The 72,089-nt window shown below is 42.0% G+C and overlaps 1 protein-coding gene and 1 long non-coding RNA gene across 4 annotated transcripts; one reads left to right on the forward strand and one right to left on the reverse strand.

Moving 5' to 3' along the window:
- The first annotated feature begins 8,105 nt into the window (after window positions 1-8,105).
- Window positions 8,106-41,466, forward strand: LOC106606539 (somatostatin receptor type 5). 3 transcript variants are annotated; one of them, XM_014202809.2, is made up of 4 exons: window positions 8,106-8,676; window positions 25,204-25,960; window positions 26,456-26,905; window positions 28,460-28,749. In XM_014202809.2, the coding sequence occupies exons 2-4, from the start codon at window positions 25,208-25,210 to the stop codon at window positions 28,622-28,624; spliced, it is 1,368 nt and encodes a 455-aa protein (XP_014058284.2). In that variant the 5' UTR covers window positions 8,106-8,676; window positions 25,204-25,207; the 3' UTR covers window positions 28,625-28,749. The 3 variants fall into 3 exon arrangements, with proteins under 3 accessions (XP_014058284.2, XP_014058286.2, XP_014058285.2); XM_014202811.2 differs by lacking the exon at window positions 28,460-28,749 and adding an exon at window positions 39,362-41,466 and having other exon boundaries at window positions 8,108-8,676; window positions 26,456-26,909; XM_014202810.2 differs by lacking the exon at window positions 28,460-28,749 and adding an exon at window positions 39,362-41,466 and having other exon boundaries at window positions 8,109-8,676.
- A 28,113-nt stretch (window positions 41,467-69,579) lies between these two features.
- LOC123741902 (uncharacterized) lies at window positions 69,580-71,586 on the reverse strand. The gene is made up of 2 exons (XR_006769425.1): window positions 71,474-71,586; window positions 69,580-70,870 (listed from the first exon to the last, which is right to left on the reverse strand). It is a non-coding gene; the product is annotated as an uncharacterized lncRNA (long non-coding RNA).
- Window positions 71,587-72,089: the final 503 nt, after the last annotated feature.

Genomic DNA, 72,089 nt, shown 5'->3' on the forward strand with positions numbered 1-72,089 from the left:
TCAATAGTGTGCAGCAAATTCTTCTAGATGAACAACCGAAATGACTATGACATCCTGGCATTTAAAGCATACTCAATTGTAAAAAATGTGCATACCGAAAATGCCTACTATTTAGAACACAGGTATTCGGACACGACCAGAGCGAGGGAGGGAGAGAGAGAGAGAGAGAGAGAGAGAGCGAGAGAGAGAAAGGGGGAGACAAATGTACAGTCACTCTAACCTATAATAGTCCTTAGTAAGTGGTGACACGTAGCTATAGTGGTCCCTTGACCAGTGCTTCACACTGTCACATCCTGGAGGCTGCCCCGGGGCACTGGGCAATCTCATGGTGGTTAGCGGCCCGTCTCAGGGCTGTGGGAGACTGGTGGGGGCAGTTGGGGATGGTGGATTGAGAAGTAAGGAAAAGGGGGATTTGAAGACTTGGAATGGAGAGAATAGGGCAGTGAGGAGGAGAAGAGGAGAGGGAAGGAAAGGACAGGGAGAGGTAGGCATATGTCTAAAAGAAGGTATAAGGTAGTGAGAAGGAGGTGAGGAGAGGGGTGGTGGCAGTTTACCTCCTGGGTAAAGCAGGGCAATGGAGGTGGACTCTTAGACATATCAGTTCATTCGTCAGAGTGGCAGCTATGTGACTAGTCGGCCATCTTGAGTCAGATTGTCTCTGGAGACATCGTTCCCACTTCCCAGGAAATCACTGTCAAATAACTTCACCCCCCCCCTTTCCTCCCTCTCTCTCCTTCCCTCAGCCCTGTTTCATCCCCCTTTCCTCTCTCCCTCTCTCTCTCCCTCCCTCAGCCCTCTTTCATCCCCTTTCCTCCCTCTCTCTCCTTCCTTCAGCCCTCTTTCATCCCCCTTTCCTCTCTCCCTCTCTCTCCCTCCCTCAGCCCTCTTTCATCCCCCTTTCCTCCCTCTCTCTCCTTCCCTCAGCCCTCTTTCATCCCCCTTTCCTCCCTCTCTCTCGCCCCTAGTGTATTATGTCCTTAAGCTCCAGCCTACAATGCAATTTCTGTCTGTCTGTCTGTCTGTCTGTCTGTCTGTCTGTCTGTCTGTCTGTCTGTCTGTCTGTCTGTCTGTCTGTCTGTCTGTCTGTCTGTCTGTCTGTCTGTCTGTCTGTCTGTCTGTCTGTCTGTCTGTCGTCTGTCTGTCTGTCTGTCTGTCGTCGTCTGTCTGTCTGTCTGTCTGTCTCGTCTGTCTCGTCTGTCTTCGTCTGTCTGTCTGTCTGTCTGTCTGTCTGTCTGTCTGTCTGTCTGTCTGTCTGTCTGTCTGTCTGTCTGTCTGTCTGTCTGTCTGTCTGTCTGTCTGTCTGTCTGTCTGTCTGTCTGTCTGTCTGTCTGTCTGTCTGTCTGTCTGTCTGTCTGTCTGTCTGTCTCTGTCTGTCTGTCTGTCGTCTGTCTGTCTGTCTGTCTGTCTGTCTGTCTGTCTGTCTTCGTCTGTCTCGTCTCGTCTGTCTGTCTGTCTGTCTGTCTGTCTGTCTGTCTGTCTGTCTGTCTGTCTGTCTGTCTGTCTGTCTGTCTGTCGTCGTCTGTCTGTCTGTCTGTCTGTCTGTCTGTCTGTCGTCTGTCTGTCTGTCTGTCTGTCTGTCTGTCTGTCTGTCTGTCTGTCTGTCTGTCTGTCTGTCTGTCTGTCTGTCTGTCTGTCTGTCTGTCTGTCTGTCTGTCTGTCTGTCTGTCTGTCTGTCTGTCTGTCTGTCTGTCTGTCTGTCTGTCTAAGGCATTCAGTTGTACAACTACCTAGGTAGCCCCCTCTCTCTCTCTTTCTCTCAATTTCAATTCAATTTCATATAAAGGGCTTTATTGGCATGGGAAATATATGTTTACATTGCCAAAGCAAGTGAAATAGAAAATAAACAAAAGTGAAATAGAAAATAAACAAAAGTGAAATAAACAATAAAAATGTACCTTAAACATTACACTCACAAAAGTTCCAAAATAATAAAGATATTTCAAATGTCATATTATGTCTATATACAGTGTTGTAATGATGTGCAAAATTTGCACCATTGTAAATACAACCTATATTTATGTTTATTTATTTTCCCTTTTGTAATTTAACTATTTTAACTATTTAACTGGTCTTTTGTCCAATCACATCAGATCTTTTCACATCAGATCTTTTTCAGAGTTGATCTGATTGGTCAAAAGACCAATTAGTGAAAAAAGTAAAAGAATTGGGCTGCCTGTCTAAATGCAGCCTTACTTTCTCTCTCTTTTTTTCTCACTGTTTGGACACTGCGTGTCCATATATACGCAGAGTGCACAAAACATTCGGAACACATTCCTAATATTGAGTTGCACCCCCTTTCACCCTCAGAACAGCCTCAATTCATTGGGGCATAGACTCTACAAGGTGTCGAAAGCATTCCACAGGGATGCGGCCCTTGTTGACGCCAATGCTTCCCACAGTTCTGTCAAGTTGGCTGAATGTCCTTTGGGTGGTGGACCATTCTTGATACACACGGTAAACTGTTGAGCGTGAAAAACTCAGCAGCGTTGCAGTTCTTGACACACTCAAACCGGTGCACCTGGCATCTACCACCATACCCTGTTCAAAGACACTTCAATCTTTTTTCTTGTCCATTCAACCTCTGAATGGCACACATACACAATCCATGTCTCACTTAAAAATCCTTCTTTAACCTGGCCAGTCATGGAAAGAGCAGGTGTTCCTAATGTTTTGTACACTTAGTGTAGTTTTCCATATAATAAAAATAGCCCAAGGGCATACTAAACAATAACACAAGGCAATGCTAAAACACAGGAAAATACAAAAACACATCCCAGTAGTATAGGCAGGAAGTTGAGGGATGAGTCAAATATATAAACCGGTTTCTCATGGTACTGTTCCTGCCAAATCCAGACATATGAACATAATTAGTACAACTTTGGCCACATGGGATTGATAGATAGGCAATACTTAAACAAATGATGGAGGGTACAGGTCAGTGTTTCCCAATCCCAGTCCTCTGAGAGAAGAAGAGGGAGAAGGGGAAGGAATAAAGGAGGAGCGAGGAGTTGGAAAAAACATTCTATTATGTTTTGTTTTGGAGTTCCTTGACATTGCTGTTGTTTTGTGTTAAAGTAAAATGTTTGAAAGGTAGGATAATCTCACATTTATTACATTTACATTACAATTAAGTCATTTAGCAGACGCTCTTATCCAGAGCGACTTACAAAATGGTGCATTCACCTTATGATATCCAGTGGAACAACCACTTTACAATAGTGCATCTAAATATTTTAAGGGGGGGTTAGAAGGATTACTTTATCCTATCCTAGGTATTCCTTAAAGAGGTGGGGTATCAGGTGTCTCCGGAAGGTGGTGATTGACTCCGCTGTCCTGGCGTCGTGAGGGAGCTTGTTCCACCATTGGGGTGCCAGAGCAGCGAACAGTTTTGACTGGGCTGAGCGGGAACAGTGCTTCCTCAGAGGTAGGGGGGCCAGCAGGCCAGTGGTGGATGAACGCAGTGCCCTTGTTTGGGTGTAGGGCCTGATCAGAGCCTGAAGGTATGGAGGTGCCGTTCCCTTCACAGATCCGTAGGCAATCACCATTTAAGTGCTATGGTTTTGTGTTTTGCATTGTGTGTGTTTTGTGTTTCTGTTGTATATTTTCTGTTGTTGTTGGTGACTGTCATACATTAAAATTATAGAAGTAAAATCTTTGAAAAGAAGGATAATCACATTTATGTGCTATGCCAATACAAATGCAGTCTGAGTGCCAGTCTGTTTGTGCTATCATGCCAACTCATTGTCACTCAATGGCTGCATTTACACAGGCAGCCCAATTCTGATCACTTTTCCACTAATTGGTGTTTTGACCAGTCACATCAAATCTTTTCACTTTAGATATTTTTCAGAGCTGATCTTATTGGTCAAAAGACCAATTAGTGAAAATAAGATCAGAATTGGGAGGCCTATGTGAAAGCAGCCATTAAGTCACATACAGTGCCTTGCGAAAGTATTCGGCCCCCTTGAACTTTTCGACCTTTTGCCACATTTCAGGCTTCAAACATAAAGATATAAAACTGTATTTTTTTGTGAAGAATCAACAAGTGGGACAAAATCATGAAGTGGAACGAAATTTATTGGATATTTCAAACTTTTTTAACAAATAAAAAACTGAAAAATTGGGCGTGCAAAATTATTCAGCCCCCTGAAGTTAATACTTTGTAGCCCCACCTTTTGCTGCGATTACAGCTGTAAGTCGCTTGGGGTATGTCTCTATCAGTTTTGCACATCGAGAGACTGACATTTTTGCCCATTCCTCCTTGCAAAACAGCTCGAACTCAGTGAGGTTGGATGGAAAGCGTTTGTGAACAGCAGTTTTCAGTTCTTTCCACAGATTCTCGATTGGATTCAGGTCTGGACTTTGACTTGGCCATTCTAACACCTGGATATGTTTATTTGTGAACCATTCCATTGTAGATTTTGCTTTATGTTTTGGATCATTGTCTTGTTGGAAGACAAATCTCCGTCCCAGTCTCAGGTCTTTTGCAGACCTCATCAGGTATTCTTCCAGAAACTTCCTGTATTTGGCTCCATCCATCTTCCATCAGTTTTAACCATCTTCCCTGCCCCTGCTGAAGAAAAGCAGGCCCAAACCATGATGCTGCCACCACCATGTTTGACAGTGGGGATGGTGTGTTCAGGGTGATGAGCTGTGTTGCTTTTACGCCAAACATAACGTTTTGCATTGTTGCCAGAAAGTTTGATTTTGGTTTCATCTGACCAGAGCACCTTCTTCCACATGTTTGGTGTGTCTCCCAGGTGGCTAGTGGCAAACTTTAAACAACACTTTTTATGGATATCTTTAAGAAATGGCTTTCTTCTTGCCACTCTTCCATAAAGGCCAGATTTGTGCAGAATACGACTGATTGTTGTCCTATGGACAGAGTCTCCCACCTCAGCTGTAGATCTCTGCAGTTCATCCAGAGTGATCATGGGCCTCTTGGCTGCATCTCTGATCAGTCTTCTCCTTGTATGAGCTGAAAGTTTAGAGGGACGGCCGGGTCTTCGTAGAGTTGCAGTGGTCTGATACTCCTTCCATTTCAATATTATCGCTTGCACAGTGCTCCTTGGGATGTTTAAAGCTTGGGAAATCTTTTTGTATCCAAATCCGGCTTTAAACTTCTCCACAACAGTATCTCGGACCTGCATGGTGTGTTCCTTGTTCTTCATGATGCTCTCTGCGCTTTAAACGGACCTCTGAGACTATCACAGAGCAGGTGCATTTATACGGAGACTTGATTACACACAGGTGGATTCTATTTATCATCATTAGTCATTTAGGTCAACATTGGATCATTCAGAGATCCTCACTGAACTTCTGGAGAGAGTTTGCTGCACTGAAAGTAAAGGGGCTGAATAATTTTGCACGGCCAATTTTTCAGTTTTTTATTTGTTAAAAAAGTTTGAAATATCCAATAAATTTCATTCCACTTCATAATTGTGTCCCACTTGTTGTTGATTCTTCACAAAAAATACAGTTTTATATCTTTATGTTTGAAGCCTGAAATGTGGCAAAAGGTCGAAAAGTTCAAGGGGGCCGAATACTTTCGCAAGGCACTGTATATAAACCAGTTTTTCATGGTACTCTTCCTGACATTTCCATTGTTGGTTCACCACAGAGGTTTGCAGTAAATCCAGACATATGAACATAATCAGTAAAACTTTGGCCACAAGGGGCCACAAGCATAAATCAACTGATGGGGTCAGTGTTTCCCAATCCTGGTCCTGGCCATGAGGACCATAAGGGGTGAATAATTTTGTTTTTACCATAGCACTAACACATTGAAACAAGTAATCAACTCATCATAAAGCCTTTTATCATTTCATAAAAGGCTGTTGGTAATAGGGCAAAAACTAAAACGTGTACCCCATTGGTTCCCCGGGACCAGAGTTTGTAATTTGAGAAACAACTGGTGCATGTGCTTTATAAGGATTTCAACTTGTATGTGACTTGTCTAGGCCCAACTGCAGCAGAGACAGTAGTGGTTATACCGAGATGGATAATCTGTGGTTGTGGTTATTTCCCCTGGAAGGACTGGATACTGTATGTCTTCCAGGGGAAACTTGATAGGTTTCTGTGCATCTGGATCCCCGTGGTTCAGTATAGGGGAGAGGATGCAGTGTTGAGAGGGGTTGGCTAGCCTGTAAGAGAAGAAGACGAGGGACAAGGGAAGGAAAGGAAGAAAGAGTGATGAGTTGGAACATAGTGACAATGCTGGATTTTTCTTCTTCTTCTTTTTCTAGTATGTTTTTGGAGTTCCTCGACATTGTTGCTGTTGTGTTGTGTTGTACATTGTGTTTGTGTTGTATGGTTTCTGTTGTTGTTGGTGACTGTCACGTGTTTAAATTATAAAAAGTAAAATGTTTGAAAGGAAGGATAATTTCACATTTATGTGTAAAAAAGTCATACAAATTTAGCATGAGTGTCAATCTGTTTGTGCTGTCATGCCAACTCCTTATCGCTCATTATCATGCCAAACATGTTTGGCTTGACCAGGCCAATGCCCACATTCCACCCTGACAATGATCTCTACTTCGGCCACAAGGGTGTGATAGAGGGCCATAATCAATCATCTAATGGAGGGTATGTCAGTGTTTCCCAATCCCAGTCGTGTGACCCTATGGGGTGGATATTTTTGCCTTTGCCCTAGAACTAACACATTTTATTAACTTGATTCAACTCATCATCAAGCCTTTGATTATTTCAATCAGGTGTGTTGGTGATAGGGAAAAAATTATAATTTTGGTTTCCCAGGAAAAGGGATTGTAATTTGGGAAACAATTATGTATTTATTTAACTAGGCAAGTCAGTTAAGAACAAATACTTACAATGACAGCGTAGGAACAGTGGGTTAACTGCCTTGTTCAGGGGCAGAACAACAGATTTTTTCCTTGTTAGCACTGGGATTTGATGTAGCAACCTTCCGCTTACTAGTCCAACGCTCTAACCAATAGGCTACCTGCCACCCCGTGTATGTGCTTAAAGGGTATTCAAACATGTTTGGCTTGACAAGCACACAAACATAACTGGGACCAGGCTAATAAAAATGACTGGAATACATGTCCATGCAATATTGTATGTCTCAAACAAGATGAAAAGACCCCATGCTGGTAGAGGAATCAATTTTATATGATCTTAGTTCATTAGTGTCTGACACCCAAACCATACAACCATTCATCTGTCCACATAAAACAACATGAAAGCATTCCAAGCCAGAAATCACAGCCGTGGGTTTATCCTATGGGGAGAGAGTCTCAAATAATGAACTCTGTATTAGGAATATAGCCAATATAGTGATATAAACATCTTCCCCTTCAAATTAATGTCTTGAACCATACATCAATCCAAGTGTAGAATCTTTTTTTTTAATTAGAATCCTGGATAGTCCTAACCTAATTAAAAAACATATCCTTTTTAACAAAAGATTTAAAAAAAAACAAAAAAAAAACGGTAAGACTGATATTTGGAAAGGTGTAAATAAAGTTGATAATGCTAAAAACAGCTGCTGTGCAAAGATTTAATCAGTCAGCTTGGTCTCATAGAATAGACGTAACATAGTAAACGAAGATCAGAGTAACTCAATTTGTATGATATGTTACATTTGGTATGGTGACATATATAACACGAATGTCTAGTGCCCAAAGGTTGCGTGTTCGAATCTCATCAAGGACTTTAGCACTTTAGGTAATTAGCAACTTACTAATGAACTACTTACTACTTTTTAACTACTTAGCATGTTAGCTAACCCTTCCTCTAACCATAACACTTTAACCTAATGCCTAACCTTAACCCTAACCTTAACCCTAACCTTAACCACCTAGCTAACGTTAGCAACAACAAATTGGAATTCGTAACATATCATACGCATTGCAAATTCACAACATATTGTACAAATTGCAATTCTTAACATATCATACGAATTGTAATTCGTAACATATACGAAATTGATGATAGATATCCAGAAATGTAAAATACCATACCAAATTTAAGATATCATACTAATTTGAACATCCACGATTGTCCTTTACTATGTTACGTCTAACCCTAAGTCCAGGTTGCATCAGTCCTATTGCCTTAGCTTGTGCAACAGGTGAGTACTGTATGTATGGCTTTATGGTGGATCAGTAGCTATTGGTGAGAGACCTGAACAGAAGAATAGTGACGTTGTCACGTTATTGTGATATATAAATACCAGCGCAGCAGCCAGCCTCCCTCTCCAAAAGGACTAGCCGAAAAGCTCCAGATGAATTAACTGCATTCCCACCTTCAAATGAATTCTGCACCCCGCAGAGCTGGAGCTTGCTGTTTTACTTTGCTAACAGTAAACTACCCATTCATCACAATCAAACAAGATACTTTGATTTGATAAGAAAATTTATCTTAGTTTACATAACAATAATGATTAGATTGTAGGCGTTTTGAGATCAGCAAAGATGCAAAAACGGATTATTGAGTGTGTGCTGCTCCTGCTTGGAATTGAGACGACGACTTGAACGTTGACTTGATCGTTGTGTAATATAGTCAATTTCTTCAAAACATTTCGTTGCTTTGATACAAGTCTTTAACAGCACCACGTCGAAAAAGGCGCGCGTCCGAAGTGGAAAAGATATGGAAATGCGCACTGCGCGAATGGCTAAACTCGGACGTGCCATGGACAGTGTATGAAACGCTCAGGTAAGTCTTTCAATAGAAATGAATAAAGCGAGCAAATATGTTAGTTTTTTCATGGGAATTATTAAAACAAGATTAAAGTTACATTGTTTAATATGTCCCTAAGCAATGTAATATTAGATTTGAAGGATTGGTGTGCTTGGTGAAAGCAAGACTAATCTAACACTCTTACAGAGGAGCTACTGTACACCTGGATGGCGCGTACCCAAACTGTGAACAGGACGTTAGTGCAGTAATTTTACACGCTACACCATAGAGGGAAACAGATGCGTGGGTGGATGCAGAATCAGTAGTACTAGATCTCTTCTGCAAGGAATCTATTGATTTTGGGTCCAATCTGGGTATATGACGACAACCATATTTCTCATTACATCAAAAATAAAGTTGAGTAAAAATTATACAACCATCTGCAGTCAATTCATTAACCTCATTCATTAATCAACAATTGAACAGTTGCTGGCTAGCTGCAGTGGTGGCCTGCCCATTTGGGCGTTAGGGGCAGAGCCCCACATGTGATTGGTCAAATTGTAAAAACAATATATATATATTATATAATTCATGATTATGTTTTAAATGTTTCATAAAAGTGTGGCAAATGTGTACATTTTACTGTTTAACAAATATATTGTTCAAAACAAGTGGTGCAGTTACTTACTACTCTGCCCTTCATTGACTCTGCCAGCAGCAGCAACTCCGTGGGCGTATAGGCCGTTTGAACATTGCTTGGATTGTTTTGCCACCTATTTGATATGAGGGAGAACTGCCCCAATGAAATCACAGAATTTTATAGCATACATTTTTACAGCACTAAGTAAATGGACCACCCTGGAGCACTCAAATGTTCACTCAGTCAGAACTTCTGGGTCTGCTCTAGTCTTCCTCCCAATGAGTCTCTCACACCAGACAGCTTACTTCTGCTTGAGACTAGATCTGCTCTATCAGTTACAGATGATGCTAAAGCAAAAAGCTAATTGTATTTAACTTGTAAATAAATAATCATAACAGTCATGGAAGCCTGGGACCTGATAAACCGTACATCTACATCCAACAAGAGTGGAAGGACAGAGGGATACACTAGGTAGAACCTTCTCATCGCAGATCTGGTAGGGCAGAAAAGCATGACTGTGGCTGGTCAATTGTATTGTTTCCCCCATGGTGTTTATCAGGCGACATGTTGTGTGTTGACTTACACAGCATAAATCTGGGTTTATCACAAAGCATGATCAAATTAATTAGCTAGCTATAGTAACTTTGAGAAACATTGTGAACTAGTTTGGTAGTATCATGACACAAGGCGAGACCCAGATGCAGACACAGGAGGCAGATGGTTGGAGTCTTACAATGTTTATTAATCAAAAAGGAGTAGGCAAGAGAATGGTCATGGACAGGCAAAAGGTCAAAACCAGATCAGAGTCCAGGAGGTACAGAGTGGCTTGTGGTCAAGACAGGCGGGTGTAACAGTGTAGGTTCCGTCCCTCTCTTCGCCCCAACCCGGGCTCGAACCAGGGACCCTTACACACATCAACAACTGACACCCCACGAAGCATCATTACCCATCGCGCCACAAAAGCCGCAGCCCTTGCAACGCAAGGGGAAACCCTACTTCAAGTCTCAGAGCGAGTGACGTCACTGATTGAAATGCTATTAGAGCGCACCACCGCTAACTAACTAGCCATTTCACATCGGTTACACGGGTACAAAGTCCAGAAACAGGCAAGGGTCAAAACGAGGAGGACTACAAAAAGGAGAAATGCAAAATGCAGGAGAACAGGAAAAACGCTGGTTGACTTGGAAACATACAAGACGAACTGGCACAGAGAGACAGGAAACACAGGGATAAATACACTGGGGAAAATCAGCGGCACCTGGAAGGGGTGGAGGCAATCACAAGGACAGGTGAAACAGATCAGGGCATGACAGGTAGATTTTTGGGTCAAATGAGCCCTTTATCTACCTTTGATAAGCAGATAGCTAGCTATAGTTAGCTGGTAGCGTGTTAGCTAGTTAGCTCCCATGCCAATTTCAAGTCTTTCTAAACTAATATCTGACTAACTCGGAAATAGGAAGTTATTTCAGAATGACAGTTAACTTGCTAGCGCATCATGCTTTGTGACATTATGTTAGCCATCCCCAGTTAGACCATGTGTTTTCACTTATAGCATCTGCATGCTTGTTGCATGCTTGTTGCATTCTCCCTTGGGCACTTGTTCATATGTGAGCTGGCTGCTCATTCTAAATAGACCCACACCCCTGGGTTTCAACCAATCACAGCCGCCACTGGCTAGCTGTCTGTACTTTGCAGGCCAGAACAAATGCACATCAAGTGATTTTGTTGACAAAACATACCTGGTTCTCCGAGGACGGTTGCTTTTTCTTTGGACAAAGCGTCCTTGTATTTGGGGTTGCTGGGGTCGTACAGCAAAGGGTGCTTCTCAACTTCGATGATTCAACGGGTGTCATCCATTTTGCCAACTTTGTCCTGTCAAATCAGAATAACTTCCAAGGAGGGTTGGAGGAGGGGTCTACTCTACAGCATCCTCTGCCTCAAAAGATAATGTAGACCATCAGCTCTGCAACTGCCTTTCTGTTCATCAGCTGGTTTGAATGTTTAAATACATTTGTTACATTTTAGTCATTTATTTACATTTTAGTCACTTATCCAGAGCAACTTACATTTCATACATTTCATTATTATTTTTTTCTTCCATACTGGCCCCCCGTGGGAATCGAACCCAGAACCCTGGCATTGCAAACACCATGCGTTGCAAACACCATGCTCTACCGACTGAGCTACAGGGAAGGCCAAATGTTTCTAAAAAAAAGTATTGCTACTATACATATAACAACCTACCTCCAGTTATAAACTAGGAAGACTACAATCAATCAAATGTATTTATAAAGCCCTTCTTACATCAGCTGATGTCACAAAGTGCTGTACAGAAACCCAGCCTAAAACCCCAAACAGCAAGCAATGCAGATGTAGAAGCACCTAAAACTACAGTTTCATTTATATTGGATTTTCATACAGGTAGCCTTCTACTATTGTATTGATGTTGCCTACTACTATTATTCATGTTTCTATTACATTTTCACTATGAAGCTGAGTGAATATGTTTTTAAGTGTCAAAAAAAGATTTAAGCACTTTGTATGGTGTTTACGCATGTGGATCCGCGAAAAATAGACTCCAAACCTAATTTTAGGTTGCTGCTACAGCAGCTGCACAACACCTATGCTTTATGCACATGCTGATATAGCAAGTAACATTGACTACAGAATGACTCTTATCAACTCTGTATCAAGCAAGTCTCACGGAAATCCACGCATGGCATAGCTGGGCCGTTACATGCTCTTATTATTAGTGTGCTTGCTGAAGGCAAGACCACTCTAGATCTCTTACATAATAATATGAATAATATTTTGGGGGGCATAAATTAACATGGTGTCACGGTTGTCGTAAGATGAAGGAGCGGACCAAAGCGCAGCGTGTGTATCGTTCCACATTTTCTTTATTAAACTGTGAAACTATGCAATACATACAAATAAACTGAATGAACAAAAACAACAAACCGTGACGAAGAGTTACAACATACACTTACTCAAAATCAATCTCCCACAAACCCAGGTGGGAAAAACAACTACTTAAGTATGATCTCCAATTAGAGACAACGATGACCAGCTGCCTCTAATTGGAGATCATCCCAAACAAAACCCAATATAAAAATACAAAACTAGAACATAACATAGAAAATCTAAACTACAAAAAACCCCTGTCACGCCCTGACCTACTCTACCATAGAAAATAACAGCTTTCTATGGTCAGGACGTGACAGGACGTGACAGTACCCTCCCCCCCCAAAGGTGCGGACTCGGAACGCCACCTAAAACATAAAAAAAGGGAGGGTAGGGTGGGTGACTAATGTCTATGGCGGCATCTGGTACAGTACGAAGAACCTTCTAATCCCGCGGATCCTCCAGCAGAGGAGGCGGCTTCGGTTCGGGGCATAACCCCCGCTCCGCCCGCTGATCCCTCCGCTTTTGTGTCACCGGACCCTGTATCGTCGCCGAAGGACCTGGACCGTGGATCATCACTGGAGGTTCTGGACTGCAGACCGCCGCTGGAGGTTCTGGACTGCAGACCGCCGCTGAAAACTCTGGACTGCGGACCGCCGCTGAAGACTCTGGAGTGCGGACCGCCGCTGAAGACTCTGGACTGTAAGCAGTCTCAGGGGGTTCCGGACTGTAAGCCGTCTCAGGAGGTTTCGGACTGTAAGCCATCTCAGGAGGTTCCGGACTGTAAAATGTCGCCGGAAGCTCTGGACTGGGCACTGTCGCCGGAAGCTCTGGACTGGGAACTGTCGCCGGAAGCTCTAGACTGGGAACTGTCGCAGGAAGCTCTGGACTGGGAACTGTCGCTGGAAGCTCTGGACTGGGAACTGTCAACGGAAGCTCTGGACTGGGAACTGTCGCCGGAAGCTCTGGACTGGGAAAGCGCACTGGAGGTCTGATGCGTGGGGCTAGCACAGGTGGTGCCAGACTGGTAACATGCACCTCAGGGCGAGTGCGGGGAGCAGGAACAGGACACCCCGGACTGGGCAGGCGCACTGGAGGCCTGATGCGTGGGGCTGGCACAGGTGGCGCCAGACTGGTAACACGCACATCAGGGCAAGTGCGAGGAGCAGGCACAGGGCGTACCAGGCTGGATAGACTCACTGGAGGCCGGGTACGTGTGGCAGGTACAGGATATACTGGGCCGTGGAGGCGCACTGGAGGTCTCAAGCATAGAGCTGGCACAACCCGTCCTGGCTGGATGCTTACTTTCGCTTGGCAAACGCGGGGCGCTGGCACAGAGCGCACCGGGCTGTGAATGCGCACTGGCGACACAGTGCGCATCACCGCATAACACGGTGCTTGCTCGGTCACTCGCTCCCCACAGTAAGCACGGGAGTTGGCTCAGGTCTCCACCCTGACTCTGCCAATCTCCCCGTGTGCCCCCACCCAAAATTGTTTGGGGGACTGCCTCTCGTGCTTCCGTCGTTGCCGTGCTAGTTCCTCGTCTCGTCGCCGCTCTGCTCTCGCTTTCTCCACCTGTTCCCATGGGAGGTGATGCCATCCAAATTGGATCTCCTCCCACGTCCAGGATCCCTTGCCGTCCAGGATGTCCTCCCAGGTCCATTGCTCTAGACCACACTGCTTGGTCCTTTGGTGGTGGGAGATTCTGTCATGGTTGTCGTAAGATGAAGGAGCGGACCAAAGCGCAGCGTGTGTATCGTTCCACATTTTCTTTATTAAACTGTGAAAATATGCAATACATACAAATAAACTGAATGAACAAAAACAACAAACCGTGACGAAGTGTTACAACATACACTGTGGCGGATGAATCAGAATTAGTTGGGTAACATAGATAATTAAGATTTTTTATTTGTATAATATGCTTATGTGAGATACTTGTCATTAGAATGTATCCCTTTGGATAATGAATGTTGGCAGTTGCACTTTTCCCTTAGCTGGGGCTCAGTCACTTGGGGCCCAGAGAGGGGAGAGGTCAGACTTGTCTTTCAAATGTCCCTGGTGCTATGCAGAATATCAGAAAGGGAAGAGGACAGAATGGAACATTGTCTACATATGTGTGTGTTTTACTGAGGACGGGCCTCTATGAGATAGCACTGACAGAGGAGATTTACGATGTCTTTGGGTAATAACGCCTAAAGAGCATTCCAGAGGACATGAGCTAATGGTTCTGTTCTATACCGTACCAGCGAGAGACGGTTCCAGTTTGGAGTAGGAGGACCAGACACTGGTCTATACAATGAACACTGTTGACACAGCAGTTGCTGTCTGCTATGTTTTACAAATATCTTTCATACACAACTTAACCTTGTGACCCATTCTATGTATCTGTGGTTCATCATGTACGTTGAGAGGGGTGTATATTGGCTATAAAAGAGCTCTGTACTTTTGTGTAGTCACTTTTCAATGGTTCATTAGAGATAGCTCATCATTGAAAGTCAAGGGCTTTTGCAACGCTGTTATTATTAAAAATGTAGTTTAAGTATAACTCTGACTGGTGTGTGAAGTTTGTAACTCTCCTCACTTGGTAATGCAGAAATTAGCCACCACAACACTTACTCAAAATCAATCTCCCACAAACCCAGGTGGGAAAAACAACTACTTAAGTATGATCTCCAATTAGAGACAACGATGACCAGCTGCCTCTAATTGGAGATCATCCCAAACAAAACCCAACATAGAAATACAAAACTAGAACATAACAACATAGAAAATCAAAACTAGAAAAAAAACCCTGTCACGCCCTGACCTACTCTACCATAGGAAATAACAGCTTTCTATGGTCAGGACGTGACACGTGGGCTTGAATGAGAACAATTGTAATACATTGGTAGCTATTCAACATTGTCCTGCTCCTCAGCCAATTAAGCTACAAGACCAACTTTAAAATGTTCAGGCTATCCTAACTACAAAATTCTCTAAAACCTTTCTAAACAATATAAATAAATGTATTTGCATACATTTGCATAACACTTAATGGATTCAATGCCAGCCATAAGAACACAGTGGTGGACATTTTAAAAGCTACCGCTCTTTAACCATTTCAGCTACAAACATTAAAACAACTTTAACATTTTCAAAACTTTCTAAATGATAACTATTGACATTTGCATAAATTACCATAACATTACCCATCTAAAATAGCAGTAACTCTTGAACCGTTCAAGCTAGAAACACCAAACCAACTTTTACATATTTAGGCTATCAATCAATAAATCAATTCATCAATCAATAAATCAATCAATCAATCAATCAATCAATCAATCAATCAATCAATCTTTCAATCTACCTACTTTTTCAACTATAACCGGTCACTACCGTTACTACTGCAGTCACTAGCACTACCATAAATACTTCAAGACAAGCTAGCAAGCACACACATATTCTTTAGGAAATGTACTTTTCTAGTATGTATGTGTTATTCTTTTCACATGGCTGAACCAACTTTATATGTATTATACAATTGTAAAATGTGAACAATTCAAAGCATGAACATTTTTTGCCTGCAGGCTTTTGCATTGATATGCAGCATTGCCTGTGTCTAGTTTTTTTTATTAGTTCAATGACTGACTGTGAAACTATCTGACTTGACGTTAGGTATCTGCCCAGCGTCACCTATCATAGCATTTTACTGTGACAGAAGTCACCCGGAGATCAGCTGATTTATTTCATGCATGTCCTTAAAGATAAGAATGTTCCAATGTGGTTAGCTAAAAATGTCATAAGATAGTTCACAAGGCCATCATCCAGAGTTTCAAATGAACAGATATGCCACTTTTCCAGTTCGTTCTTGTTGCAGGGCGCGTTGACAGGAGTTAGAATTTGACTATAGAAAACCATGCTTTTGTTATGTGTGACATGACAATTGGAGAGAAAGAAGATTACACAGGCAGCCAAATTCTGATCTTTTGCCCAATTATTGTCAAAAGAGCTGATCTGATTGGTCAAAAGACAAATAAGCAGCAAAATATCAGAATTGGGCTGCCTGTGTAAATGCAGCCAAAGAAGAAGTGTGGAAAGAATGTCACCATGCAGGTTTGCAGATAGTTGCCACGTTTCCATCCAACCATTTTTCTGTGTAAAAGGTAAGTGGTATGTAGGAGGGCAACATGATGATATTCCATTAATAGGCTATTTGCTCCAAAAAAGCATTTTCATCGCCATGTGGATTTCCACAAGTGATCACATAACCTTTCACATGTGAAATCATGTGAAACCATGTGGTTTTGGAACACTTCACATGTGATGATATTTCACATTAACCTTCACAGGTGAATTAAAATGTTCACATAATGCACTGCAAGCAAAAATGTGTCATTAGGATGTCCCCAGAACATCCTGAAATAGCCACAGTGTTTTCAACTTACAAATGTGATGTATATGATTACATTGTGTATGTATATTTATACAGTCATTATTATTCAACATGTTCTCACCCGGGATTTGAACTGATAACTTCTTAGTTCCTGGTATTCTGATCCTTCTGCTACGCCACCATGTCTGTGTGAATAACTGAGTTCACCTGTACACTGAGTTCACTTCCTACACTTTGGACTTCAAAGTAAATCTCAGCATTGTATGAAGAAAAACAATTTTTTTATTTATCATAGTGATTCAGGAGTAACATTTAAACATAATAACATTAGACAACTATACAAAAAAATAGATCTAATTGCTGAAATAAGTAAATAGAATCAATGATGAGAGAATAGTCAGATTAACTGATAACTAAAATAGCAGTGCAGATGGCACTCTTTTGCTAAGTGTAGAGATGTTTTCTAGGTACTGAATGTGATGGGCCTTCTGAGAATGTTACAGACTTTGTGGTGCAGCAGAAACATCAGCATACCCAGGTGGGGTCATATTGAAAAGTCACTACTATGTGATCATGCCAAATGTAATCATATTGTCAATGATACAAGATTTGTACACAATTTTAGCTGAACAGCGTACCACTTACCTTAAAACCTCCATTTCATTACTTCTCTTACAAAAAAAAAAAAAGTGAAAATTAAATGAGCATTTTCACATGTGAAAAACTGTCACTTGAAAATCTAATTAGCACTTTAACGGGAAGAACTTTCAAAAGCTGTCACATGGTTTCATGGTATCACATGATGAAATTTTACATCCCCATATTGTCACATTTATTTCACATGAGATCATGTTTTCACATGTGTCATTTCATGTTGTCACATGTTTCTTTTACATGTTATCACATTAACTTCACATAAGATCACATGAAATTCATATGGTTTTTCCTGCAAGGGTACTGCAGTCACTATCACTACTATAACTTATTTCAAAACTATAAATACTTTAAGACAAGCTATCAAGCACACAAATGTTCTTTAGGAAATGTACTTTTGTAGTTTGTCTATTTATTCCACTCACTCTAGCACTTAAACCGCTTACGCATTCAACACTAAACAAACTATAGAATGGGTAGACAGCCCCAACACACATTCAACACTAACCAAACTATAGAATGGGTAGACAGACCCAACACACCTTCAACACTAAACAAACTATAGAATGGGTAGACAGCCCCAACACACCTTCAACACTAAACAAACTATAGAATGGGTAGACAGCCCCAACACACCTTCAACACTAAACAAACTATAGAATGGGTAGACAGCCCCAACACACATTCAACACTAAACAAAGTATAGAATGGGTAGACAGCCCCAACACACATTCAACACTAAACAAACTATAGAATGGGTAGACAGCCCCAACACACATTCAACACTAAACAAACTATACAATGGGTAGACAGCCCCAACACACCTTCAACACTAAACAAACTATAGAATGGGTAGACAGCCCCAACACACATTCAACACTAAACAAACTATAGAATGGGTAGACAGCCCCAACACACATTCAACACTAAACAAACTATAAAATGGGTAGACAGCCCCAACACACCTTCAACACTAAACAAACTATAGAATGGGTAGACAGCCCCAACACACATTCAACACTAAACAAACTATAGAATGGGTAGACAGCCCCAACACACATTCAACACTAAACAAACTATAGAATGGGTAGACAGCCCCAACACACATTCAACACTAAACAAACTATAGAATGGGTAGACAGCCCCAACACACATTCAACACTAAACAAACTATAGAATGGGTAGACAGCCCCAACACACATTCAACACTAAACAAACTATAGAATGGGTAGACAGCCCCAACACACCTTCAACACTAAACAAACTATAGAATGGGTAGACAGACCCAACACACATTCAACACTAAACAAACTATAGAATGGGTAGACAGCCCCAACACACATTCAACACTAAACAAACTATAGAATGGGTAGACAGCCCCAACACACCTTCAACACTAAACAAACTATAGAATGGGTAGACAGACCCAACACACATTCAACACTAAACAAACTATAGAATGGGTAGACAGCCCCAACTTCGATTGCTTGAGATTTTTCCCCCTTCTATTTATACCTTTTCTACTACAACAATTCTTAAATGCATTTCACCAAATGCTTTTCAATGGCAATAAAAGTGCCTGTAACACTTTATTTTAAGGGTCCATAATGAACCATTTATAAGGCATTTAAAAGGCATTTGCTCACCATTTATTAATCATTACTCCCACATTTGTAAATGTTAGTAAGCTAATTATTCACACGTATGTATATTTCCTTCAACATCCTGTGTTGTTGTCTTATTCTTTTACCAGGTACTACAGGAATGTCTACCAATGGCATGCCCATCTTTTTCTACACTGGTCACTCAAAACATTTATGGAATATTTATATACATAGCACTCACTTTAGATGAAAGAATGCAAAAATACTTCACTTGATTAGTAAATGGTTTATTCATGTGGGAGTAATGCTTAATAAATGGTGAACAAACAATTTATAAATGGCTAATACATGGTTTATTACAGACCCTTGAAATACCACTTGAATGGTCAAAACTTAATGCTACTCTTAAGCTATCAAAACCAAACAAATGTTGAAATATGCAGACTGAAACAATATAATAATTGCGCACAGCTTTTTGATACTATTTATACTTTTCAAACCATAAACATTTTAAATGTGCATTACAATGGTAAAATTAAGACGCTAGCATACATCCAAATGAGGAAAAAATGTATTACCCTTCAGAAATACTTGTAATAGGCCTTTGATTATTGATCAAAACATTTTTTTAAAAGTAAGGGCAGATTGCATCATCTGTGGATCTATTGAGGAGGTATGCAAATTGGAGTGGGTCTAGCGTTTCCGGGATGATGGAGTTGATATGAGCCATCACTAGCCTTTCAACGCAGTAGTCATTTAGGCAGGTTACCTTCGCTTTCTTGGGCACAGGGACTTTGATGGTTTTGTCTGAAATGGCAAAACCATCCTACATCTGTTTTTGTACATGTGAAAATGCAAATGTGATTTTTACGTGGTTTGTTTTTACTTGTCTTGGTGTGGGCTCTGTAGTGGAGCAGCGGTCTAATGCACTGCATCTCAGTGCTATAGCTGTCATTACAGACCCTGGTTCGATTCCAGGCTGTATCACATCCGGCTGTGATTGGGAGTCCGATAGGACGGCACACAATTAGCTTTTTAAATGTTAAACTGCATATCCAAAATTCACATGTTGAAGTGAAACAGCTAATTTCATTCAAGTCATTAATGTGTTGCTAACTAGCAACAAGATAGCCTAATGTTTACACTTTAGAGTTTGTGATCTAGCTAATGATTAGCCAAATGGGGTGAATGCAGATGGGTAACCCTCAGCCTATTTATTTATAGACACTATGTTGCATCATATGGGCTACATCAGGCGATAATGATAACCTCTGCCTGATACTATTGTCCAATATGTTATTGGGCTCATTTCTGGAGGGGGAAAGTATATTTTAAATGTCAGCATCATTTTATTTTCATTCATTTTGGAGTAGAATGACCTTTTAAATAGTAACCAGAACTGACTTTCTCAAAGTTATTGACTTTCTCCCCAAAAAGTGTAGGTCCCCCGATGACCTGTAGTATGATGTGATAAGTGCTGCTGTCAGTATTGTTGTCAGGAGGTTTAGGCACCTCCTAAATCCCAATTTGACCTTACTTCTTTAACATCAAATGAATGGACGTAATGGCAGTATTCTGACCTCATAAACCACAATTTTTGTTGTTGTTGTTGAAATATATACATTTGAGTTATTTTGATGTTGGAAGGTAAACAATCTCTCTAACTTGTCTATCATATATGAATGTTTCCCTATGTCTCAGTTTGGCAACCCTTTAAGCCCAATGTTGCATTTTTGCAGCACTTACAAATCTAACTCTATCTCTGGCTCAGAATGTTTGTTTCTGAAATGTTTTTTTTTTTTACATAATCACTACATCTTAGAGAAGATAGGAAAAAATATTTCATGTCATGAACTTGCATGGATGGCTTACAACATATGCTTGTTTGGTGGAATGGTGTAGTCAGACGAGTGGACAGGTTTCTGATGTTTCAGAGTCTACTGATGCCACAATAATCATACAGACACACAACACATACTGCTCAGAGATACATCTGGGTCTAAGGAGATGCACTAGGTAGTGTTTGTCATGATGTTTTAGTTTAGGACCTGTACACAATGCAATGTTTTTGGAAGCAATGCATTTGTGCAACCATGGGACTTACAGGGTTAAGCTATGAACTTCAAACCAATGTTGAAATGTGCAGACTGACTCAACTTAGATGGCTTGCATACGGCTTGTTGATACTATTTATACTTTTTGGATTTATAACCATTTAACATTTGCATAAATGAACATGGGTTTGAAAGGGAAGCATAAGAATACAGTGGTAGCTATTCAAACCGGGCCTGCTCCTTGGCTACAAGACCAACTTTAAGATGCTTAGCCTGTCCTAGCTTCAAGTTCTCTAAAACCTTTAGAAACTATAATGACATAATATAGACTATAATGACAAAACATTAGGAAAACACGCACTTTCCATGACATAGACTGACCAGCTGAATCCAAGTGAAAGCTATGATTGTTTATTGATGTCACTTGTTAAATCCACTTCAATCAGTGTAGATGAAGTGGAGGAGACAGGTTAAAGAAGGATTTTTAAGCCTTGAGTCAATTGACACGTGGATTGTGTGTGTGTGCCATTCAGCGGGTGAATGGGCAAGACAAAAGATTAAAGTGCCTTTGCACGGGGTATGGTAGTAGATGCCAGAAGCACCGGTTTGAACTCAATATTAGGTAAGTGTTCCTAATGTTTGGTATACTCTATATATATATATAGAGTGGCTACGTTCTGTATATAGAGTGGCTACAGAGTGGCTACGCTAAAGATACTGAGATTTTTGCGCATGTGCAGGATCGAGTCCTTTCAGCTGTTGCCTTAGTGCTCACTCATTTCGTGACTCCCCTGCCGCTTGTTCAAACAAACTTAGTCCATTGTCTGTTGTAACAGTAATCAAAGCAAACATGAGAACGACACAACAGGCAGTCTAGCAATTTCATGTTCTTTTTTTCAGGAGGGGAGTTGGCCGACATGCAGCTATTTAGGCAAGCTAGATGTACACAGCATATCAAAAAGCAAGCCACAGACAGGCAGTAAGTAGCGATTCGATGTGCAAGTATTGGCTATAGGGAGACAGAGTTCTTATTTTAGCAACTGGCTATATGGTAGCATAACTATAAAGATTACATCATCACAAAAAACGCTGTTCGTTTTTCCCCAATGCAATGGGTAGACTGCGTCTTGCTTGTGCAACGGCAATATCCGTTACAACAGACAGATAGCCTTCATATATATATATATATATATATATATATATGAGTGGACAAAACATTAGGAACATCTGCTCTTTCCACGACATAGACTGACCAGGTGAATCGAGGTGAAAGCTATGATCCTTTATTGATGTCAGTTGTTAAATCCACTTCAATCAGTGTAGATGAAGGGGAGGAGACAGGTTAAAGAAGGATGTTTAAGCCTTGAGACAATTGAGACATGGATTGTGTATATGTGCCATTCAGAGGGTGAATGGGCAAGAAAAAAGATTGAAGTGTCTTTGAACAGGGTATGGTAGTAGATGCCAGGTGCACCGGTTTGAGTGTGTCAAGAACTGCAACGCTGCTGAGTTTTTCACGCTCAACAGTTTACCGTGTGTATCAAGAATGGTCCACCACCCAAAGGACATCCAGCCAACTTGACTCAATTGTGTGAAACATTGGAGTCAACATGGGCCAGCATCCCTGTGGAACGCTTTCTACACCTTGTAGAGTCCTGCCCCGACGAATTGAGGCTGTTCTGAGGGCAAAAGGGGGTGCAACTCAATATTAGGAAGATGTTGCTGATGTTTTGTACACTCAGTGTTTATATTTTTGAATGTTTGTTCAAATCGCCAACAAGTTTTTATTTCAGCTGTTCAGAAATATGAGGCAGAGACAGGTAACATCTCGATCAAAGTGGTTGAGGCTTCAGAAGAGGGTGACTAAAGCATAGAGTAAAGAGACAAACTTGAATGTGTGTATTAAATAACATGCGCAGAACATGATTCTGATGATTCATTTCGGGAAAAAAGTTTCCAGAACATGAATGTACTGTAAGCATTTTGTTGGATGGTGTATACCACGTGTACTCTGTAAATATGATTAATACAACTTGACATTTTAAACTTGAACCGTACAAGCTAGAGACACCAAACCAACTTTCACATTTTCAGGCTATCTATCCTATCAACCATAAATACTTCAAGACCAGCTAGAAAACGCATTGTCTTAGGAAGACTCCTTTTCTATTTCTTTTAACTACAATAATGAGTTTTTCACTACTGTGGGCTTATGCCAATCATGGACATTTCATAGCTTTTTCCAACATCTTAATCTTAACGACTGTCACTGTATAATATACTGTTATTAATCTGCATAAGAAATTAGGCTTATAAGAAATTAAAATCAACCCACTGGCAGTTTATCTTCAATGTGTCCTTTATTCATCTTTTATGGACAGACTTCGTGAACATAAAAAAAACAAATTACGTGAGATTTTAGTTCTGGGTTAAGCGAGATTGGTCCTTTATAGATAGCAAAGTGTAGTTTGAAGGGGCAATCTGCAGTTCAAACTATTACAAAGCAGTCACCTCGCCACTTGTTTTGGTAAACAGCTGAGGGGTGGGGCTTGAGTAATATAACCCCTCACAAATTCATAGACAACGCTATGGATGCAAGTACTTACCATCCATGAGATTGAAATGATAGTTTCACCATGTTTTAAAGCTATAGTGGTTGTTTACATTGACTTTGTTTACAAACATTGGAGTAAAACGAGCTTATATTTTGGCTTTTGATGGGCTCCTACAGTTGAACTAAGCTCATGAGGCATTGATAAAGTATATTATTCAAGAATCAATGGCAATATAGCAATCATTCAACGGTCCAAAAATGGATGTAGTAACTGCGGATTGCCTCTGTAAATGGCACAAACATGAGTTATTAAACAAAGTCATGTTATGCTTTCTTTATTTTCTGTATAAATTAGAATATTATATAACCAACTTTTGGGCACTGGAAAGTGCAATTTTTCATGAGTGAAAATAGAAACTGCTATGATTTTGCGCTAATAGAGTCAGACAATTATGTCCTTACAATAGTTTTGATTTAGATTGGCAGAAATGTCAAACCGATTTATGCAACTTCGCCTCCATGCCACATGCAATTGTTTATAGTCACAACACTAGGCTGTTGAATGGACGTCATTCCAATGTTTTGGACTGCGGTTCAATGAATCCCCACATCAGACCACTTATTGGCGCAACAGGTTTCAGCAGCTAGGGCTAGGGGTTTACTCAGAAACACTGACCCATCTTGAACAAGAACATGTCAACCCTTGACCTAGCCTTGACTGAGTCTTCAATCAGATACACCCAGCATTGTCCAGGACTTGCACGCCATTGACAGACTAGCCAGCCTACTAAAATTGTGCTGATTGGAACCTGCTTGTCCATTTCTGTCTGAACCTAAAGTAGGGGCAATCTGCGATTGTTAAGTCCATTTTTGGACATAGAATTCATAATATAAACCCATTGAAGAGTATAAGAGGTTAGTTCCACTGTCTTACCCCATCAGAACCAAACAGAACCCCATCAGAACCCAAATATAACAATGTTTTACCCCTTTGTTTGTAAACAATGCAATTGTAAACAAACACTGTATAGCCTCAAAACATGGTTAAAAGTATAATTTGGATATCTTGGATGGTCAGTCCTTGCATCCATAGGTCTGTCTATGAACTTAGAGTGGTTACATTTCTCCATCAGCTATTTACCAAGTCAGTGGCAGGGTGACTGCTTTGGTTACATTTCTCCAGCCCCATCCTTCAGTTATTTACCAAGTCAGTGGCAGGGTGACTGCTTTGGTTACATTTCTCCAGCCCCATCCTTCAGTTATTTACCAAGTCAGTGGCAGGGTGACTGCTTTGGTTACATTTCTCCAGCCCCATCCTTCAGCTATTTACCAAGTCAGTGGCAGGGTGACTGCTTTGTAGTAAAGCGGCATGGGGAATACGTGTAAGAAGTACATGGATGTATGCCTGCCTGAGGTAGTCCATGAAAATGTGCTGTTTTTCTGATGAAGTACACAGTGAACAGTGTCAATATGGGCCCCCTGCCCAGGGAATGTCCATGTGCTGTTGTGGGTGAACAAAGTGGAGTGGTGAAGCAGTATAGTGGAAAAGGTGAAATAACACACTATTACATAACAAAAACATTGAAACATCACTCAACCCCTCATCCATAAGATGGTTTTCATAGAGAAATGTCAGAATGACTAATGATGTTCAATTCTATTCTAATTTATTCTATATTCTTCTTCAATTCTGTTCTTTTCAAAATGTCCATTACTTTAGGCTACTAGAATGTCTATTTTCCATCCTCAATAACTGACAGTTCTATTTTTATTTTCAGCCTTATGGGCCATTTCCTGATTCATCTCCCTCACCTCCAACCCCACCCCCACCTCCCTGCTATGAATCCCCAAGACTGCACCCCCATCCCTGGGGATTTCAACCTCTCCTCCTCCTCCAGTGGTTACTCCACGGTCACCAACCTCTTCATGAACGAGTCCGGCGAGAGCGCTCCCTTCCAGGACAGCAGCACCGTTATCACTGCAGTAATCTCTATGACTGTATTCATGGTGGGCCTCCTGGGCAACACGCTGGCCATCTATGTGGTCCTGCGCTATGCCAAGATGAAGACTGTCACCAACATGTACCTTCTGAACTTAGCCCTGGCAGATGAATTGTACATCTTAGGACTTCCCTTCCTGACCACCCAGAACGTGCTCTCTTATTGGCCGTTCGGGGAGTTTCTGTGCCGCGTGGTCATGACGGTAGACTCCATCAACCAGTTCACCAGCACCTTCTGCCTGACCGTGATGAGCATTGACCGCTACCTGGCCGTGGTGCACCCCATTCGGAGCGTCAAGTGGCGGCAGCCAAAGGTGGCTAAGATCATCAACGGGCTGGTGTGGGTGGTGTCGTTCGTGGTGGTGCTGCCGGTCACCATCTACTCAGATGTTCAGGACCGCTTCAACTCGTGCAACATGAGTTGGCCTGATCCCCAGGAGCTGTGGTCAACGGTCTTCATCCTCTACACTGCCATCTTGGGCTTCTTCGGCCCCCTGCTGATCATCTGCCTCTGCTACCTGCTCATCATCATCAAGGTATAGTTGGGTTGTACTATAACCCACATCCTCTTTAGTCTTATGTTGTTCATTGTTTGTTCGTTGTTTAAGGCCCCTTCCATTTGTTTGAGACCCCATTCCATTTGTTTGAAACCCCATTCCATTTATTTGAGGATCCATTCCATTTGTTTGAGACCCCATTCCATTTGTTTGAGACCCCATTCCATTTGTTTGAGGCCTCATTCCATTTGTTTGAAGCCCCCTTCCATTTGTTTGAGGCCGCCTCCATTTGTTTGAGGCCCCATTCCATGTGAATCCTTAATCCCTTCTTCTCACTGTCCTAAACTAAATTCTAATGGTTCTTAGGTTTGTTTCTATTTCCAAACCCAATGGACCAGTGCCTTAGACCCTGGCCTGGGCCTAAAACCTCTCCAAACCACTATAAAACCTCTCAATATAGTGATCTTCAAAGGTGTCCATGTCCAAAGGTATTCCTTCACAAAGTCACAGACCAAAACCTCCCATTCATTACAGGTGAAGTCTGCCAGGGCCAGGGCGGGCCTGACCAGGCGACGCCGCTCTGAACGCAAAGTCACCCGCATGGTGGTCATCATCGTGGTGGTCTTCGTCATCTGCTGGCTGCCCTTCTTCACCACCAACATAGTCAACCTCGTCTTCATCATACCAGAGAACAGTGTCACCGCCGGTGTCTACTTCTTCCTGGTCATCATGACCTACGTCAACTCCTGTGCCAACCCACTCCTCTACGGCTTCCTGTCTGACAACTTCAAGCAGAGCTTCAGGAAGGTCCTGTGTCTCCACAAGGCGAACGGGGTTGGGGTGGGGGACGGAGGAGACATGGGGAGTGGAGGGGGACGTCCCATATCCCCTAGGCTGGAGAGGGTGGAGACGACGCAGCAGCATGACCCGCTCTTCACCCCCCGGATCATGGACTTCAACAATGGACACATGCAGAACAACCAAGTAGGTAAATCTATAGAAATAAAATGACTAAAACAGACATTCGCAATAAAGTGAACGTTCTGTGATGGGTGGATTACTAATTCTATGGGTCAATATTCTACCCAAGAACTGTGAATGGCTGTCAGGTATGAATTATTTTGGTCAGTCTGCCAAAGATAATCTTGAAGGCTGTCACTTTCATTCATTGGTAGTCAACCGCAGCATACAATATAACTAGATTCACAGCCAATTTATATGTCATTTATATTTATCTAAATGATAGTACTTGATAGTTTTGTTCACCTGCAGAGCATCTTAAGAAGTAGAATAGATTAATAAGCACTTACTACACAGGGCGTTTACCCTTCTCCTTGGCCCACAACTGCTTTACAGCATAGAGGGTGAGAGGAGCTGAAAAATCACTCTGGAAGCCTAACATAGTAAACCCTCCTGATCAGAAGCTTTGACGCTGAGGGGATCCAGTGTACTGTGTGCTGATAGTTAGTTACACCCACTAGTACTGTAAATGGGTACCACTGATTTCTCCTCTACGGTTGATGCCTCCAGCGTATATCATTTTTTTTAAATTCTGAGTGCTGTGCATTTCGCTAGTATTTTTGCATCCCAACATTGAAGTGTAAGGGGCCTCCAGTTTTTTAGATAGACTGGGTCTTTATATTTGCCATCTGGGTCTTGTTTTAATAATAGAGAAATCAGACCTTCCTGCTGAGTACCTGACAGACTACCATTTCTATAGGAGTAGTTAAAACAATCTAACAATGGAGCTTTTAGTATTTAAAAAAGGCTTGATATACCTCTACCGGTATGCCATCAAGCCCTGGGGTAGCATCAAAAATGTCTTCCTCTGTAATTTGACCTTCGCACTGATCTTTCTGTATATTTGTTAATTTTCTATTTTTTATATTATTTGGAAAGAATTCCTTACTGTAATCTTCATTCAGTGGGAGAGGATGAGACGGAAAAGAGAACATCTGCCTAAAATAATTAGCTTCCTCTTTTAAAATACCATTCGGAGAATCATAGATGACGCCGTCTTCAGTAACGAGTTTCTGCAAATTATTTTTGTTAGTATTCATGTATTGGAGATTCAGGAAGAATTTTGTGCATTTTTCTCCATATTCCATCCAGTTTGCTTTATTTTTGTAATAGATTACATTAGATCATTCTTGAATAAGTTCCTCAAGTGTAACGCCCTGGCCATAGAGAGGGGTTTTTGTTCTCTATTTTGGTTAGGCCAGGGTGTGACATGGGTGGGCGTTCTATGTTTCTTTTTCTATGTTGGTTTGTTTCTTTGGTTCGGCCGTGTGTGGCTCTCAATCAGGAACAGCTGTAGTTCGTTGTTGCTGATTGAGAGTCATACATAGGCAGCCTGTTTTTCCTTTGGGGTTTGTGGGTGATTATTTTCTGTCTAGGTTTGTGTTAATCCTGACAGGACTGTTTGGCTGTCGTTTCTTTTCGTGTTTTGTTTGTAGTGTTCATTCGTTTATTAAAATCCTTTATGATGAACACATCCTCCGCTGCACCTTGGTCTCATTGTGACGACGGTCATTACAGAATCACCCACCAGAAAAGGACCAAGCAGCGGAGGAAGGAGCAGCACCAGGAGAAGAGCATTCAGGATTCCTGGAAGTGGGAGGAATTTCTGGATGGAAAAGGACCATGGGCTCAAGCTGGGGAGTATCGCCGTCCGCAGTGGGAGATCGAGGCAGCGAAAGCTGAGAGGCGCTGGTATGAGGCAAGGGAGCGCAACAGGCACGAGAGGCAGCCCCCCAAAAAAATTTGGGGTGGGGACACGGGGAGTGTGGCAGAGTCAGGTTGGAGACCTGAGCCAACTCCCCGTGTTTACTGGAAGCAGCGTGGTACTGGTCAGGCACCGTGTTATGCTATGAAGCGCACGGTGTCTCCAGTGCGCACTCATAGCCCGGTGCGCTATAGGCCAGCCCCCCGCAAGTGCCATGCAAGTGTGGGCATCGAGCCAGGGCGGATTGTGCCAGCTCAGCGCGTCTGGTCTCCAGTGCGCCGTTTCGGTCCAGGTTATCCTGCGCCGGCTCTGCGCACTGTGTCTCCGGGGCGCTGGGAGGGCTCAGTTCGCCCTATGCCTGCGCTCTGCCCATGCCGGGCAAGAGTGGGCATTCAGCCTGGAGTATGGGTGGCAAGCCTACGCACCAGAACTCCAGTACTCCCCCACAGCCTGGTTTATCCTGTGCTTCCTCCTCAGACCAGGCCTCCAGTGGGTCTCTCCAGCCTGGTCTATCCTGTGCCTCCTCCCAGGACCAGGCCTCCAGTGGGTCTCTCCAGCCTGGTCTATCCTGTGCCTCCTCCCAGGACCAGGCCTCCAGGGGGTCTCTCCAGCCTGGTCTATCCTGTGCCTCCTCCCAGGACCAGGCCTCCTGTGGGTCTCCCCAGCCTGGTGAGTCCTGTGCCTGCGCCCAGAGCCAGGCCTCCTGCATGTCTCCCCAGCCTGGTGAATCCTGGCCAGAGCCACCAGAGCCGCCCGCCAGTCCGGAGCCGCCAGAGCCGCCCGCCAGTCCGGAGCCGCCAGAGCCGCCCGCCAGTCCGTAGCCGCCGGAGCCGCCAGAGCCGCCCGCCAGTCCGTAGCCGCCGGAGCCGCCAGAGCCGCCCGCCAGTCCGGAGCCGCCAGAGTCGCCCGCCAGCCGGGCGCAGCCAGGGTCGCCCGCCAGCCGGGCGCAGCCAGGGGTCGCCCGCCAGCCGGGCGCAGCCAGGGTCGCCCGCCAGCCGGGCGCAGCCAGGGTCGCCCGCCAGTCCTCCGGCGCAGCCAGGGGCGCCACCTAAGTGGGCTAAGTCAAGGGTGGAGCGGGGACCACGTCCCGCACCAGAGCCGCCGCCGTAGGAAGGCCCACCCAGACCCTCCCCTTCAGAGTCAGGTTTTGCGGCCGGAGTCCGCACCTTTGGGGGGGTACTGTAACGCCCTGGCCATAGAGAGGGGTTTTTGTTCTCTATTTTGGTTAGGCCAAGGTGTGACATGGGTGGGTGTTCTATGTTTCTTTTTCTATGTTGGTTTGTTTCTTTGGTTCGGCCGTGTGTGGCTCTCAATCAGGAACAGCTGTAGTTCGTTGTTGCTGATTGAGAGTCATACATAGGCAGCCTGTTTTTCCTTTGGGGTTTGTGGGTGATTATTTTCTGTCTAGGTTTGTGTTAATCCTGACAGGACTGTTTGGCTGTCGTTTCTTTTCGTGTTTTGTTTGTAGTGTTCATTCGTTTATTAAAATCCTTTATGATGAACACATCCTCCGCTGCACCTTGGTCTCATTGCGACGACGGTCGTTACATCAAGTTCTTTTTGTTTTTCGTCTAACTTATTTTGTATCTCTGTAGTATCGTTTTTATTGCTATCTACCTGTACTATTAGTTAATGTATATCCCTTGTTAGTCTTGTCTCTTTAGCCAGAAACTGCATTTTTATTATTGATGAATATTGAATTGAATGACCCCTGAAGGTACATTTAAAGATATCCCAAACAATAAGGGAATTTGCTGAACCTATAATATACTGGAAAAATTCAGTTATAAATTATTTTGTCTTAGTTAAAAATAAGTTGTCCTCCCGTAAACTTTGATTACATTTCCAATATCCCCGTCCACGTGAAAAATATATAAGAGTTATGTGAATGCCAATTAGATGATGATCCGATCACATTCTGTTTCCTATTAAAACTTTTTTGCAAGAGAGAAAGAGACAAGAAAGTAGTCAAGACGACTAGCTTGATTAAGTCTCCTCCATGTATATCTCACTAGGTCGGGGTTTTTTACTCTCCAAATATCCACTATTTCTAATGAGTCCTTAATATTTGTGATTTCCTTAGGGGCACGGTGATGATAGTTTGTAGAGTGATTACCTTTACGGTCTATTGAGATATTCAAAAGGATCCACCTTCCTTGCGAATCATTCCTGACTATTTGCACATTCAGATCAACATTTTTGTTAATTAATATCATCACACCTTTTGAGTTCCTATGTCCATGACAGAAAAGTATTTTACCACCCCATTCCTTTTTCCACACAACTTCATCTAAGGATGTAGAGTGAGTTTCCTGTAAACAGTATATGTTATATTCCTTTTCTTTTAGCCATGTAAAGACTGATCTTCTTTTTTTTATCTGCTAAACCGTTACAATTATATATTTTTTATTTGATTTATTTATTTATTTCACCTTTATTTAACCAGGTAGGCTAGTTGAGAACAAGTTCTCATTTACAACTGCGACCTGGCTAAGACAAAGCAAAGCAGTGCGACACAAAAAACAACACAGAGTTACACATTGAATAGACAAACATACAGTAAATTATACAATAGAAAAAGTCTATATACAGCATGTGCAAATGAGGTAGGATAAGGGAGGTCAGGCAATAAATAGGCCATAGTGCCGAAATAATTACAATATAGCAATTCAACACTGGAGTGATAGATGTGCAGAAGATGAGTGTGCAAGTAGAGATACTGGGTGCAAAAGAGCAAAATAAATAACAATATGGGGATGAGGTAGTTGGATGGGCTATTTACAGATGCGCTATGTACAGGTGCAGTGATCTGTGAGCTGCTCTGACAGCTGGTGCTTAAAGTTAGTGAGGGAGATATGAGTCTCCAGCTTCAGTTATTTTTGCAGTTCGTTCCAGTCATTGGCAGCAGAGAACTGGAAGGAGAGGCGACCGAAGGAGGAATTGGCTTTGGGGGTGACCAGTGAAATATACCTGCTAGAGCGCATGCTATGGGTGGGTGCTGCTAAGGTGACCAGTGAGCTGAGATAAGGTGGGGCTTTACCTAGCAGTGACTTATAAATGACCTGGAGCCAGTGGGTTTGGCAACGAATATGAAGCGAGGGCCAGCCAACGAGAGCATACAGATCGCAGTGGTGGGTAGTATATGGGGCTTTGGTGACAAAAAGGATGGTACTGTGATAGACTGCATCCAATTTGCTATGTAGAGTGTTGGAGGCTATTATGTAAATGTCATCGCCGAAGTCAGGGATTGGTAGGATAGTCAGTTTTACGAGGATATGTTTGGCATCATGTGTGAAGGATGCTTTGTTGCGAAATAGGAAGCCGATTCTAGATTTCATTTTGTATTTTAGCTGTTTAATGTGAGTCTGGAAGGAGAGGTTACAGTCTAACCAGACACCTAGGTGTTTGTAGTCGTCCACATATTCTAAGTCAGAACCGTCCAGAGTAGTGATGCTGGACGGGCAGGCAGGTGCAGGCAGCGATCGGTTGAAGAGCATGCATTTAGTTTTACTTGTATTTAAGAGCAGTTGGAGGCCACGGAAGGAGAGTTGTATGGCATTGAAGGTCGTCTGGAGGTTAGTTAACACAGTGTCCAAAGAAGGGCCAGATGTATACAGAATGGTATCGTCTGCCTATAGGTGGATCAGAGAATCACCAGCAACAAGAGCGACATCATTGATGTATACAGAGAAAAGAGCCTGCCCGAGAATTAAACCCTGTGGCACCCCCATAGAGACTGCCAGAGGTCCGGACAACAGGCCCTCCGATTTGACACACTGAACTCTGTCTGAGAAGTAGTTGGTGAACCAGGCGAGGAAGTCATTTGAGAAACCAAGGCTGTTGAGTCTGCCGTGGTGATTGACAGAGTCGAAAGCCTTGGCCAGGTCGATGAATACAGCTGCACAGTATTGTCTCTTATCAATGGTGGTTATGATATCGTTTTGGACCTTGAGCATGGCTGAATTATAACTGGCTATACTTATTTCACCTTTTACCATAACTTGATACTATTCTCAGTCTAAATTGACCATATTTTAGTGCTTGTAAAATTACTGCCATCCGAGGTATTATGACGGTCAAAACTAGAGCTTTCAAATGTCTGATATTTAGAATTCAAGAAATAGGTTCTAGCAATATTTGTTTTATTGCCTTGCCTGTTTGCCTGTGCCACAAATGTTAGAAAATTGAGACAAGATGTTATGTGTGTATAGTAAATCTGAGTAGGTTGATGTGTGATATTGGATGTGATTTAGTGAGAGTGTGTACAATGTCTGTATAAGAGTAAGACTATAATGTGTGATGTCCAAATAAATAATAACTCCACCAATTTGCATGGTTGAGTGTCTATGTGTGCAATATGTAGTGCGTATAGCCATAATATTCATGATGATAAATGTAATCCATATCGTATCACCGTCATAGTTGCATCATAATTACCTTTAACATCATTGAAAAACACATCCCAGCATTTCCATAGCAATTGATGTTTCACATGATCATGAAAGAGACCTTGCATTACTCTAGAGACGGCTTCACTACAGTACAAATGTATTCCGTACAATATGTTATTATTCCCCAATGTCCCTATTCTGATATCTTCCCCTTGCTTGTTGTAAACATATAAAAAGTTGTCGACAAATACATAAAAAAGATAGACAAACAATAAACACATTAAAATATAAAACAGTTCTCAACAAAAGAGAGAGACGGAGAGAAGAGAAAAGAGAGAGAAAGAGAGAGTGAAAGAAGAGAGCGAGATCAGGTGTGTGTGTGTGTATGTATAAGTCTGTATGTGTAAGCGAGCATGTAATTGAGTACGTGTGTGTTCATATCCATTTCATAATGTTCAGATATTTCTACAGTTCCCATGCTTTCTTTTTTTCGTAACCTTAAGTCCCTGTAGAATTTAGTACAGCCATGGTATCATCCATGTCCTTGTCAGCCGTGGCTGATAATATACACTACCGGTCAAAAGTTTTCTTTATTATGACTATGTTCTACATTGTAAAATAATAGTGAAGACATCAAAACTATGAAATAACACATATGGAATCAGGTAGTAAACAAAAAAGCATTTTATATTTGAGATTCTTCAAATAGCCACCGTTTGCCTTGATGACAGATTTGCACACTCTTGGCATTCTCTCAACCAGCTTCATGAGGTACTCACCTGGAATGCATTTCAATTAACAGGTGTGCCTTCTTAAAAGTTAATTTGTGGAATTTATTTCCTTCTTAATGCGTTTTAGCCAATCAGATGTGTTGTGACAGGGTAGGGGGTTACACAGAAGATAGCCCTATTTGGTAATAGACCAAGTCCATATTATGGCAAGTTTAGCTCAAAAAAGCAAAGAGAAATGACAGTCCATCATTACTTTAAGACACTAAGGTCAGTCAATCTGGAAAATTTCAAGAATTTTGAATGTTTCTTCAAGTTCAGTCGCAAAAAAAAAGTTACCAGCCTCAGACATTGCAGCCCAAATAAAGCCCAAATAAAGTTTGAGTAACAGTAATAGTAATAGACACATCAAAGAAACCACTACTAAAGGACACCAATAATAAGAGGAGACTTGCTTGAACCAAGAAACACAAGCAATGGACATTTGACCTGTGGAAATGTTGAGATTTTTGGTTCTAACCGCCATGTCTTTGTGAGATGCAGTGTGGATGAACGGATGATCTCTGCATGTGTATTTCCCAACGTAAAGCATGGAGGAGGAGGTGTTATGGTGTGGGGGTGGTTTGCTGGTGACACTGTCTGTGATATATTTAGAATTCAAGGCACACTTAACCAGCATGGCTACCACAGCCTTCTGCAGCGGTACACCATCCCATCTGGTTTGGGCTTAGTGGGACTATCATTTGTTTTTCAACAGGACAATGACCCAACACACTTCCAGGCTGTGTAAGGGCAATTTGACCAAGAAGGAGAGTGATGGTGTGCTGCATCAGATGACCTGGTGTCCACAATCCTTCGACCTCAACCAAATTGAGATAGTTTGGGATGAGTTGGACCGCAGAGTGAAGGAAAAGCAGCCAACAAGTGCTCACCATATGTGAGAACTCCTTCAAGACTGTTGGAAAAGCATTCCAGGTGAAGCTGGTTGAGAGAATGCCAAGAGTGTGCAAAGCTGTCATCAAGGCAAAGGGTAGCTATTTGAAGAATGTTAAATATAATATTTTTGTTGTCACGTCCTGACCAGTAAAGAGGTTATTTGTTATTCTAGTTTGGTTAGGACGTGGCAGGGGGTGTTTGTTTTATGTGTTTCGTTTTTTTTTGTTGGTTAATGTTCTATGTTAGTATATTTCTATGTTCCTTCTAGTTTTTCTATTTCTATGTTTAGTTTATTGGGATGACCTTCAATTGGAGGCAGCTGTTCCTCGTTGCCTCTAATTGAAGGTCCTATTTAGTAGGGTGTTTTTTCATGGGTTTTTGTGGGTAGTTGTTCCAAGTGTAGCTGTGTGCCTCACAGGACTGTTTCTTCGTTGTTGTTTTTGTTCAAGTGTTTTGTTTCGTTTCTTTAATGAAGAAGAAGATGAGTATACACATTCCCGCTGCCTTTTGGTCCCATCCTTACGACGAACGTGACATTTGTGGTTACTACGTGATTCCATTTGTGTTATTTCAGAGTTTTGATATCTTCACTATTATTCTATAATGTAGAAAATAGTAAAAATAAAGAAAAACCCTTGAATGAGTAGGTGTTCTAAAACTTTTGACCGGTAGTGTACATCTAGCTGTTTTTTGTAGGCACCGAACGGCAGCTGCGGGTAGGGTTAAGGGGGAGAGGTGTGTGTCTCTTAACATCAGCAGGTGCACACTCTCTAATGTTAATAAGGAAGTCTTGAGGTTTTGCTTGCCTGAGTTAGAATACCTCATGATAAACTGCAGACCATATTATTATATTTTCCGTACATGTCTATGTATCACCACAAACCGAGGCTGGCACTAAGGCCGGGCTCAATAAGAAAATGCACATCCAAAGGCTTCGCTCCTTGCGACCAGTGATTTGAATGTAGGGAAACTCCAATCTGTCTTACCTCCTTTTTAAAAGCATGTCAGCTGTGCAACTAGATGCGAAAAAACTCTAGATCACTATTACTCCACACACAAAAACGCATACAAAGCTCTCCCTTGCCCTCCATTTGGCAACTCTAACCATAACTCTATCGTCCTGATTCCTACTTACCGGCAAAAACTCAAAAAGTAAGTACCAGTAATGTGCTCAATATGGAAGTGGTCCGATGAAGTGGATGCTAAGCTACAGGACTGTTTTGCTGGCACATTTGATAACATTGAGGAGTTTACCACATCAGTCACCAGCTTCATTAATAAGTGCATTAACAATGTTGTCACCAAAGTAACCATACATACATATCCCAACCAGAAGCCATGGATTATAGGCAACATCCAAACTGAGCTAAAGGCTAGATCTGCCGCTTTCAAGGAGCGGGATATTAATCCGGACGCTTATAAAAAAATCCTGCTACGACCTCCAGCAAGCCATCAAACATTCTAATCTTCCATACAGGACTAAGATCGAATCCTACTATGCTGGCTCTGATGCTTGTCGGATGTGGCAGGGCTTGCAAACTATCAACGATTAAAAAGGGAAACCCAGCCATGAGCTGCCCAGTGACGTGAGCCTACCAGACGAGCTAAATTCCTTCTATGCTCATTTCGAGGTAAGCAACACTGAGCCATGCATGACAGCACCAGCAGTTCCGGACAACTGTGTGATATCACTCTCCATAGCAGATGTGAGTAAGACCTTTAAGCACGTTGTCTAGATGACTATCGCCCAGTAGCACTTACATCGATAGCCATGAAATGCTTTAAAACGCTGGTCATGGCAAAGACCATACTTTCAGACACCCTGGACCCACTCCAATTCGCAACAACACATCCTCCACGCTGACCCTTAACATGGGGGCCCCTCAGGGGTGCATGCTTAGTCCCCTCCTGTACTTCCTGTTCACCCACGACTGCGTGGCCGCACACAACTCCAACACCATCATTCAGTTTGCTGAAAACGATGGTTTGCCCGATAACCAACAATGATGAGACAGCCTATAGGGTGGAGTTCAGTGACCTGTCAGTGCTGTGCCAGGACAATTACCTCTCCCTATACATTAGCAAGACAAAGGACCTGATCGTGTACTACCGGAACTAGAGAGCCAATCCACATCGACGGGGCTATTGTAGAGTGGGTCGAGAGCTTCAAGTTCCTCGGTGTCCACATCACTAAGGAATTATCATGGTCCACACACACCAACACAAGCGCGAAGAAGGCACGTCGATACTTCTTCCCCCTCAGGAGGCTGAAAAGATTTGGCCATGGGCCCTTAGAAAGTTCTACAGCTGCAGCACTGAGAGCATCTTAACTGGCTGCACCCCCACTTGCAATGGCAACTACTTGACATCTGACCGCAAGGCGCTACAGAGGGTACATCACTGGGACCAAACTGCCTGCTATCCAGGACCTCTATACCAGGTGGTGTCAGAAGAAGGCCTTAAAAATTGTCAAGGACCCCAGCCACCCAAGTCATAGACTGTTCTCTCTGCTACCACATGGGAAGCGATACTGATGCACCAAGTCCGGTATCAAAAGGACCCTTAACAGCTTCTACCCCCAGGCCATAAGACTACTAAATAGTTAGACCGGGTAGCTATTGGTTAACTATTTAACTATCTGCATTGATCCTTTTTAGCACTAACTCTTGCATTTACGTTGCTTTTACTGTTTATTATCTATCCTGTTGCCTAGTCACTTTATCCCTATAAATATGTACACATCTACTTCAATTACCTCATACCCCTGAACATCGACTTGGTTCTGGTACCCCGTGTATATAGCCAAGTTATCGTCACTCATTGTGTATTTATTCCTCGTGTTATTATTTATCTTTTTTTTCTCCCAGCATTGTTGGGAAGGGGCCGTAAGTAATCATTTCATTGTTCGTCTACACCTGTTGTTGACGATGCATGTGGCAAATACATTTTCATTGGATTTGATTCAACACCAAGATCAGAGCCTTGGGTCTGGACACCACCTCTGCAACTGGATCCTGGACATCCTGACGTGCAGACGACAAGTTGTCAAGATTGACAAGCCAATCTCCACCATACTGACTCTTAACACAAGGTCCCCCCAGGGGTGTGTCCTGAGCCCTCTGCTGTAGGTCTAATAACCAACAACGGCGAATCAGCCTATAGGGAGGAAGTAAGTGAACTGGCATTGTGATGCCAGGACAACAACCTTTCCTCAACATCAGCAAAACAAAGGAGTTGATTGTTGACTTCAGGAAGCAGAGGGGGGAACATGCCTGATCCACATCAATGGGACTACAGTAGAGTCATGTTCCTCGCTGTCCACATCACCAAGGACATGACATGGACCAACAACACCACCACAACACCGTCTCTACTTCCTAAGGCGGCTGAAGAAATTCCAAATAGTACTGCTGATCTGTTGCATCACGGCCTGGCACGGGAATTGCTCCATCCACGACCGCAAGGCCCTCCAGCTGTTGGTGAAGAAGGCCCAGCACATTACTGGAACCGTGTTCCCACCCATCCAGGACATCTACTCAAAACGTTGCCTGGGGGCGGGCGGCAGCATCATCAAGGAACCCACACACTCCAGTCACTCCTTTACCGTCGGGCAGATGGTATCGGAGCATGAGGTCTGATAGCAACAGACTCAGAGACAGTTTCTATCTACAAGCCATCAGACTGCTGAACAACTGGTCTGACCACCTCCACTAACTCTCCACACCTTAGCACATATGCACTCACTTACTCACTCACACAACCTCCCAGATATGCAGTCATCCACACACACACACACACACACACACACACACACACACACACACACACACACACACACACACACACACACACACACACACACACACACACACACACACACACACACACGCACACACGCACACACACATTCATGCTACACCCACATCACAACTGCTGCTACCAGACTCTTATTGTCATTGTTAAATACTGCACAATTTATACACTTGCCCACCAATCGCCCCTTCCCAAAACACGTGTAAATATTGGACTACAAACTGTGCCTTCCTATATTATACTTATGCAAAAAGAAAAATGATATTCTACTGAGCCATTTACTTTATATTTGAAATCTTATCTTTTATTATGTCTTACTGTTGTTGCGTTGTCAAGAAGGAACCTGCAAGTAAGCATTTCATTGGATGATGTATACCATGTGTGTCCTGTACATAAGACTAATAAAACATAAAACTTTACTTGTTTGTGCGTGTGTGATAGATTTTTGGTGATCTCTATGGAGTGACTTGTCTCCATCTGAGAGCTGTGTCTGTGTCTAGTACACCTTGTTAGTGTGAAGGTGTTTCTTTGATGCCATAATGTGAGAAAACACAACAAATCATCAAAGCAGCTCTGTGTGACATATCAGACAGAAGATGCTCAGAGAGATGTCCTCTTTTCTATTATATCTTAAAAGAGATTTATCGTCTCTTTTACAGTTTGAAGATTAAAAACAAATCGTGACTGACGGGGGGGGGACGGGGGGGGGGGGGCAGACGAGGGGGGACGGATGGACGGACGGGGGGGGGGGTGTATGTCATAAGCTTTGTCCAGTCAAGCAGTCCATGATAGAGTGTGCTGGTCATTGTTTGTAATGTCTAAAATGTATCTCTTGCTGTCTTTGCAGTGTGTTCAAATTGAGACTTGTGGCAACATGACGACGGAGCTTCTGCCCTTAGAGAGCCCAGTGATTGATCAGTCTACTCTATGATGAGGCCTGATTGGTCTGTCTACACTATGATGAGGCCTGATTGGTCAGTCTACGCTATGATGAGGCCTGATTGGTCAGTCTACGCTTTGATAAGCCCTGATTGGTGAGTCTACGCTTTGATAAGCCCTGATTGGTTAGTCTATGCTTTGATGAGCCAAGCCACCTCCTTCTCCATCACGACAAACAATCCATCATCTGGAGCCCTCCCATTGTCAACCCATGTAGCTCTTGACCAATGACCTCTCTCGGACGATACAGGAAGAAGAGGTACATGGGACTTCAAAGAACACTTCCTGTTCTGACACTACACTGAACGATTTCTGCCATGACACCTCTCTTGTTTGTCAGTATAAACCTCAGACATTTATAGCACATTGCACCACTGGAAGGGGCTGAGGGGAGGACGGCTCATAATAATGGCTGGAACGGCGCGAATGGAATGACATCAAACACATGGAAACCATGTGTTCAATGTATTTTATACCATTCCACAGATTCCGCTCCAGCCATTACCACAAGCCCGTCCTCCTCAATGAAGGTGCCACCAACCGGCTGTGCATTGCACCAGGTTGGTGTCATGGAACCAGCAAGAGCACTATCTTCCATGTACTTTATAGATTCCTTACATATACTATAAGGAAATACTATTTTTTAGACTGTGAATGGGCAAAAACTTGCCTTAGATTAAAATGCCCTAGAAAATAAACCTGAGTATTCCATTCACTTTATATGAACTGGATCATTTGATTTCATCAGAAATGTTGTGAATTGAAATGGATTGTCCTCTTTGTGAGCTTGAAACTTTCTGTATGTATTCCATCACTATGTAGGTAAATGACTGGAACGTACTACACAGACTGTCTATGACCCTTGTCCATTTGTCACTATGATCACCTGTAAGTCCCAAAGGCTCATAATGCCCACCTACGGACTCATGGATGGTTTCAGCTCTGGGCAAAGTTAGTTCAAGCTGGGATGACCAATGAAATGGTACTAGAGGAAACCTGCATTCTGGAAAACGAACACTGTCCCCGAACAGAGAGAGTGATGATAATGATGATGTCAATCAAATAGATGAATCTGGCTTACAGTACTCACTGTATCTATGGCATAATGTTATAACTGAGGATCCTATTCATATTATTGATGAATTATTGTTATTTGTTGGGTATTATTGCTATAAACTTGGGTAGTTGTTCCAAGCGTTTTGGTTATTTTAATGCGTTTATTTGAGATGAATGGATCCCCTTGACCTTTTATTGGAGATTGAAGCACCGGTGCAACTTCATTGCGCTTGGCCTTCCTGGGGTTGTGTTCTTTAGGCACCATACGGAATAAAACTGACTGAAACAGGGAGGGACTACCTCCTAGACTAATGTCCAGTAAGATACACATATTTTAATTTCCCATCTTGAAATGTTTTCCCTTGCATGCCCTACTGAACAATCTGCATAGTCGTCGCTGTCTGATGAAAAGCACTAATCTCCAAAACAGATTTTTTTTCAGGAAATGGAAGAAATTACCATATTGTCCCATTAATGAACACACAATTATGAAACTTCAGGAGCTATTTTGAATACATTTTATTGGTCCTAAAGTCATTAAATGTTCAGAGTACATCGAGGGGAGTTACTGCTTTCAATAAATAAATAAAAAATGGATATGGAAAAAATTGAGTTACAAGGTTTTCATCAGACAGCCGACGCAATGATTAATCTGCTGTACACACATGCAGTATTTTATGGATTAGCTTTAACTGTATTGATTTCAATGAGCACACAATCCTCACTGACTGTTTTACAGTCATGTATGACAGGTTCAAGATTTATACAGTAAGTTATTATCTGTGTATTCTACTCTGGGATCACACCGTGGTCAAGTAAATAAAAAAAAAGTTGCTGTTACTTATGCTAATTATTTTAGATAATACCATAGCATTATTGCTAATGTGCACCATCTGGACATGTGTTCAAAATGTTTCATTTCAGTGTTATTGTTTTAATAAAATGACAAAAATACAATTGGTTCGATCAATATGCATGTAGTCTGAGTACCAGTCTTTTTAGCTCACATTCCACTCCTTGCCACTCCTTTGGAAAATGACAGGAGTGGCAAGGAGTAAAATGTAAAAGCTGAACAAATACTGCAACCAGGCTAATATGCATGCTCTTTGGATGGATGTCGCTCCCCCTGTCTCTGTCTCTCTGTCTGTCTTTCTTTCTTTCTCTCTATATGCCCTTCTTTCATCTCCTATCCTCCCATGATCCCTCCCTCTCACCAACCGTCCTTGGTGCTTTCTCTTTCTCTTTCTCTTTCTCTTCACCCCTATCTCTAGTGTGTTTACAGGCAACGTGTCTCAGTGGCTTACTACTGCAGGTGTATGGGTGAAAACAACAAGCTCCCTTTTAAACCTGTAGGCCCTAGGCTACACCTAACTGTTTGACTGGCATGTTTTCCACCCCTCAATGTCAGGGGAAAGGACAGAAGGAGAGCAGTAGGGTATTTGAAGGTCTGTTCTCAAATCTTCCTATATACTTTAGCTAGCCATCACATGGACCGTTGAAGGAAGCTCACGGTGTGTTGACGAGCTTTGCTGTGTAGTCTTACTTCATATCTGTTGGTAACAATGGCTATGTTTTGAGACTTATCTCAATTAGGTCAACGTTATAGCTTCAAGAAAAGGTCCAATGCGGCACACACTGCCATAGTGCTGCAGTTTTAACGTTCTCCAATTAAACAAACAAATGGTGGATTTTAAAAGTGTAATACCTTTTAATAATACAATAATAATAAAAATGATTTAAGTTTAAATATACCAAGTAGGCAACAGTTCCATCAATTTCTGCTTACAGGAGAGCAAGGGATTAGTTATAACTGTGGTATTGTCCGACTGTCACGACTCCTACCGTAGGTAGCTCCCCCTCCTGTTTGGGTGGCGCTCGGCGGTCGTCGTCGCCGGCCTACTAGCTGCCACTGATTCCCTTTTCCCCCTTTTCGTTTATTGTGTGCACCTGTTTTTGGTTTGGGCTGATTAGCCGGGCTATTTTAGCCAGGAGGCCCGCCTGCTCTGTGTGCGGATTATTTGTTCATTGTATAGCTTGTGTATGCACGCTCATTGTATTTTGAGTTGCGAGTGCGTATTTTGCGCCGACCTGTTCTGTCCCATGTGTTTGGGCACTTTGGTTTTTGTGTGCGCTCTAGTTCGCTGTTGGGGCGGCTTGTGTTTTGCCGTTGTGTGTTTAATAAATAACACTACCCTGCATTCTCTGCTTCCTGCTCCTGACTCTGCACCCACTACGCCCAAGCGTTACACCGACACAGGCCCCGTGGGTCTTAAGAGGTCGCAGGTGTGGGGGGAATTGCTTTTTCTACCCATAAATGTTTATTCAATAGGAAATAAACAAACCTGCAATTTCATTGGTGCTTGCGGTGGTGTCAAGCCCGGCTTGCCTCTAGTGATAAATCTGTAGCCTCCATACTCTGGCTTGAACAGTGATGAGATTATGAGGTCTCAGAGGAAGATGTAACGTTGTGGAGAAGAGGAGAGAGGAAGACCTAAGGCAAATGACAAATACTATTTTAGGGTTTTAATTGGTTTACAGATGTTGATGGTTTTTTATTGACTCTTCTTGAAATACGGTAACATTAGACTGCCCTGTACGGCATTCTACAGCTAAGTCTTGGGATGAGTTGATGCATTTTGAAATACAGTGCAATCAATATGTAGGCTATTTTATTCATTTTTATTTATTTAACCTTTATTTAACCAGGTTAGTCTCATTGAGATAAAACATATCTGTATCTCAATGAGATTAACCTGGTTGACTAAAGGTTAAATAAATTAAACATTATAAAATAGCCTACATATTGATTGTGTTGTATTTCAAAAAGCATCAACTCATCCCAAGACTTAGCTGTAGAATGCTATAGCCCAGAGGGGCCAGATAGGCACCCTTACCCAGATAAATAACATGTTCAGTAGGGAAGAGCTTCTCTGTTATGAATGACCACACATACTTCTCTTCTCTTTCAGTAGGGAAGAGCTTCTCTGTTATGAATGACCACACATACTTCTCTTCTCTTTCAGTAGGGAAGAGCTTCTCCGTTATGAATGACCACACATACTTCTCTTCTCTTTCAGTAGGGAAGAGCTTCTCCGTTATGAATGACCACACATACTTCTCTTCTCTTTCAGTAGGGAAGAGCTTCTCCGTTATGAATGACCACACATACTTCTCTTCTCTTTCAGTAGGGAAGAGCTTCTCCGTTATGAATGACCACACATACTTCTCTTCTCTTTCAGTAGGGAAGAGCTTCTCCGTTATGAATGACCACACATACTTCTCTTCTCTTTCAGTAGAGAAGAACTTCTCTGTTATGAATGACCACACATACTTCTCTTCTCTTTCAGTAGAGAATAACTTCTCTGTTATGAATGACCACACATACTTCTCTTCTCTTTCAGTAGAGAATAACTTCTCTGTTATGAATGACCACACATACTTCTCTCTAACACACATTGCTCTTTTTCACTAATGTAATGGACCCCCATCCTTGATGCACCAAACGTCATGACAACCCTTCAGCAGCTCACTGGCAACCCACTGCTTTATGGGCTGGCTCTGATGCTTACTGATGCCCAGTGTTGACTAGACAAAATGACTGAGATGCCGTCGGCCAGCTTCCCCAGGCTCCACAGCCCATTCCTAGGTTGAGGAGCGGATTGTTTCCCTCGGCCTGACAGGCTAGCCTGGGTGGAAGGTGTTGTGATGGGGATGGCTGCTGACTTTTCAAGCCTTCAGACTCTCTCGTCAGCGGCACAACGCTATCCTACAGAACTGTGTTTTCTTTCAAATACTTTAGCAACGCTTGACAGTATTTGAACCCACGACTGCTATCCTGAAGGTGTTCAAGGCAGCTGTACTGTAGTCAGACAATTGTTTCCAAAATATAACATATACCTACAAGTATCGTCTGACAGGCATAGGACTTCCTCCTCCTATAGAGGAAATACGCATGGAGGATATTTAATTTGGCGCACGATATCCGATCTGTTTTACCAATTGAGATGTCGTGATTGTGTGTTCTTGTATCCTCCAAGCTGCAACAACCGTTCTGCCTCAATTAACATTTAATAAATTGCTTTTCCAAAGCCACAATTCTTTGCTTCAAACAAAGCTCTTGTCTAAAAGTTAGCGTCTGAGGTGACTACCTGTAAAGCACCCTCCCTGTAACTGAATGTGTTGTTTGTTCTCAGCTCTCCAAATGATTTATTTCCGGGTTTTGCAGAGAAATGCGAGTGGTAAGCAAGGTCACTATAGGAGAGTTCAAAGGATTTCCTCAATCTGATTTAAAGGCTACAGCAAGGCTTTGATGTATCTTGGTCTGTTAACTCAAAGGAATTGAGCTTGAGGTCTTTGACCTTGACCCACTAGAATTACTGCAGTGTAATCTTACGAAAGAAGTGAAACAGAGTGAGCCTACTCTGCAGCCGTTAGAAAACACAGGAAGAAAAGTTGAAATGGTTTAATTTGTTACCGTTTTTTCGCTCCACTATACAGGCATAGTTGTTATCTCCACATGGCTGCTTAAGAAAGGTAAAGCCTTAACCCATTACCAGTGTCTTCAAGTAGACACCCTGAGAGTCAAGTGAACATTTCTGGTTTTGTCAGTTTTTTCTCACTCTGGAGGGGGGGGGGGGGGCAGCCCACTTTTCTTCTGTGGCAATCTAGGAGTATGAGCACCACCACTTCTCAATTATGTGGAAAAAAGTTTTACATGGGGCGAAAAGTGGGGGAAGAACAGAGGGGATAGAAGTAGGAATGAGAAGGAGGACAGAAGGAGAGATGAGATAAGGCAGACAAGGAGGAGGAATAAGGTTTCTGTTCTACACATTCTCAGGACCGAAAGCCTTCTATCGTTCGCTCCGGTGTTCCTCCCCACAGGTGTTTCTGTGATGGACAGATGGGTCCAGAGGGCTCGATGGGGACGTGTGGCTGAATAATCATTTATTGATTTGTCTAATGACGGAATGGATGACTGTTTAACAGAGGTGATAAGTAACCTTGCCTGTGGCCTGTAGATTTGAGTTTGTCCTCAAGTTAATGCTAAAGCTTAAAGATGGAATCTGGTGAAACTGCCACATCTGTTTGGGCTATTACAACAACAAAGAAGGTACTGCAAACAACAAATACTGTTTTTTCCCCCTCAGACAAAACTGCACACGAGGTAGAACAGAACAATATGTACTGAATGTTTTTTTACCACGCTCCTCCTCTCCGTTTGGAAGCTCCTCACCTCCGTTTAGTCAACAAAACAAAAACCATAACAAAGGCGCTGGGGTGAACAGTAATGCTGTTTCCCCTAATGCAGATTCCATCTTTAATTGGTGAAACTGTCATGTCCGTTTGGGAAAGTACAACAACAAAGAAGTCACTACAAAACCATAAACACTGTTTTTTTCTCCTCAGACATCACTGTGCTGACGCTCCTCTTTTCAGTTTTCCCTCCATTTCATGAACAAAACAAAAACAATAACAAAGGCTGTGGGGCGAAGAGTGGTGCTGTTTCCCATAATGCAGATTCCAGATTTAAGCTTCACTGGCTATAATAGTATTGTTTATTTGATGTGTAAAGGAGGTGGTTTACTGTGTTAGCCTGCTGAGCTTAAAGTGCAACTGAAGGCAATAAACAACTTATCTGATCGAAAACGGCCTATGTGGCATCCTTATTATTCAGAAACATTTATTCTAGTGTCAAAATTGACTACAAAGTGTAAATAGGATCAAATGTTTTATAAAGTCAGTCTCGTCCAAAACTGAGTTTTGTACGTGAGTTTGTCATTACTAACTTTAGTGATGGGTTTTGATTTCGACAATGCTCACTTGCCCACTAACACAGGATACACAGCTGCATTGATTGCTCTCTATCCAATCCTACCACAGAACACACAGACAATGAGACAAACCTGCCCAGCAGTGCAGCGGATCTGACTTTGTTTACATAAGACAACACATTGCTAGATGTACAATTGGGTGACTAAAACCTCCTCAGTAAAAACTTCAAAATGAATTACAGATTTCTTGAGTTATCTTAGATTTCTTCTGACTATTTTGGGGAAATAACACTATTTCACCACCACATGTGAAATTATAATTCCACATGTGGAAGTGAGATTAACATGTGGAGTTTATCATATGTGAAACTGCATATCTGATTTTCATATGTGAAAGCGCAAGTTTGACAGGTCGTTTTTTTGTAAGGGACTACTGGCTTTGTTCCTATGGTTTGTCATGGGAGACAAACATCAGTAACTGCCACATCAAATCACATATTTTTTGTTTAATGAGCAACAGAGTGGCACTGCATCTCAGTGCTAGAGGCATCACTACAGACCCAGGCTCGATTCCAAGCTGTATCACAACCGGCGGAGATTGGGATTCCCATAGGGCTGCGCACAATTGGCCCAGCATCGTCCGGGTTAGGGTTTGACCGGAGTAGGCCGTCACTGTAAATGAGAATTTGTTCCTAACTGACTTGCATAGTTAAATAAAGGTTAAATTAAAAAATGTAAAAACACATGCTTGCTTGATGAGTCACCTTGTCTGAGACCTGGAGACTTGAGCAAGCTCCCCAAGCTAGCTAAAGGCTAGGCTTTAGCTCGGCGGCTATTGCAGTCTTGTGGCATGCAGGAGACTCGGATTCGAACCCAGTCACAGGGAAGTATTTGAGTAATTCAACTCATTGGTAACTGTATAACTGATGAAGACCATGGGGTTTCAAACATCAACATTAACACACTGTCTGGTTTGGTAAATAGAAATGTGATTTTTATTTTCTACACATCCAAGAACAGGCTGTGAGGTCTAAAGTAAGTGAGAGACATGTCAATAGTAATCTGATGTCTATTAAGTTTCTGTCTACAAACATGTTGAATATTCAGATGTGTTTGACCCTGAGTCAAAGCAGATGTAGCAATGTCTAATTTAACAGAGATTAGCATGTTATTTTCAATGGTAATTTAGAGCTTCTGTTTCGGTTTAACAACTTAAAAAAATGTCTTGGAAGTATTTAGAGATGTCAGGTTTAAAATAGCATAGATGAGCTAATGATGATACATGCACCCAATGTGTTCCAATCAATCAAAATGGATAACAGGCTTGCTCGAGATGAGGAAGGATGTTTTTAAATTAGAATTGTTCTTTGCAATGGAACAGACCGTGAGGTCGTGCTGAACCTTTCAGGTTAGCTGCTAGTTAGCAGGAGAGAATAAATGTGGTTTGTTTTAATTGGTAAATGATACATACAATAGCCTACCAACACACTGCTATACACAGACAGGAATGGAGAGTGTGGTCTTCTTGGATAGAACAAAGTCGGGGAGGATGTTATGGACGAAATATGGAAGAGATCAGGTGAGGAAATAGGAGGTGTGGGGGGCGCAGTATTAGGGATGATGGGAAAAAGCTGATAATGGAGAGAAAAAGATAAGAGTTGTTGGGGAAAAAGGAGAGGAGAGAAGGGAAGTGAAAAAAGAAAGAACACTGGTCGTACAGTATTTTCTTGCTTCTGTTGCACGCTACACTTGAATAAAGTATCATTTTAAATTAAAGTCATTTATTAGGTTTGTTAAAGTGGTAATTAAGGTATTTTTTTTACGCTTCAGAAACACCTAATAGCATCAATGTGATGGATCAACTCATGATTAAATCTCTTCAGCCTGGTTCTTGGAAAGCAACTGATTTAATGGTTCCTGGTTTTCCAAGTAATTCTCTGTTTTTCCCACTGCCCTCACTGTCTTTGTGTTTCAAACATGAGCTTGTCCGAGGTGTCGTGTCGCACTCGACGACAGTTGCTATCCATTGGAGCTCTGTGATTGGTTGCCCAAAATTCTGCATCGGGGCTTAGTGAAGGGTCCATTCAACTCACAGGTAACTGTATAACTGAAAAGGCCATGGGGTTTCAAACATCATCAACATTAACACAATGTCTGTTCTGGTGAATAGAAATTTGATTTTGATTTTCTATCCATCCAAGAACAGGCTGTGTCTAAAGAACGTGAGAGACGTGTCAATAGCAATCTGATGCCTATTCATTTCCTTTCTACGAACATGTTGTTGCCTCAGTTGCATGATACATTTGGATGAAGTAACGTTTTAAAGGAACTTTTTTTTTCGTTTAAGTGGTAATAAAAAATGTAAGTGGTATTAAAAAAGATTATTGCATGAAATTAGGCAATTCTTTCCCTGGACAGGCAAATTATAGTTTCCAGGTTCCCACCTCATTGCTTTCACCAATCTAACCATGTCAGGATCCGATCGATCATCAAAAGAAGGAAGTAGCACTATCACACATGCGCCCAATTTGTTCCAATCACTCTCAAAATGGCTGACGGGCTGCTTGAGATGATGAAGGATGATTTGAAATTGTTCTTTGTGACGGAGCAGACCGTGAGGTCGTGATTAACTTTCAGGTTAGCTGTTAGTTAGCAGGAGAGGGTATGTCGTTTTTTAAAATTGGAAATTGCATATACAATAGCCTACATACACACTGCTACACATAATCAAGAATGGGAATGTATTTTGGGAGAGATAAGAGAGGGTAAGTATGTGATGGAGGAAATATGGAAGAGGTCATGTGTCGTGAGGAAATCGGAGGTGTGGGGGGGCGCAGTATGAGGGATGATGGGAAAAAGGGGATGATAGAGAGAAAAAGATAAGAGAGGAGAGAGGTGATAAAATACTGGCTGTACACAGAGATATGTGTGTGTGCATGTGTGATGGAGTGTGTGTGTGTGTGTGTGTGTGTGTGTGTGTGTGTGTGTGTGTGTGTGTGTGTGTGTGTGTGTGTGTGTGTGTGTGTGTGTGTGTGTGTGGTGTCAATATTTTCTATGTGTGTGTGTTCCAGGTAGAACCCTTTTTGTTTCCAGGTAGAACTATTTTGGGTTCCACGTACAACCCCCTGAGTAAAGGTTTCTACATAACTCAAAAGGATTCTACCTGGAACTAAAAAGGGTTATTCAAAGGTTTATCCTATGGGGACAGCTGAAGAACCCTTTTAGGATTAGATTAGATTAGTCACAGGGTTGCAGATGTAGTCACAGAGTACAGTGAAATTCTTATGCTTCAACAGTGCATGTAAAAAAAAAAGAGTGTCCAAAGCTGTCATCAAGGCAAAGGGTGGCTACTTTGAAGAATCTCAAATATAACATATATTTTGATTTGTATATCACTTTCTTGGTTACTACATGATTCCATATGTGTTATTTCATAGTTTTGATGTCTTCACTATTATTCTACAATGTAGAAAATAGTAAAAATAAAGAAAAACCTTGGAATGAGTAGGTGTGTCCAAACTTTTGACTGGTACTGTATATATTTACAACTGTAGCAATACTAAATATCCATTGGGGAGAGTGGAGGCAGGGTAAGTGTCCGTTGGGGGGGTTTAAGAGGGGGGGAGTGTAAGAAGTGTATGTAAACAATAATAATACATAAAAAACTATTTACATTGAGCTCCAAATGGATTGGGACAGTGACCATTTTGTGGTTGTTTTGGATCTGTAATCCAGGACTTTGGATTTGAAATTATACAATGACTATGAGGTTAAAGTGCAGACTGTCAGGTCTAATTTGAGGGTATTTTCATCCATATCAGGTAAACCGTAAAGAAATCTGGGGGAGGAGGGTGCAGCAAATCAAACATGATAATTTAGTGGTTAAACTACATGACACTACTCTGTGGGATACTACTGTAAGGTGGACAAACGATACTGTCCACCTTGCAGAGACTGAGAACTATTTGCAATGTATGTTGAACACTGTCGATCTCTGGTGTACAAAGTGGAGATTATTGATCAACCAAGATAAAACCCAGTTAAGCACTTCATAAAAAAGGGTACAGTAAGAAATATTCATCACTATCCGTTTGGAGCAATATTTTTCTCCCCGCTCTGCTGACGAGTATTTTCTCAACTCATACAAGAGTAATGAAGACCTAGCGCACTATTTTGCTGATTTATTTTTATATTTCTTTTATATTATTTTATATTGTGATTTATCAGAGGGTTCTGCAGCACCCTCAGCACCCCGAATTTCCGTGGCTATGAATATATGACCTTTGGAGTGTATAAAGTCCTAATCTGATTCTGCAGGTTAAGCGTTGGAGTCCGTTGCTAGATAATAGAAAATCTGTAAAGACTTTGGTTATTGTACATGTTCACAGCTCTATAATTCATGTGTGTGTCCATATTGAACCTGGAGTTCTGGAGTAAGGAAGCCAAAACAGCAAACTCTATTTAAAACAGATGTTTCCTTGGGGTGTATAAGCTTGCTCAAAGCCAGGCTATTCAAGGAGACATTGGGATGGGAGCCCAATGAAATAAGGTTATGGAACCATCTTATCGACATGCCAGAGGACAGAATAACTCAAAAGACTTTCAACTGGGATAAAACACACAATTACCCATGGACAAAGGAACTCAATGACATAAGGAAGCTGATCTACAACACATATTTTGAAACAAGTTGTGATGCAATCACAGGAGGTTGGTAGCACTTTAATTGGGGAGGACGGGCTCGTTGTAATGGCTGGAGTGGAATAGGTGTATGGTATCAAATACATTCCAGTTGCGCCCGTTCCAGACATTTATATGAGCCGTCCTCCGCTCAGCAGCCTCCACTGGATGCAATGTCAACATGAGCAAACACAAGTTAACCCTTAGCAACAAAGAAAAATGTTGATATATAGCTAAAACCAAAGCTCAGAACGTAAAAGCAGATAAAGAACACCTACAGTATGATCCATAACCCTATGTCACCTATCACCTAACAAGAAGTCAAAGATCCTTGTGTGCCCAGTTGAGAACTGGGATACTGCCCCTGGCAATTGAAGTAGGAAGGTTTAGTGCCATAGATGAAGAAGAGCAGTCTGCGATTTAAGGAATATGTTGAATGAACTGGACTTTTGATTTTACTGTACTTTATATGATGATTTAAGAGTAACCTTGTTTTAAAAAATGCAACAGCAGAAACCAGAACTATACAAACTACAATTTGTATTTTATGTTCCGAATTTGCTAAACGTATGACAAATTCTATCTAGGTGACTAGGTGGCTAACGTTAGCTTGTCTAGGGGTTAGGGTTAGGTATCAGGGTTAAGTTAAAGAGTTATTAGATGACCACAATGGAAATAAGTCCCAGACTTTATTGTGTGTTATCCTCGATGATTTTATTCATGTGCATGTGTGGCTTTTAAGTTTCATGTGTGTTTGTTTTTTAAAATGGTCGAATTAATAAACTAAACTAAAAAGTTAAGTTTAGGAGTTAGTTTAAATGATTAAGGTTGACGTTAGCTAAAAGGGTTAAGGTTAGGGTTAGTGACAGGGTTAGCTAGAACAAGTTGCTAATTAGCTAAAATGCTAAAGTTATCAGTGATGAGATTTGAACTCGTAACTTTTGCTTTGCTAGACGTTCTTGTTAAATGCAGACCAACCATCCTACTTTAGTTTTTGCATTTATTAATTATCTGTCTCCTGTAACCATACCAAACGTAACATATCATACTAATTTGCGTGTCCCAGAATTACATTTACTATGTTACACGTAGTCTATGAGACCAGGCTGGGAAAAGTGATGAAGGAAAACTTGAATGGCTATTCAGAGAAGAAGCGTTCCTGGTTGCACATTTTATATCAAAAGCTTGGAAGATGGGACAACATAAGTTGTAGAACTGAAAGGTTTATGGTTCGATTAAAATATTTTTAATTTCAGTAGGAATGCAAATGGGTGTGTATGTGTGTGTGTATGCATGTTTTTACATTTTAGTAATTTAGCAGACGCTCTTATCCAGAGCGACTTACAGTAGTGAATGCATACATTTCATTTCATAAAAAAAAAAAAAAATTGTACTGGCCCCCCGTGGGAATCAAACCCACAACCCTGGCGTTGCACACACCAAGCTGACGTGTAAAAAACACCATGCTCTACCAACTGAGCCAGAGGGAATGGTTCGTATGTAGTTACGTATATGTACAGTATGTATGGACGTGTATACATATGTAAGTATGTTCATTTCATTTGGATACAGCAAATACAGTGTCCGTTTGGGATGAGCATCGTGAAGATGAATGACACTATAATAAAATAAATAAAATAAAACATCTAATCAAATACAAACACACAATAAATACATTGCTATAGACAAAAGGAGGAACAAACAATGAATGAGGACGACGAGCCATGGTGAGAGAAGGAAGAGAATGGATAGAAGAATTCAGAAGACTAACAGAACATATTGGCAGTCCAACAACCTTTGATAGGTTGTGGCAGTCACCTGCCCTCTGTCACAATCTATGATGCTCATCATTAATCATCATCTTTCCTGAGGTCTGTTATGACAGCAGAGGGCTACAGAGTCCTCCTCCTGGGGTAGCTTTGTTCCCATTTACAATGTGAACAATGTGCTTCCCGTTCAACATGTTAATGATGCCCTTGAGGAGCGGTGCGTGTGTGTGTGTGTGTGTGTGTGCGTGCATGCGTGCGTGCGTGCGCGTGTGTGTGTGTGTTTGTGAGCGTATGTGTGTGTGTGAGAGAGAAAAATAGAGAGAGTGAGTCAAATTGTGGATATATTTAAAAAAAGATCCTAAAGCACACACATTTAGTTTGGCTTTTCCTCAGCATTTTTTAGTTTTTATTGTTATTCTTTTGTTTTTCCATCCTCTTATGTTTGTTGTGTGGTAAATATTTCTTTTTTTTATTTTCATTGTTTTTTATTTCGTTTTTTTTCCTGTTAAGTGCATTGCTTTGCATTTATGTCTGAAATGTGCTATATAATTAAAGTTTGATTTGATTTGATAGGGTTGCAAAGCTACTGGTAATTTAGAAAAGTTACCGGAATCTTCAGTAATTTTGGTAATTAACAGAAAATCTATGGCAATCTACTGTAACTTTGGCAATTTATAATTGAATAACAATTTTAACATTTATTCATTTTATTAAAGGTTTTAAAAATATCATCTATTTGACTCAAAATTCCATGATGTACAGTAAGGCATTGTTGGCAGAATAGATGGATGCAGTTCAATGCATGATTAATATAATTCACCAATACATTTCTTGGTAGTCCAACAAATACTGCAATCAGGTTGTAAATCACAGCTGGACTGGTACATTGTTTGCTGCCTCCACCCATTCAGGATGCACTGTTTGTTTCAATTACTCAATATTTTAAACAAAGAACGGACGGCTACTCAACTACAATGCAGTAATGCTGCATTCAACTGCACCGGTGATCCATGCAAAAGAAATGGAAAACATGCTTTTAGTAAAAATGTTACAACAACCTATAGCTACGTTTTTGTTATTTGGCATTATTAAATACTTTTTATTAGGGTCGCAGCATATTAAGCACATTTGCAAGGATAGCCGCAAAGGCTGGACAAATATTATTTATCTCTTATTTTGTTATAATATGTTAAAATTCTATGTACATCCCCCTTTCGCACATAAGTCGACATTAAGGGCCATATTTTTTCTAATAAAACAATAGGCAGTGTGAGTCGCAATTGCAAAAACAAATAGGCTATATCAGGCCCGCAAATGTGTTGTGTTTTTTCAGTATAGCCTGTGCTCTGATTGAGTTTGACACACCTGGGCTAGCGTATCTATTTAAGTAAGTTGAAAACATGGAGCTGCTGAGAGAATGTCATGTCATTGTAGGAGTGGGTGAGTTACCTACTTTTTCCCCTCATATAATTTTTTGGTGGCTACAGCTAGAGATGCAGGTGTCATGTGTTTAGCTTTTTTTGATGGCCAACTAGCTGAAAAAGTATCTCTCCCTTGTTAGATTTTAGCTTATCTCACTCTGGCTAGCATTAGTTGTTGATCTTGTTGTTGATCTTGTTGTTGTTGACGTGCATAGGTAACTGAGGGAGAGAGAGCCTAACTTTTTATGGTTGTTTGATCAATAGTGAAGTTCCGAAATATAAGAAGACTCCTTTGGTATTTACATATTTGCAGAAATCCATTCAGGTGTATTTTGTGGCTTTTGGCAAATGCGTTCCAATACTTACTTAGAGTAGGTCATACTTACTTATAGTAGGTCAGGCGTGACGGGGGTGTATTTCTATGTTCATGTTCTAGTTTTGTATTTCTATGTTGGTTTTGTTTGGGATGATCTCCAATTAGAGGCAGCTGGTCCTCGTTGTCTCTAATTGGAGATCATAATTAAGTAGGGTGTTTTTCCACCTGGGTTGTGGGATCTTGTTTTTGTATTGCTCAGTGAAGCCTGCAGAACGTGACGTTCGTGGTTCTTTGTTTCTTGTTTTTGTATAGTGTTCTGAGTATAATAATAATAAATATTTATCATGAGCACTCAACACGCTGCACCTTGGTCTACTCCTTACGACGATCGTCATAAAATTTGAATTATTATGTGGATTATAATTTTCATTTTTGTAGGGGTTGATACAGTACATTTTTGTAAGGGAAAATCAAGTATGAAATTCCTACGTGGAAATTACAAACTTCAGAAGCCTTTTTAAACCTCAGATGCACTACATGTTTTACATTTCCTGCATTGCAGGACGGTTTTCCTGCAACCGGGTGATAGAATGAAGATCCTACATCTGTATAATATCTGTGTCCATATTGTCCATGACTTTCTAGTAGATAGACCACATGGTTCACGAGAAAATAGCCTAATTAATCATTTAAAAAATAATTTAATCAACAATGGCATTATTTTCAATTCAGAGTCAAAGATGGATCTAACCCTTGGTTTTCTTTTGAGCTATCTGAGCTCATTCAGATGAGAAACCAGGCCTGGGCCAAAGCAAAGAGAACTGGCTCTATAGTGACTGGCAATCTTTCAGACAATTGAGAAACAGATGTACTATCTCGACTAAGAAAACTAACTCAAGCTACTTTTTAAGCTCTCTCTGACTCTACGAATGATCCTTCTAAATTTTGGAAAACAGTAAATGCACTGATGCTTGCAAATTCCTCTTCTTCCCTGACTAAGCAAGTTCTCTCTGACTGGCATAACTGAGAAGGATGGGATAAGTGAGGCTTTATTTTGGCAGGCTTTTTATTTGAGAGAAACGGTGGTTTAATTGACCCTGTTCAGTCAATCAACTGCTCTTCCCTCTGCCAGCCTCTAGCTGTCATGATGTTTAACCCGTCAACTTCTAAGAAATCTTTGTTTTCATTTCAACAATTTACTACTTGTAATGTGCTAAAAATCCACTGGGGCAGATATGCTTGATCCATTTTTGCTGCAGCTCTCTGCCCCCTGATCCTGAATCATTAACCCATATTTTTAACCAGACTATATCTGGTACTATCCCTAAGGTTTGGAAGGCAAACCATGTACAGTACTCCCTCCTCACAAAGGTGGTGACTCTTGTGACCTAAATAATGATCACCCTATTTCTAAGCGTTCTTGTCTAGATAAATTATTAGCATCTTTGATTCATTCTCAGATAAGTTCTTATCTTTGAAATGTATATCAGCCAGATTTTAGACCAGGTCATAGCACTATCTCTGCTGCATCCCTAGTTTTTATTTAACTAGACAAGTCAATTAAGAACAAATTCTTATTTACAATGATGGCCAACACCAGCCAAACCCTGATGATGCTGGGTCAATTGTGCGCTGCCCTATGGGACTCCCAACCACGGCCAGGTGTGATAAAGCCTGGATTCGAACCAGGTTGTCTGTAGTGACACCTCTAGCACTGAGATTTTTTATTTATTTATTTCACCTTTATTTAACCAGGTAGGCCAGTTGAGAACAAGTTTTAATTTGCAACTGCGACCTGGCCAAGATAAAGCAAAGCAGTTCGACACATACAACAACACAGAGTGACACATGGAATAAACAAACATACAATCAATAATACAGTAGAAAAGTCTATATACAGTGTGTGCAAATGAGGTAGGATAAGAGAGGTAAGGCAATAAATAGGCTATGGTGGCGAAGTAATTACAATATAGCAATTAAACACTGGAATGGTAGAATGTGCAGAAGATGAATGTGCAAGTAGAGATACTGGGGTGCAAAGGAGCAAGATAAATAAATACAGTATGGGGGTGAGGTAGATTGGATGGGCTATTTACAGATAAGCTATGTACAGGTGCAGTGATCTGTGAGCTGCTTTGACAGCTGGTGCTTAAAGCTAGTGAGGGAGGTAAGAGTCTCCAGCTTCAGAGATTTTTGCAGTTCGTTCCAGTCATTGGCAGCAGAGAACTGGAAGGAGAGGCGGCCAAAGGAAGAATTGGCTTTGGGGGTGACCAGTGAGATATACCTGCTGGAGCGTGTGTTACGGGTGGGTGCTGCTATGGTGACCAGTGAGCTGAGATAAGGCGGGGCTTTATCTAGCAGAGACTTGTAGATGACCTGGAAATGCAGGGTTTTAGACCGCTGCGCCACTCGGGAGCCCAGTTATAATGATATGGTTAAATGTATGGATAAAAAGCAACATTGTGCTGCCCTCTTCACTGACCTGTCAAAGACCTTTGATACTGTTGCTCACGCACTGCTAATTCAGAGGCTTTCATCGATTGGCCTAGACCAGGCTGCATGTAACTGCTTTGAAAATTACTTGACAGATAGAACTCAATATGTATCTACTGATGGTGTTAAATCAGGTTTCCTGGATATTACGAAAGGCTTCCTGCAGGAGTCAGTTCTGGGTCCTGTACTTTTTACTGTTTACATTAACAATATTGACTTGTCAGTAAAAAATTGTAACCTGCACTCGTATGCCGATGATACTGTTGTGTATGCTATTGGTTGACCAGACGCCATCTGAACTATAGTCTGCCTTTATTGTATTACAGAAAAACTTTATTGACCTGAAATAAGTATTGAATGCAGGTTAAACTAAGTATACATTGTTCTCTTGAGTGCATAAAAAATAACTCTAAATATTTAAGCATATGTACTTTGGATTGTGTCCATATTGATTGTGTCCCTGCTTACAAATATCAAGGCATCTGGATAAACGAAAAGCTGTCTTTTTTAAAAAGCATATTGATGAGTTCGTTAAGAAGCTGAGAATAAAAATGGGCTTCTTCTATAGAAATAGGTCCTGCCTCATGCTAAATAGTAGAAAGCAGATTATTCAGTCAACGATCCTATCGGTCCTAGACTATTGCGACATCATCTATATGAACGCAGCTGCCACTTCATTAAAGCCGTTTAAAGCGACAGTTTTACTCTTTACTGCATTCTCAACCAGAAAGTTGGTACGCCCTCTTTGATGTCACATAGGTTGATACATTGCTATGTTTCCACCTTATTTGTGGAACAATCTTGAAAATGTTTTGGTGCCCATTGGGCAATTCAGAAAGATGATTGAGGACCTTATTACTGATGAATGGGTTTGTTTTTTTATGACCATGTTTTTCTTTCTTTCTGCTTGCATTTTGTATTTATATTTTGATATGTGTATTTTCTATAGTTGCTGTAATTCAGGGCTCACCTGTAAAAGAGACCTTGGTCTCAGTATGACTCTGTAATAAAATAAAGGTTAATTACATAAATAAATTACATCTGCAAGTCTTCCAACTATTGACTTTATTCACACCTGCCACCAGTTTAATGCCAAAACATTGACAACAAATACATGTTGACATAACAAAATAAAGTTTGTAATAAAGGATATTTCATGCTGAAACAATTATATTAAACACCAATGGTATTCACTAAGTTGATGGTTTATATTTAGAATGATACAGCTGTAAAATATTATCCTATTTTTTTATTTTATCTTGTTTAATTATTTCATATCTTTCGTCACACAGAGGGCCATAGATGATTAGAGACGCCTGTGATAATCTGAAGTACCCAAAACAGCCACTATGTCTTGTGATAGATCACATCAAATCCTTGAAAGATAGCAAAATACTGGTTGTTTACTGGTAGACTTAGAAGCTTTCCAGTAATATACCCTCCCTTTGCACCCCTATTCTGAGGTGACTTTGCACATATTTCCCAAAGCTCTCTCTCTCTCTGTTGATCCTGAGTGATAGGAGGTTGTCTCAATGTAATCAAGGTATGAAATGATCGTTATTTTCAAATCCAATCTTTTTTGGGGCTTAGTTGTCGTCAATTTGCAGTGTAAAAAATATTATAATTATTTTCTGGCCCCCCGACCATTTGCTCCGACAAAATCGGCCAACGGCTAGATCTAGTTGCCTAACCCCTGGCCTACAGGATGTGTGTTTGGTGCCACCTGTGGTTCACCCAGAGACACCAGCTTCTCTGATACAGCATTGACTGGTCGAGTGGATCTCCAATGGTACTTCTGAGGGAAAGGAGAGATGAGGGGCGAGGAAAGGAGATGAGATGATGGGGGAGGAGGTAGAGGGAAAAGGGTAGATGACGAGATGATGAGGGGAGAGAAGAGAAGGGGTGGAGAGGAGGGGAAAGGTCGGGGGAGAGTTGAGAGGAGGGGAGAAGAGAGCAGAAAATAGAAGAGAGGAAAGGAGGCAAGGGGAGAGCCCTGAGTGGTTAATTATAACTGAAAGCAGTGCCCTTCTTTTTTAACCCATGTGAGAGAGAGAGAGAGAGCCTCTGCTGGTGCTAGGACAAAAACCTCTCCCTCTACATCAGCAAGACCAATAAGCTGATCATAGACTACAGGAAATAGGGTGGAGTGAGGGTCAAGAGCTTCAAGTTCCTACATGTCCACATCCAGAACAGTCATGAAGAAGGTACGGCAACCCCTCTTCTCCCTCAGGAGGCTGAAACGATTTGGCATGGCCCCTCAGATCCTTAGGAACTTTTACAACTGCACCACTGAGTGCATTAGGACTGGTTGTATCACTGTCTGGTATGGCAACTGCACGGCCCGCGACAGGAAGGCCCTACAGAGGGTGTTGCGGACGGCCCAACGAATCACTGGGGGCGAGCTCCCAGCCATCCAGGACGTACATGCCAGTTACTGTCTGAGAAAGGCCTAAATAATTGCCAAAGATTCCAGCCACCCGAGACATGGACTGTTCTCCATGCTCCTGTCTGGCAGGCGGCACCGGTGCATCAAGGCTCAGACAAAGAGTTCTAAACACCTGGCCATAAAACTGTTAAATATCCAGGTTACACTTCAACACTCCATTTCCCCAGGGGGCAGTAGCAACCTTGTGCAGGTGCTGAGCCTGGTTGATAAGGACACAGGTGCTACCAATTAAGGTGATGGCCAGTCAGTGTCCCAGCTTGCAGAGGCTTGAGGCTGCTGGTTTGTTTGTTGGCCATGAGGCTTTTTGTTTAGCTTTGAGTCTTTAGTTTGGGCATGCCTGTGGTTTTATGTTTTGTATGTTTATTTTCGTCACCATCTGAACAAATTAGGTCAAGACGGAGCTGGCCCTGAACTCGGTAAGCTGCTGTCTCCTGGGTACATCCAACACAGTCCTCAAACGCTGATTTCTCACATAAATGCACACATTCCTTCAGGTTACAGACCACGTAACTAGGCCTAGGACCCATAGACAACGCGAGTGTAACAATATCCGTAGGCTAGTTATTGGGTTCATAACAATTGGTTCAATTATTTCTTGAATGAGCAGAAATTACACATTGCTTATGTACAGCTTGATTAAAGCACAAGAAGCAAACATATATTAACATATACAGTAATTTTAAATAAAATGTGTAACTGCAAAATTCAAGTGATTGATTGACAGTAGCTATTGATTATACATACAATACGTGTGAAGTGTGTGTGTGCTTTCGTGTGTTTCTCTCCTACATCTAGTTCAGAGTACCATTCTACCAAATTACAACAGTCTTTTTCAGACTGTCATTAAGATATTAGAGAGGTTATTAAACAGCAGTGCAGTTACATTGCAAGTCTCCCCATATTCCTTGGCCTAATGGTCTTTTTCTAAAATCCCCGCAGTTCTCAGATGCATGATTTACAGGTTGTCCATTACCATCATATCTTCAGTAGAAACAACACAGACTGGCTACTCTCTCAGAACCTAGATTATGAACAACAGTGTTAGACTGGCTACTCTCTCAGAATCTAGATTATGAACAACACAGTGTTAGACTGGCTACTCTCTCAGAATCTAGATTATGAACAACACAGTGTTAGACTGGCTACTCTCTCAGAATCTAGATTATGAACAACACAGTGTTAGACTGGCTACTCTCTCAGAATCTAGATTATGAACAACACAGTGTTAGACTGGCTACTCTCTCAGAATCTAGATTATGAACAACACAGTGTTAGACTGGCTACTCTCAGAACCTAGATTATGAACAACACACATAATCAGTCATAGTCCTTATGATTTGGTCAGTGTAATTGGAGTAGTAGTCTCTTACCTTGGGGTGGTCAGGTTTGTGCCGTCCACCCATTTTCAGGTCCTCTCAGTAACTGACAGTCAGTCCAATCCAGACGTATGTTAGTCCTTAGCTATAGCTACCTAGCTAGGCTAACAAGCTAATTAGCAACAACAACAAAAATCGAACAGACCTTTGAAGTAGTCAAGCGGTGATAAATGTGCACCAATGTCAAACAAATTGGTATGAGTATGATGTCATAAAAGAACTAGCTACTGCATTTTATTTGGTATCTACACGTGGTCATTTCATTAGCTACATTGGTTATCAAGATGGTTTGTATTGATTGTAGAAGTGTGGCACTCGCCCCTTTGCATGAAAACCATTAACTGTTATACATAGTAGATATTACAGTACATTCCTAACAGTGTAATTTACATGTTTTTTTTTGTACGTTCCAGTTTTGTAGAGCCACAGTCCTCATTTGGGGTAAACTATGCCAAGATCTCCAGACATCCCAGACCGAGGACAGCTCCGCTGGTGCACCTACCTGAACTGCCAGGAGATGGCCACTGACCTTGAGAGGAAGTGCTGCGGGTCAGAGCCCGGACAGATGTGTGAGCAGGATGGCACACACGGAACTTTTTTGCCTGGAGGAGGGGATTTTGCGCCTTGTCCGGTCTACCAGAAATTAAATTTTGCCATAGGCCAACCTGCACAGATCATAAGGAGTACAGACATGCATCATAAAGACAATATGTTGTTTGGCAGTATGGAGCCCTGGGACAAGAACCAAGTGGTAATCTCTAGGCTGTTGAGATAGAGCTCTGTCCTCACTCCAGAAGACAGCACAGTAAATCCACTCCCAGCGCTGTCACAAGAAAACCTATAACAACATGTACAACTGTTCTACCATTTACTGTCCAGCAGTACCACCAGAGATATCTCCAAGTTCAACTTGCTAAATACTTCAATCCAAATACATTCATGAACCTTATAACACACAACTGCTGCCATTTCACCACTCCACTATTCTATTTATCATTACCAAGTATGTTTACATAACAGTTGAACACTTTCCACGACTACACTGTACTTTATTATTTTTAGCAATTGTTTGAATGGTCTGGGTGATTTAGTACTTTACCAGTTAAATACTTTATCAGAATGTTTTCCTTACTGTGCTTTTGTTATTTTGAGGTTACAGAGACTACCTTGTATTCTTGTTTATCTCCCTAATAAACCTCTAGTTAACCGGATCTTTTTAATCGGACCGACTTGTTGTGTACTGTATTTACACCAGGGTAGTCCATCTTTTTGGATATCTACCCTCCTGTAGGTCTGTGAATTTGAAGTTAAAACCACCAGGAGCATAGATATCCAGGAAAAGAGAACAATTTAGTAAATAATACTAAAACCATTCCAAAAGTGCAATAATTTATATTTGCTAGGTAAAGAATACACAAATATTGCTTCTCACACAAATGTATTGTTTCCCACACAAACTTCCCTTATTTACAAATTATAAGTTTGGTTGTAGGCCCCCCTCTTTCAACAACATTTCTGAGTACTCTAGGTTTTCACGCTTCCCGGGAGCCACCAAGTCTGACAATAGGGAAAGCTCACATCCTTCCACACTCAAAGGTGTGCTAACTGCTTCCTGTGTCTCCTTGAAGTTATAGAAGCTCAACCGTAGTTGGTGATGTCACTTCAGGGAGCCTTGGTTCATTTGATCTCAGGAATATTCTCCTTGGTAGCCCCAGTTGAGAGCCAAGTCTTTTCAACACTGTTCTCTGAAGTTCTGGGATGTAGGTGTAGTCCTTTGCCGTTTTCAATGTGAAGAAACCTTATTGTATAGTCTGAATGATAGAATAATATTTGTTGAGTATTTTGTCTGTAGAATTTAATTACTATCAGTGCAGACAATATTGACAATATAACGGCGATGACATGTATTATGTCATAATATAAAAATAACAGTGCTAACATGACTCATTATATATTATAGTGAGTTGTACTAATGACATTTTCTTGGTTGCACATCATACAAATCTTTTTCACAACCAAGAGGATGACTAGCACTTGTATAACCTTTAAAAAAAACACGGCAAATTTGCATTTGCACTTGTCAAATTGAGCTTAAAAATTTGAGTTCACATGCACTTTTTTTATGTGAGAAGAAAAACTTGTTTTCACCTCAGAAAATTGTATATGAATTCTCATGTGAAAAACTTTCTCATGTGAAATCTCACATTTACATGTGGAATTGCAAGTTCACATGTGAAAACCATTCACAATTTATTATGTGGTGAAATGGGGTTATTCTCCTCACATGTGAAAAGGTGGTGTTAACATGTTGCAGTAGCAATGTTTCCACATATGGAAGTGTAAATTCTGTAATGCCTGAATATAAAAGTTCAAGTGTGTTAAAAATTTAGATTTCCTATTTCTGAGCCTTCCATTCAGAATGTTACTGCTGCAGGCTCCCACCTCTCTTCTTCATACATTGGTCAGTGGCCATTGGAAGAAACCCAGTGAAAAGAACAGAGAAGCTAGCACTCTGTGTCTCCTTACTTATATTTTTTAACATGTTAAAAGTAGCACTGTTAGAGTTCTAATTGGCGCTGTTAACTCACGTTTTAGTGAGTGCACTATTTTTTTTTATCACATTGTCTGAAAGCGTTAAAAATACACTGAACACATACAATACATTATCTCTTCAGCTAAAAACAACGCAATGTCAAAACAAGTTAACTTTGAGGTAATTCACCTGATTTTGCTAACCGTTAACAGGCAATATTCTTGTAAACGAAAATGCTCGCCTAACCTGCTATGAAAATCACTTAGTATCAAATTGGAGTGAAAATACTGTGTCCTGAAAAACCCCACTCGCAGTTATCTTGTTTCCTCTTCAGTCTCTGCTGCTACCTTTAGTTAACAGAGTCAACAAGTTTGGGAGTAAAGACCCCCTAGTGTCAACTACTCCTAGTGGTGAAAGTAAGAACTGCAATTGAAGGCAGAAAATGAATGCAGTCAAATAGGAGAATAATAATTCTGTCAAATGTTTTTTTTATTTTATTCTTTATTTATGGAGGCCTTGCAAAATTATTACATTTTTTCATATTTTATTGTGTTACAAATTGGGATTCAAATGTATTTAATTGTATTTTTTTGTCAACAATTTTTACAAACTACTCTGAAAGTAAAAGAACATGTTTCCATTTTTTTAAAAGTTGAATAGAAATTAAATAACTAAAATATAGTCATTGCATATGTATTCAGCCCCTTTGTTAAGGCAAGCCTACATTTTGGCTTAACAAATCGCATAATAAGTTAAATGGGCTCACTCTGTGTGAAATAATAGGGGTTGACATGATTTTTGAATGACTAACCTTTCCTTTGTCTCCCATACATTCAACATCTGTAAGGTATTTGTATTTATTATGGATCCCCATTTCCTGGGGTCCAGCAAAATTAAGGCAGTTTATACAATTTTAAAACATTACAATACATTCACAGATTTCACAACACACTGTGTGCCCTCAGACCCCTACTACACCACTACCACATATCTACAGTACTAAATCCATGTGTATGTATAGTGTGTATGTTATCGTGTGTGTGCATGTGTGTGCCAATGTTTGTGTTGCTTCACAGTCCCCGCTGTTCCCTGCTGTGTTTTTTTTATCTGTTTTTTTAAATCTAATTTTACAGCTTGCGTCAGTTACTTGATGTGGAATAGAGTTCCATGTTGTCATGGCTCTATGTAGTACTGTGTGACTCCCACAGTCTGTTCTGGACTTGGGGACTGTGAAGAGACCTCTTGTGGCATGTCTTGTGGGGTATGCATGGGTGTCTGAGCTGTGTGCCCATAATTTAGACAGACAGCTCGGTGCATTCAACATGTCAATACCTTTCATAAATAAAAGCAGCGATGAAGTCAATCTCTCCTCCACTTTCAGCCAGGAGAGATTGACGTGCATATTATTAATATTAGCTCTCTGTGTACATCCAAGGGCCAGCCGTGCTGCCCTGTTCTGAGCCAATTGCAATTGCAGTCCTTTTTTGTGGCACCTGACCACACGACTGAACAGTAGTCAAGGTACGACAAAACTAGGGTCTGTAGGACCTGCCTTGTTGATAGTGTTGGCAGAGCATCGCTTTATTACAGACAGACTTCTCCCCATCTTAGCTACTACTGCATCAATATGTTTTGACCATGACAGTTCGCAATCTAGGGTTACTCCAAACAGTTTAGTCATCACAACTTGCTCAATTTCCACATTATTTATTACAAGATTTATTTGGGGTTTAGGGTTTAGTGAGTATTTTGTTCCAAATACAGTGTTTTTAGTTTTAGAAATATTTAGGGCAAACGTGTTCCTTGCCACCCACTCTGAAACTAACTGCAGCTCTTTGTTGAGTGTAGTTGTCATTTCAGTCGCTGTAGTAGCTGCCGTGTATAAATCAAATCAACGTTTATTTGTCACGTGCGCCGAATACAAAAGTGAAATGCTTACTTACAGGCTCTAACCAATAGTGCAAAAAAGGTATTAGGTGAACAATAAGTAAGTAAAGATATAAAACAATAGTAAAAAGACAGTGAAAAATAACAGCGGCGAGGCTATATACAGTTGCGAGGTTATAAAAGTAGCGAGGCTACATACAGGCACCGGTTAGTCAGGCTGATTGAGGTAGTATGTACATGTAGATATGGTTAAAGTGACTATGCATATATGATGAACAGAGAGTAGCAGTAGCGTAAAAGAGAAGTTTGCGGGTGGTAGGTGGCGGGACACAATGCAGATAGCCCGGTTAGCCAATGTGCGGGAGCACTGGTTGGTCGGCCCAATTGTGGTAGTATGTACATTTATGTATAGTTAAAATGACTATGCATATATGATAAACAGAGAGTAGCAGCAGCGTAAAAAGAGGGGTTGGGGGGGGCACACAATGCAAATAGTCCGGGTAGCCATTTGATTACCTGTTCAGGATTCTTATGGCTTGGGGGTAAAAACTGTTGAGAAGCCTTTTTGTCCTAGACTTGGCATTCCGGTACCGCTTGCCATGCGGTAGTAGAGAGAACAGTCTATGACTGGGGTGGCTGGGGTCTTTGACAATTTTTAGGGCCTTCCTCTGAGACTGCCTGGTGTAGAGGTCCTGGATGATAGGCAATTGTCGTACCAGGCAGTATTGCAACCAGTCAAGATGCTCTCGATGTTGCAGCTGTAGAACCTTTTGAGGATCTCAGGACCCATGCCAAATCTTTTTAGTTTCCTGAGGGGGAATAGGCTTTGTCGTGCCCTCTTCACGACTGTCTTGGTGTGCTTGGACCATTCTAGTTTGTTGTTGATGTGGACACCAAGGAACTTGAAGCTCTCAACCTGCTCCACTACAGCCCCGTTGATGAGAATGGGGGCGTGCTCAGTCTTCCTTTTCCTGTAGTCCACAATCATATCCTTAGTCTTGGTTACGTTGAGGGATAGGTTGTTATTCTGGCACCACCTGGCCAGGTCTCAGACCTCCTCCCGATAGGCTGTCTCATCGTGTAGTGTTGAGTCATCCATATACATAGACACTCTGGCTTTACTCAAAGTCGGTGGCATGTCGTTAGTAAAAATAGAAAAAAGCAAGGGGCCTGAACAGCTACCTGGGGAATTCCTGAATCTAACTGGATTATATTTGAGAGGCTTCCATTAAAGAACACCCTCTGTGTTCTGTTAGACAGGTAACTCTTTATCCACATTATAGTAGGGGGTGTAAAGCCGTATCACATACATTTTTCCAGCAGCAGACTATGATCGAAAATGTCAGAATCTGTACTGAGTCTAACAAGACAACCCCCACAATCATTTTATCATCAATTTCTCTCAGCCAATCATCAGCCATTTGTGTAAGTGCTGTGCATGTTGAGTGTCCTTCCCTATAAGGTCCCTCAGTCAGGTATTGATATTTCAAGCTAGATGCAACTACAACGACTTTCAAAAGCCTCATAAAAAGGGCAGTGATTGGTACTGTAGATGGTTAACAATAACAAATCAGACATTGAATATCTCTTTAAGCATGGTCAAGTTAATTATTATGCTTTGCATTATGTATTAAACCACCCAGACACATCAAAGATAGTCGTCCTTCTGAACTGAACAGGGAAAATTCATTCACTTTTTGTCATAAACGCAAAGCCTTATAGTATGTTTGGGGCAAATCCAACACAACACATAACTGAGTAACTGCCTCCTTATTTTCAAGCATGGTGGTGGCTGCATCATGGTATGGGTATGCTTGACATCGGGAAACGGAATGGAGCTTAGCACAGGCAAAATCCTAGAGGAAAACCTGCTTCAGTCTGCTTTACACCAGACACTGGGAGATGAACTCACCTGGATGCACCTGAAACAAAAAACGAACAAAACAATAACCCCAAAATAAAGGGGGGGAAGGGAGGGTGGCCGGTTCCTGTGCTACACCCCCCTTCCCAAACCTCCCCCCACGGAGGTGGCTCTGGCTCTGGGCTTAATCCCCACTCTAACCTGTCCACCACTGCTGAAGGCTCAGGGCTGTAGCCCACCGCTGAAGGCTCTGGGCTGAGGGGCGACTCTGGCTGCGCCGGACTGGCGGGCGACTCTGGCTGCGCCGGACTGGCGGGCGACTCTGGCTGCGCCGGACTGGCGGGCGACTCTGGCTGCGCCGGACTGGCGGGCGAGCGACTCTGGCTGCGCCGGACTGGCGGGCGAGCGACTCTGGCTGCGCCGGACTGGCGGGCGACTCTGGCTGCGCCGGACTGGCGGGCAACTCTGGCTGCGCCGGACTGTGGGCCGTCTCTGTCGGTTCTGGACTGTGGGCCGTCTTTGTCGGTTCCGGACTGTAGGACGTTGCCGGAAGCACTGGACGGGGAACTGTCACCAGAAGCTCTAGACGGGGCAACTGTTGCCGGAAGCTCTAGACGGGGACAGCGCACTGAAGGCCTAATGCGTGGGACTGGCTTTGGAGGCGCAAGACTAGTGACATGCACCACAGGGCTAGTGCGAGGAGCAGGAGCAGGACGAACTGGACTGGGCAGGCATACTAAAGGCCTGGTGTGTGGGGCTGGCTGTGGAGGCGCCAGACTAGTGACATTTACCACAGGGCTAGTGCGAGGACAGGAACAGGATGTACTGGACTGGGCAGGCGCACTAAAGGCCTGGTGCGTGGGGCTGGCTTTGGAGGCGCCAGACTAGTGACACGCACCACAGGGCTAGTGCGAGGAGCAGGAACAGGACGTACTGGACTGGGCAGGCGCACCAAAGGCCTGGTGCGTGGGGCTGGCTTTGGAGGTGCCAGACTAGGGATGCGCACCACAGGGCTAGTGCGAGGAGCAGGAACTGGATACATGGGGCCTTGACTACGCACTGGAGGTCTGGAGCGCACAGACTGCACAACCTGTCCTGGCTGGATTTTTTCTGTAGCCTGGCACGGGTGGAGTACTGGCACAGGGCGAACTGGGCTGTGCTGAGTCAAGATGGCTGCCGTGCGTAGAGCAGGCGCAGGGTAGCCTGGGCCCAGGAGATGCACTGGTGGCCAGATGTATTGCGCAGGCATACTTCTCCCTGGCTGGATGCCCACTCTAGCACGGCACCTGCGGGGGGGCTGGTATCACTCGCACCGGACTGTGCGTGCGGATGGGCGAGACCTTGCGCACTTCCGCGTAGAACGGTGCTCTCACCGCCAAACGCTCCCCATAATAAGCATGGGGAGTTGGCTCAGGTCTATTGCCTGACCTAGCCAATCTTCCCGTCTGCCCCCCCAAATTATTTGGGGGGAGCTGCCTCTCAGGCTTCCTTGCCAGCCGTGTTCCTGCATAACGTTCCCGGTCCTCTCCAGCCTTCCTCCATGGTCCTTCTCCAGCTAGTATCTCCTCCCAGGTCCATGACTCCTTATACTCCTCCTGCTGCTCCTTCCTCCGCTGCTTGGTCCTCTTATGGTGGGTGGTTCTGTCATATGCGTCGTAATGATCGGACCAAACTGCAGCGGGGATGTGAATCATCTTCTTGATTTATTAAAGAAATGAACACTGAACAAAAGAACGACGAAAAACAGTCCTGTAGGGTACATAGACTATACATGGAATATAAACAAAAAACCCCGAAACACACAAAACAAACAACCCCTGCCACGCCCTGACCAAACTACAATAACAAATAACTCCTTTTACTGGTCAGGACGTGACAGACAGAGCTTGAAGAATTACGAAAAGAATAATGGGCTAATATAATGGGAAATATGTATACCGCTCTTAGACACTTACCCAAGAAGAATCACAGCTGTAATCTTCTGCCAAATATGTATTGACTCAGAGAGCTGAACACTTATCAAATAACTAAAATCTAGTCGTATTTATCAATCTTTAAAAAGGTACATTTTTTCTTCTACTTTGACATTACCGAGTATTTTGTGTAGATTGTTGATTAAAATGTTATCCATTTTAATCCCACTTTGTAACAATACAATGTGAAGAAATCCCTTGGATATGAATACTTTTGCAAGGCATTGTAAGACAAAAGAAACATGACAGTGTGTGACTGATGAATCAGAGCAGGAAATGAAGAAATGTATTCAAATCCTGGAAGTGAATTCTAGAATTGAACAAATAACTATGCAAATGGAAATCATTGGTCGATAACCAGAGTAAGAGGTTACAAAAATAGGATTTAGATTCCTATGCAATGTTCTACAAATAGTTCATTTTGTCTTTCTATTATTTTTGGTTGAAGTTTGGTTGAACAGCAAAGCAATCAGAATGGAGAAAGCACATTAAAACCACTTAGAATTAATTTGTTGCCAGCCTAGGGCCATGTACTACCCATAAAGCATATTTATAACTTTATTAGTATTCAGAAACATCAAAAACCAACATACCATCAAAAATACAGTTATATGATATTTTGGCCACATCGCTCAGCCCTAGATACACATGGAGTTTGGGCTTGGCCGGGCCATCCTGGCCACAGTCCTGGGCTATCACAGAGGCTGCAGGAGGGGAGGGTGCAGTGGGGGAAGCAGAGGGGTGTGGTGGGATCGGAGCTGTTGGAGTAGTCTCTGTTTCTGTTCCTGCTGTCCCGGTCATGGCTGCTCTGCTGCTGCGGTTGTGTGAGTGGTGGTTACGATGTCTGCAGTGATCTCTGGAGCCCAGGCTGTCCCGTCTGTAGCCCCTCTCCCCTCACTCTCACTCCGAGTGGTGCGAATCATTTGAGGAAGAGTTGGCCTCCTGGTAAGATGACCTTCTAGAGCCGATCCTACTGGCACCATACCTCACTCCTGAGTCCCTGTCCCGCTCTGTCCTAGTCCTTCTCTCTGTACCGGTCTGCCAGAGGGGGCTGCTCGTCCTGGAGTGAAGGGGGTGGCATTGCATATGTGGGGTAGACCTGGGGCTCATTAGGATATAAGGGGGCAGTAGGGGGGTACGTGGGCGACCCATGTGATAGCTGTCTTGAGGAGGTGCATGGGGGTCCTCTGGGTAACAGGGAGCTTTGCATGCCCCAGCTGAGGAAGATACAGCATGGGAGGAGCAGGAGGGCAACATGTCCTGGGGAGGGTAACTGATAAGGGAAGCTGTTTTGGGTTTTATTGACATATATGCTTGCTTGGAAAATGGCTGTGTGGTTATTTTGGTCTATGTACTCTCCTAACATAATCTAATGTTTTGCTTTCGGTGTAAAGCCTTTTTGAAATCGGGCAACGTGGTTGGATTCAGGAGAGGTTTCTTTCAAATGGTGTAAAATGGATGTTTGAAAAATTGAAATTATTGGATTTTTGAGGTTTTGTATTTCGCGCCATGCGATCCCATTGGCTGTTGGCTAGGGGTTCCGCTGGCGGAACGGGGTTCCACTAGCGGAACGCCTAGATGTAAGAGGTTAACGAGTAACAGGATGTAAACACTGCCATCTGGAGCCATCTGAGCGGTTGGCTTCTGAACCCTCACCAGCTAATGACAATGCTGACTGTACTTTGGTCTGACCCACTCCAGGCAGTCCGGCAGAAAGCAGGCAGATGTTTTCATATCCAGAGCTTTATTCTTTAGGTCACCACCAGACAGTTGCACAAACCCACACACATCATTGAAGTATCTTTGTGGTTACAGTTAGAAATGGACTTGTGATTCTGAAAGATAAGAACAGATACACAGTGTTGGAAACTAAACAATAGGAAGATCTACACAGGAAGGAATGTCCTAACATTACACCTGAACAGGGATATTCACACAGCATATCAACATGTGGAGAAACATCTCACTGGAGAGAGAGAACTAATTAGTCTGACAGGCTAGATATATGTCCCTCTCTCTCAGGCCTGATGGGGATCTTATCAGATCTGTCTCTGGGGTCATAAATTATACTGCACCTGCACGAGCTCCAGTTCTGAAACTTCTAATCTAGACTGTTCTAGAGGCTTGCTCCGGCACCTGCACATGGCAACAATAATGGCTACTATGAAAACGCTGCGGTAGCATGGGTATAGAGACTATATAAATTACTCTAGACAAATATGCATCTAGGCTCATGCATCTAGGCTCATGCAATCAAGGCGATACTGGCACTTATGCAATGTAAACAACATGGAGTATCTGAAATATACATAAGCTGCAGGATAAGAACATTACTTTAATACAGTTACAGATGTGACAAGGTAACTTAAGGTAAATTACTTGCAGTCAATCATCATTGCGTAGCATTAAACATCCCAACAATAAACCCCACAACTCACTTTCTTGGATGCATGCACAATCTTCCTAGTAAACACAATGAAAAACCTTGGTAGCAAGCCAAAACTTGCGTCTTCTTCTTAGAACGACATAAACACTCTGAGCTAGAGTGGGCGGGTGCAGTGTCCGAATGTGCATTCGGCATGCTGATTGGCTGAAACTTCAGAGTTCTGATTGACAGCTGAGATGGAGAGATATCCACCCTAACGGGACTCTGGGAAAGGTCAGGTGCAAACTAATGGCCTTTTTTTTACATCAGGAGTGTATGATCCCGGAAATACTTGTGCCAGTGCGTGGTCAGGAGTGTGCTCCCGCTCACAATAAATTTCACTGAATGTGTACAGTTGGGAAAATACCCGGAAACACCTATTTTCATGCAGTTATCACTGGCAGTCTAACTGCACCCATACCGACCACACTGTCACGCACACACACATACGAACACACACACACGCTCAGATACACACTCACAGACACGCTCACACACATACTCTTCACCCTGCTGCTGAGCCTATTGATCTACCTCCACAGTGTTCCTGCACACTGTTTCACATTGTTATATAAGGGTCAGTTCTTGTGTTCATTTATTAAATATTGTATTACCTTGGCTTTTTTTAT

The sequence above is a fragment of the Salmo salar genome, chromosome ssa03, assembly GCF_905237065.1.
Source record: "Salmo salar chromosome ssa03, Ssal_v3.1, whole genome shotgun sequence".
Classification (NCBI taxonomy): domain Eukaryota; kingdom Metazoa; phylum Chordata; class Actinopteri; order Salmoniformes; family Salmonidae; genus Salmo; species Salmo salar.

Bases quoted from the DNA above. Each gene is read 5' to 3' on its own strand.
- LOC106606539 (XM_014202809.2), top strand. From the start codon at position 25,208: ATGGGCCATTTCCTGATTCATCTCCCTCACCTCCAACCCCACCCCCAC. The intron at 25,961-26,455 runs GTATAGTTGGGT...CATTCATTACAG, and splicing joins ACCTGCTCATCATCATCAAG to GTGAAGTCTGCCAGGGCCAG. The intron at 26,906-28,459 runs GTAGGTAAATCT...CGGTCATTACAG, and splicing joins GACACATGCAGAACAACCAA to AATCACCCACCAGAAAAGGA.